General features: G+C 36.7%; 3 protein-coding genes across 17 annotated transcripts; 2 read left to right on the plus strand and 1 right to left on the minus strand.

The window, feature by feature from the left end:
- The first annotated feature begins 29,857 nt into the window (after window positions 1-29,857).
- LOC125190474 (BNR/Asp-box repeat family protein) lies at window positions 29,858-37,248 on the plus strand. Of its 15 annotated transcripts, XR_016130808.1 has the most exons (11): window positions 29,860-30,280; window positions 30,950-31,051; window positions 31,128-31,214; window positions 31,327-31,454; window positions 31,647-31,743; window positions 31,831-31,908; window positions 31,987-32,212; window positions 32,299-32,522; window positions 32,648-32,708; window positions 35,115-35,734; window positions 35,840-37,248. XR_016130808.1 is itself a non-coding variant. In XM_089059356.1 (10 exons), the coding sequence occupies exons 4-10, from the start codon at window positions 30,950-30,952 to the stop codon at window positions 32,571-32,573; spliced, it is 993 nt and encodes a 330-aa protein (XP_088915482.1). In that variant the 5' UTR covers window positions 29,858-30,043; window positions 30,124-30,162; window positions 30,231-30,280. The 15 variants fall into 15 exon arrangements, 14 of the variants coding, with proteins under 14 accessions (XP_088915482.1, XP_088915485.1, XP_088915488.1 ...); XM_089059356.1 differs by lacking the exons at window positions 32,648-32,708; window positions 35,115-35,734; window positions 35,840-37,248 and having other exon boundaries at window positions 29,858-30,043; window positions 30,124-30,162; window positions 30,231-30,280; window positions 32,299-32,573; XM_089059359.1 differs by lacking the exons at window positions 32,648-32,708; window positions 35,115-35,734; window positions 35,840-37,248 and having other exon boundaries at window positions 29,858-30,043; window positions 30,124-30,162; window positions 30,250-30,280; window positions 32,299-32,573.
- Window positions 37,249-44,509: 7,261 nt separating this feature from the next.
- LOC148926566 (uncharacterized) lies at window positions 44,510-45,656 on the minus strand. Its single transcript, XM_089058461.1, has one exon. The coding sequence runs from the start codon at window positions 45,606-45,608 to the stop codon at window positions 44,670-44,672; it is 939 nt and encodes a 312-aa protein (XP_088914587.1). The 5' UTR covers window positions 45,609-45,656; the 3' UTR covers window positions 44,510-44,669.
- Window positions 45,657-54,861: 9,205 nt separating this feature from the next.
- Window positions 54,862-56,616, plus strand: LOC125187860 (CASP-like protein 2C1). Its single transcript, XM_048084506.2, has 3 exons — window positions 54,862-55,061; window positions 55,129-55,252; window positions 56,160-56,616. The coding sequence occupies exons 1-3, from the start codon at window positions 54,910-54,912 to the stop codon at window positions 56,409-56,411; spliced, it is 528 nt and encodes a 175-aa protein (XP_047940463.1). The 5' UTR covers window positions 54,862-54,909; the 3' UTR covers window positions 56,412-56,616.
- The last annotated feature ends 15,473 nt before the right edge of the window (window positions 56,617-72,089 follow it).

Consider the following 72,089-nt stretch of genomic DNA (forward strand, 5'->3'; position numbering starts at 1 on the left):
AAACAAAAAACTATTATCAAATTTTAGGTGGAAACTAATTTTAATAGATAATCTTGTATGTTTTCCAGATAGAGAAAGTAATAAAACTATTTTTCATGAAAAAGTAAGTTAATTATTCAACATTTATAGTATATGATTATCATAGCTTTTAATAGAAATGCTAAACAGAATATCAATATTATTGACTTGGAATGCTAAATATATCAATAGTCAGGTGATATGAAATTCATGTTTTTTTTTTTATCTTATTCTATTGATTTTCCGGGAATCAAACGGCCCTACTAGCATCCCCAATTGCTAATCCAGACTTGGGCGGACTGTAATTGTCACATTAGCTTTTCATAGTCTGGATGATCCTGTTACAGACTGCCTCTGCCTTATCAATTTCCATTTAGTTTTTTCATTTATTTTTTATTTATTTTTTTGTTTTCGCATATTAAAAATAGCAATAAGAAATATTAAAGTAGATGCAGAACATACATTACTTAAATTTTTTTTAAAGTTACAAAGGAAATAACTAAAAGAGGTACAATTTAAACGACGATTGTGTGTCCCAAACTTCTTCAACCATGTCCGACATGAGTGCATGATGGGCTTGTTGGTTGCGCATATTCTTCCCTTCCTGTAATCTCTCATTGACTCCATACGGTAAACCTCGGGGGACCGGCAGGGTTGCACGATCGGTTCCCGGTCCGGCTTCATCGTCGGACCAATCGGAAACTCTTGGACCTTTCACTATTGCCCAACACACTTGAAGCACCCTGAATCCCGCTCCATGTGCTTCTGTGCAGCCTCTTGTCGTTGTGCAAATAAAGCTCTCTTCGGATCCGTTGGGCATGAGATGGTCTTCAAGAAAACTGGCCATCTCGAGTAAATTCCATAGGCTAAGCAGTACCCCATATAGTGATGTCGTCCGTTGGTAGTGAACTCGATAACTGGACTGTTTCCACTGCATTGCTCGGTGAAGAGAGACGACGTGCTCAGCACGTTGATGTCGTTGTTTGACCCGGCCACCCCGAAGTGAGCATGTCAGATCCAAAGACGGTAGTCAACGATGGCTTCAAGGACTTCGTCGGGTGGGTACCCTTATACCCACTAGTGAATTGGCCTCTTCACGCTATCGACAATTATTCTACTCCCAGTGCATACAATCTATGCTCCTTAGCATTCTAGGAAAGCCGTGCAACCTCTCTTGCATTTCCATCAGGAACTGGAAATCAGTGGTATTCGCCTTGTGAAAATATGTGGCACCGATTGCCTCCATCGTGTACTCAACAAATTTTGCCAGACACTCCTTGACAAACACAGATTTTGCATGTTTTTAAGGGCTAGATTTGACTCGTTTTAAATGTCAATCATGCAAATTATGTTCTTAAATTGCATATGTTATACATTTGGTATTTTGATGTGTTTGTTGATAAATGATAGAAAAAGATAGAAAAATGTGCAAAAAGGCCAAGGTGCAGCCACCTCTGTTTGAGCCCATTATGCCAGCGTGTTTGAAGTCCAATCAGTGCTAACTACATATCATTCTCTTCGTCTTCGAAAGAGATTCGCGTGCATATGTTGAACGACTCAATCGGAGTTCTTTAGAGAAAGTTATGACCATTCTACAAACATTGCACAGTGTAGTCAAAGCTGACGGAAATTAGGCGGAAATTCAAGGAAGGAAGAAATTATTGCTCGAATCTCTCCTATTAATTGAAGAAATTCGAAAATAATATCTTTTATATTTCTTGGAGGATAATTTTTACCATACCTAAACCTTTTTTCCACCTATAAATGCCTCTGTGAGATTGTGGCCCTTATGCAGGAGGCCCAAGAATTAGTCCTGGGCCCAATATCCACTACCCATCTACTTCTGGCCCAGCTTGTAACCCTAGCTACGTGTCAGTGTGTGAGTGGGTGTTCTCTCTCTCTTATATTCTATCCTAAACCTAATCGCCTTACTTATCACTCTCTTCGAACTCTCTCTCTCTCTCAGACTCTCCTTACCTCTAATCTAGGGTTTTTCCCTGAGATTGTTCTGTCTTCTCTCTGTGTGATCTTGAGAGCTCTTGTCTCTTCCTTCATCTCTAGTGTGAGTGCAAGGTGTGAGGCGTTGTAAGGAGATGTGTGGAAACCTCTGGTTTCTTGTCTTGTCTCTTGGACTAGTGTTGGTTTATGGCTTAAGGAGATCCTTCGAGAGTTGAGTTCTGGTGTTGTCTCTGGTGTGAATCGGTTTGGTTGAGTGTTGGATGTGCGGTAGTGGATCTAGGGTTCCGGTGTGACTTTTCTTGATTGACTGCGGTCGATCTGTGTTCTCCCTTGGTGCAAATCGGAGATGGCTGGATAATTGAGGGCCGGATATATAGATCTGTGTAGTTGTACGTGGTGCAACTTGAGCCACATCAAAACTTTGTTTTCTTCTCAAATCTTTGATTCTATTGTTGCTATTACTTCTGCATTATTATTGTCTTGAAGTTACTAATCCTCTACTTAGTGTTTCGGGTTCGATTATTGCAGATTGCAGTTATAGCTTAGTACTTGTATCAGATCTGTAATCTGAAGGTTGATCTCCTCAGAATTGTTGTAGATATACTTGGATTATATCAAGCCTTCGGCTGATCAATACCTAACAACCTCTTAATCTAATTCATCATTCTTCATCTCGGAGCCTCCAATCATTCTTCATCTCTACACCTTCTTCAAACCATCTCAGAACCTCCAATCCTCCCCCCTCTACACATTCTTCCATTCCATCTTCCACAGATAATTCATCCATCTTCCATTGAAGCGTAGCTCTGCAGATCCAGACAAGAGAAGACTGAAGATTGAAGATTCGACCTTGGGTTTTATCGATTTTTTTCATGTCTAGTACTTTTATTGTGTTTACTACTTGTATATGAGTAGTTAAACATTTTTTGTAGATTTTTTGGAGAAACTATTATGAACATGTTTTGATTTATTGAATTGAATATTTTCCTAGCTCTTGTGATTGTTTTGCTTTTTCTTGTGCTTTTATTGTTCTTTTGTCTGGCCAACTTTAGAACTATGTCCGTTTAACTAGAATAATCGAGAGATGGCTAGTTTTACGTGGTAAAAGGAACGAGTACAACACATAGGTTTATCTGCACTCGAGAGGGGACCCTTTGTGAGGACTTGAGTCTTAGGAACTTAAGGAGTTAGAATCTAATCGATTAGAAGGAGACCTTTATAGTTAGAGTCTAATCTACTGGGTAGGTGCACCCGGAGAGGGTTTATCCTAGAATCGCGACTTTCCTAATAATCCTAGAGACACATAAAGGTAAAGGTTATGTGAGATTAATCATCACTAGGTCGTAGTAGTTGCATCCTAAAACTTTACATTCTTTAGCTTGCATGTATTATTTCGTTTTTATACTTTCTTTTATTTGTTTATATTTTATGCCTAGTTTGTAAAACCAAAACCAAAATCTTCGTGTCTCTAAATAGTATATGACGCTTAGTATATGCTAGCCAGTTGCAATCCTATTCCCTGTGTTCGATATCCCGGTACTGACCCTTAGCTATACTAGATCTATCCTGTAAACTTGCAGGTATTTTTAGTGCTAATAAATAGTGCATCACTCCCGCCCAATTGATTCCCCGGCGTGAAGATATTCGTCGAACATGTCCGTTGTGATGCTCTAACACCACATACCCGACCAACGTCTGACCGGATAGAGAATGTCACAATAAAAGTTACTATATAACATAATAAGTTTTATACCATAATTCAGTCATTTAAAGAAATTTAAAAGCCCACATAACGTAATATCATTGACCAACAAAATATAGAAACATAATCACACATTATTTACAAACAACAAAAGTTATAATTTGTAAGTTTTACGCCCAACATGCCATGACTACAAAAGATATAATCCATAACAAAAGATGGTTATTGATGACCAAATAAGAATTTGGTGCTGACGAAGAACCAAAAAAAATATCCACAACAATCTTCAATCATCTCACCCGTAGGCTGTAGCACATCTAATATTTTAGCCAAAACTCTATAACAATTAAAAAAAAAACTCGAATGAATTCACAATCTTTTTACTAACATTCTCCAGAACCTCATTTTAAACCGACTCGATCACATAAGGTTCCACATCAGCACGTGAACACATATAGCATAAATCGCTTGCACGAATTAGCAAAAAAATCTATTACACAAAGTATCAATTATTAAGACATACAACAACAATAGCAAGATTCTGCATTCATAGCTCAATCAGTGCGTTTAGTACAACTATATGGGTACGTAGACAATCCACCAATCTTCATCTGTCATATCATGGCCAATAGCCTCTGATAGAGTATAATGCCCTACTTGGTACGATGGAATGAAATGGGTGTATGGAATGACATTCTTACCTTCATTTCATTCATTTGCTTGGTAAATTTTTTCTTAGGAATCACCATTCCATTCCACATGGGAATAGTCATTCCATCCATTTAGCTAAGGAATGATCATTCTATTTCATTTTGCTTTCTTCTTATTTTAAAATGTTAACAAAATTATATAAATATTATTTGATAGTATACTCTCTCCTAGGGGTGTGCATTCGGTTTTTCGGTTCCGTTTTTGCCCAAATCGAACCGAACCGAAAAATCGAATTTCCTTAAAAATCAAAACCGAACCGAACCGAACCGAAAAACCGAACTTAAAAAACCGAATTAAACCAAAAAACTGAAATTTTCAATAAAAACCGAAAAACCAAAAAAAATGTGGAGTATATATCAATATATATAATTTATTTATTTTATATATACTAATATAATATAAATATATAATATAAAATTAATAGAATATATATAATACATACTATATAAAATATATTTTAAAAATATATATTATATACTCCCTTCGTCCCCGATTAAGAGTCACACTTTTCCATTTCGGTCCGTCCCCAATTAAGAGTCACACTTCATTTTTCCCATAAATAGTAAGTATGTCTCGCATTCCACTAACTCAATTCACTCACATTTTATTATAAAATCAATATAAAAAAATGGGTTCCACATTCCACTAACTTTTTCAACCAACTTTTCTTTAACATTTCTTAAAACTCGTACTCGGTCAAAGTGTGACTCCTGATAGGGGACGGAGGGAGTATATGATATAATATATTTAAATTAATAGAATAAATATATATAATATTATATTTAAAATATAATTCGGATTTTCCATTTTTTTTTCGCCCGAACCGAACCGAACTGAAAAACCAAATTTTTTTATTTTTAAAACCGAACCGAACCGAAAAACCGAAAAAACCGAACCGAATTTCAAAATTTCAGTTTGGTTCAGTTCTCATATTCGATTTTCGGTTTTTTTGCTCACCCCTACACCCTCCATCCACAAAAAATAGAGCAATTTGTGCATGAGACGGGTTTTAATGTAGAATTGGTAAAGTAAGAGAGAAGGGAAAAAAGTAAGAGAGGAGGGGAAAAGGTAAGTGAGAAGTAGTGTTTGTGTAATGATGTGTAGGGTTATTATTTGTTGAAATCTTTCCATAAATGAATGTGCTCTATTTTTTGTGGACGACAAAAATGGTAATTGTGCTTTATTTTTTGTAGACGCGGGGAGTATTTAAATTTAATATCATCACAATTTTATAATAAAATTAAAATTTTAAAATTTTTAATGATTAAAAAATCCACACACACACACTTCACACACTATACACTACACACATTTCACACATTTCACACACTACACACTTTTCATACACTACACACATGTCATACACTACACACACTACACACATTTCACACACTGCACACAGTTCACACTACACACATTTCACATAGTTCACACTCTACACACACTATACGCACTTCACACTCTGCATAAATTTCACACACTACACACACTATACACACAAAATACACACATTGCACACAAAATAAACACTCTACATAAACTATACACAAAATATACACATTGCACACACTTACAAATTTTACACGAAACACACACATTACACTCATTTCACACAAACTAAAATTTCAAATTTAGTTTAGTTTTTCTGTTTGATTCAGTTTAAACTTTTAAAAAATTTCAATTTTTTTATTCGGTCGGTTTAGATCGAATAAAAAAATCAAAAATAGGATGCTTGAAATGTATGAAATGTGAGTAGTGTTTGTAGTGTGTGAATTGTGTGTAGTGTATGAAATGTGTGTAGTGTATGCAGTGTGTGAAATGTGTGAAGTGTGTATAGTGTGTGAACTACGTGAAATGTGTGAACCGTGTGTAGTGTGTGAAGTGTCTGAAATGTGTGTTGTGTGTGAACTGTGTGCAGTGTTTGTACTGTGTATAGTGTGTGAAGTGTGTAAAGTTTGTGTTGTGGATATATAGTGAAATTTTATGACTATTTGAATTTTGGAAACAATTTTCTACTTTTGATATGAAATTCAAAATGTGGAATTGGAAGATTTGGAATGTAAATTCAATTCCAAATTCAAATATATTTGTGATACCTAACAACAGATTTGGAATTGAAGGCTCCAATTCCAATTTCAAGCCCTCAATTCCATGGTATCGAACGCACCCTTAAATTATTTTTTAAAAATCAACATATTAATTATTCATATTTCATTTCATTTCTATATTAATTTGTAGGAATTGAATCAATCAAGGAATAACAAATTCCATTCCCACCTTCGTTCCATTCCTACATTCATTTCATTCTCTCCTCATTTCATTCCATCATACCAAGAAGCCCCTAAAGCTCTACCTAGGCAGTGTGGCATATCTTATCATCAAAGCCAATAGCCCTTGATAAAGCATATCGTTATATCTAGGCAATGTGGCACATATCACCGTAGCCAATAGCCCCTGATAGAGTCTAACTCTACCTAGGCAGTGTGGATTTGACACGAGTTTAATGTGCAATTGGTATAGTAGGAAAGATGATGAAAAGTAAGAGAGAAAAGGTAGTAGATAGTGAATTGTGGGTCCATATCAAATAGTGGTGTGTAAATGGCTTAAAGTTTTCTATATTTAGACTTTATCTAATTTAATAGGACAACCCAAAATAATAAAACTAGTTTATTTTTGTGAAAATAATATTATTTTCATAAAATGAATTCGAAAAAGAAACTACTCAACTATGGAGGAAGGAATTATTAAATATCAACGTCTTCATTAAATTTTCAAATTTTGTTTTACAATTACTGGGGTCACATGTATACGTTAATTTACTCTTTATTTTTACTTATTAACGTTTATTTAATTTACTTTCTTATGAAATTATAAATGAACGGTCCATATATAATACCCCCTCCATCCCAAGATAAGGACATGTTTCTTTTTCGCTCTTATTTTTGGAAAATAATTATAAAATAGTTAAAATGGACAAAAATTAAAGTAGGAGAGAATAATGTAGAGAAGACTCTTCTTATCTACATCATTATCTCTCATACTTTAATTTTTGTCCACTTCAACTTTTTTATAGTATTATTTTTCTAAAATAAGTGCGAAAAAGAAATGTCTCATTTATTTTGAGATGGAAGAAGTACTATTTCAGAACTGGGAACTGAGCCTGGTCATACCATAAGACTGAGTTTCCAATCAATTTCGTCATTTTAAAAATACAGTGGGAAATATTGAAAAGCAAGCAAACTTTTAACCCATACCTTAAGTCTGAGTTTCCAATCAATTTCGTCATTTTAAAAATGCAGTGGGAAATAGAAAAAGCAAGCAAACTTCTAGATTAATACTTTGACTTGTTATCGCCTGCTAGATTAGACCCTTTCTGTTTGGATTCTTCATTTCTTAGCATTTTATGATTTTGTAACGTCTATACCTATACTTTTAATTAAATGTCGATATATATTTAACCATAGATGTGGTTAGAATAAAATAATGGAAATGGGCAAATTTGAATATTAGTTAATCAACAATATCCGAATTTGATGTACCAAAAGTAAAAAGTAACAAATTAATAATATTGATCCGAAAAATAAGCATTAATTATAATTTTTGGCCAATGCATTAATGTCTGATTCAACTATATAGGTGGCTTATTATTGATATTTATTACTCCCTCCGTCCCCCATTAAGAGTCATATTTTTCCATTTCGGTCTGTCCCCAATTAAGTGTCACACTTCATTTTTACCATAGATGGTAAGTAGGTCTCACATTCCACTAACTCACTTCACACATATTTTATTATAAAACCAATATAAAAAGGTGGGTCCCACATTCCACTAACTTTTTCAACCAAGTTTTCTTTATATTTCTTAAAACTCGTGTCCGGTCAAACTGTGACTCCTAATCGGAGACGGAGGGAGTACAATGTAAATGATTTCTTGAAACAATCGTGAAGCTAGAACTTTGACACTTGTGGCACAAACTAATGTTAATTAATTGTGAGGTATTTTTTATATTAGTATCATTAGAAGCAATTGCGATTTTGACTTTTGATATTATAAGACACAAAGAGTTATGTTAGCATCTTTTGAGCAAATTTGCAGGTTGCAGGTTTAGAATTGCTTGTATACAACAAAATGTATAATCCACTTCCTAAGATGAGAAAAAATAGTTTTATCATATTATATTTGTATAAATATTTATAAGATGTTTGATCAACATTTAAGTACATAAGAATCAAACATGTTAGACTAGTTGGAATGATGTTCTAAGCAGGCAACAATGTTAGTTCTTTGCAGAAGGATGTAATTTTACGGTCAAAATAAATTTTGATTACCTATCATGAAAGGTTGTGGCGCCAGTTCAAAAATTCTTTTCCTTACATAAGGAAATGAATGACGTTGATGTAATATAGCATAAAAATGATCTAACAGATGAGATAAATTATCTCTTAATTATTATTGATATAACATTGCTAATACAATATTGGTGATAGTGATATGCTGTTACCTAAAATGGGCGTCTAATTTAGGCGGATGAGCGACTTAAGCTATTTGCTCTCTACCCATTAATTTCTAAATTTTCTTTTCATTTATTTTTTCTCTCATCTAAAGCTGGAAAATCCATTATGTCAACATTATACAGCAACTCATCCTAGTCTTTTATTTTTTAGATACTCTTTATTTTGCCTTTCTCAGTTTCTAAGTGCACAGTTCTCCGTCGATAACGAACATAGAGAAGAGAGGAGTAAAATCTATTTTTCTAATAAATTTCGTATGTTTATCATTAGTCATCATTCCTTAGATACAGATCTGAATCACTTTGAAATTTCAACATGATCAGTCTCCCTTTATTGTTTGAAAGGAACAATAAAATCAATATTATCCATTTTAGATTTTGTGATGACAAGATTAAATATTCATTTTTGGGTTTAAAAAATGAGAGCTCTCAAACTCTGATTATGAAGTCCCTTATTCCTCAAACTCAGATTAGAATTTCTTTTGAATTTCGACATAATCATTCTATATTTATTGTACGAAAGGACCAAGTAAAATCAAGATTATCTCTTTTAGATTTTTTGATGACAAGGTTATAAATATTCATTTTTGGGTTAAAGAATGATAGATTCTGATAATTAAGTCATGGAGATGAAGACCCGTTAAAGATGCGAAATCAATAGTATTATGTTCTCATTTGGGAAAAAGTGCACAGTTATTTACAAAATAATAAAAATCAAATAAATTGAAATAAAAAATTTTTGTGACGTGGGCTCCACGTCATTGTCGCTCGTGGAAGACACTTAAATATGGCGCCCAATTATACACTACTTTAATTTATTAGAAGGTCAGATTTTACTATTTTACTATATTTTTCATTCCATTTTGAGGATGAAAACATAGATTTATTTAATATTTTTAAACGGACTATTATAACAAATTATAATTATAAATTTTGAATTTTTTTCATGTTTGAGACAGTTTGGCCGAGGAAGAGTTGAGATAATAAATGAGACAGTTGAGGAGTTATGTTTTAGATAAATATAGTAGAACTTAATTAATGCATGCTAGGCTGGCTCATGCATGTGGAAACAATGTCGGATGTAAATAACCAAATTGTCCCATATTGTCCCCATAATTATGGCAATCATTCTCACCCTAATTTGTCGCATTCTAGCACCAATTATCTGCAATATTCCCCGGCTTTGCTTGAAATCCTTCATGAAGGAGACAAAAGGTTACATGCATGCCTCAAATACAAGTAGACAAGATTGAGAGTGTTAGGATTGATATACTAATGCATATTTCGAACTGTTTGGAAGATTAGAATTTGCTTTTATATAATAAACGCATTAATCCACTTTTAACCCAATGTGAGAAGAAGTAACTTTATTATTTTGCATTTACTTATGCATTTATAAGATATTTCTCAAATATTTAAACATATATGAAGCAAACAAGTTTAATTTTTCTGCATAGTAGCCTAGTCGGTTCTTTGCATGAGAGAAATAGTAAATATTTCACAACCTAGATATATTTTGGCTATATATCGCGAAAGATTCCAGTGTCAGTTTACAAGTTTTCTTACTTTTTGGAAATAAACTACACTATTGTGGTATAACACTAGACGGATCTAACAATGAAATAAGTCTTTCTTGCTATTTACTTAAAGACAAAGGTCTCGGTGATTAATTCTTAATCATTGTATTTAACATTGAGCACGTGATATTGGTTATGCACTACTTTGATGTATGAATAAGTGCGAGTTTTTCGTAATCCAAGAATCATGATATTGGGTAGTGGTGATCAGTGTCTAGCATTGCTAGGATATTTATAACTTTGAGTTGTGCACCCGTTGAGTCTGGTTTGATAATATCCTCAAGAGGTGTTCGAAATAAAGTTTTATTATATATAAATACGGTTGAAATTTATTCGACGAATAATAAATAAAGGTTTCGAACTAAACCAATCTTGGAAAAAGATATTAATTAGATAAAGTCAAATAGCAGAATCAAGTTAATTAATGAATATTTAAAGAAAAAAACCCCTAGTACCTGTAATTTTTTATTGGAAGCAAAATCAATATTTTTTTACAATAGTTGATAATAATGTTTTGTTTGGACTTGAAATAAAATCCATCAAGTCTGGTCCAAGTCCAACATAAATGAATTATAGGGTTTAACTCTTCTTAATTTTTGAAAATTCCTATCCTAGGGTTTTCGAATTCTCTCTCTTATTTGAATGAAATTCTATATTCTTTCTAGTCTAGTCCATTCATGATTAATAAGCTGCGTGATGTGATTCTTCATACTGATTCCATATTTTTGTTTTTCCAAGGACTTGCCTATTGCAATAACTCAAAATGCACAAAAAATAGGTTGATCCAACCATAAAAATTGGATCATCTCGTTGGATCAAGAGATGGTGGAAGAGAAAGAAGATGTAAGAATGTGTGAGAAGTGAATCACGTCCTTAGGACCATAGACCCTTAATGCAATCAAGCAAAACAAATCTAGGCAACTTCCACTAAGACAACAACTCTCATTAACTCCACAAATCCAATCACAAGCAACAACTCTCATTGTAACAGCTCGCCCTCCTAGGGTACAATAAATGCGGCGGCTGCTACCCAAACAGACTCCAAAGAAGTAAACATAGGCTAGGGTTTCATTCAAAGAGTGTTGACCAAAAGATTTGAAAGAAGTATCAGAGTATTTAAAGCAATAACTTAACCTAGGAATATGAAAGAAGAAGGAAGGTGTCATAAATAACGATCAAAACATCTGAAGAGTACGACGAAATATCCAAGACAAAATCACAAGAAAAGGCTAAGGTCTCAAACCGAAGGAAAGATGCCAATATTCCAAAACAAATTCGTAAGTGTATCAAAATTCAGCGGAAGACGACCAAGAGAAAGAATAGCTATGTATGAAGACACAACTATGCTTGAAGTTCATAACCACCATCTTAATTAATTAACAGCTCAACACCCGCCACGACTCGCCATCGTTCAACCTGCACATAAGGACAACACATGCATGGCTGAGTATTTTGAAATACTCAGTGAACTCATTGCCAAAACGTTTTATAAGTTATGCCACCCTTACCAAGTGAACTCAAGTTTTAAGCAGTTATAAAAGAAAAAATATCACGAGTATCACAAAATATATTTTCATAGACTGGCCAGTCAAAATAATCCCCCATTTTCTCATCAAAATAACAATCACAACATTCCATGGTGCGACGAAAGTGTGGCCACACTTTTCACCCACGAGACCGGCTGACTAGCAAGGACGGCTCCCGCTCCCATCGTGTACACAGCCTGGTAGGGCTTGCGGCCCATACTCACCCGAATTCGTATAAGCATATCCAACATCACATTAAAACAAACATAGGCATGACATAACAGTTAAACCACCCTTATAACACCAAACAACATTTTGATAAAATAAAAGAGAGTTTTTAGAGTAAAGCCCACCTCGATTGCTTAGTTTTCAAGTAGTTTCGCTTTTCCGTTATCCGGCTTCGCAACCAAAGTTTCACCTTTTAATCACATAGGCACATATCACAAATTAGGTTCAATACTACTCTTACTCATGCATGTCTCAATACTTCTTTTCCCTTTTTCATTGATTTATCTTATCATTACTAATTAATCAAGATCATGTTTATCTCACAAGATTATTTAGCCATCAAACACACACAACACAACAACACACACATACACGCACACCACACACACACTCACGCCACACACACACACACACATGAACATATTCCCACATCCCTTTTATCCCACTTTCACTCAACCAAGATGCATGAGGGTTCAAGAAGACCGATTAATCGGTTAGAAAGAAGAAAAAGAAGAAGTAGAAGAAGAATAAGAAGAACTCATAAACAAAATACCTTTTTAGAGAAAAACAATCGGTAGAAACAAAGTAGAGACTTGGTTCTTCAAGAATCTTGGCGTTCAAACTCTAAATTCTTCTCAAAGGATGACAAAATATTGGTGTGTGGAAGAAGAAAATTTGAGAGAGTGAGGGGAGGGGGTTTCGAAAATTATGGGGCTAGGGTTAGGGGTTTTGGTTCTTATTTATAGAGTCCAATGAGATCTTTAAAATATTTGGTAAGATTCTATCCTCCACAATTAAATAAATAAATATTGTGAAGCAGGAAAGAAGAATTAACAAAAATAGATCCTAGGGAAAATCCCATAGGTTTCGAAAATTAGGCTCTCCAATTAGCCATGATTTTGTTTTGGTATAATTTTCGGAGTAGAATAAAATATCACGGAGCAAAATAAAAATAAGGATTCTCCCAACTTGGGATGGAAATAGGCGTCCCATGCCTATTAAATAAGGCATGGATTTTTTTAATATTGCCTAGAATAAGGTAAGACAAGATCTCTTGAAGTATGGAAAGATTTGGTAGAATAATTTAATTCTAGGTATGGAAGGAAATCAAATAAGGGATTAACTAAAATAAAATAATTCCTTCTTTCCCATAATAGGTGATTTTCGAAAATCACCAAGAAACAAAGGGGCTCAATTTTTCTCTCTTCAAAAGGAAATATTTGGGTCTTGGATTTAATTTGGATAAATATCACAAGAATTAAATTAAATCCGGAAAAAAAAAATAGAATTCCTTCTCCAAAATTTCAAGGGGGGTCGAAAACACAAGAATTAGGATGACAAGTATTTATGGAAAATTTCTCTAATATTCTCACTCACCCTTAGACAATTAATTTACCACATAAATCTCATAATTTAATAAATCACATGCCACATCATAAAATCAATAAGTTTGACTTTTCAAACTTTCAACGCAAACCCTAGACTCAACTCGGCCATAACATCACATGCAATAAATGCATTCACGACTCCACGTCATCACTAATAAATTCTAGGGCCCTAAAATTAGGGTTCTAAATTCCGAGATGTTACATCCTACCACACTTAAAAAAAATTTCGTCCCGAAATTTGGTACCTTTATGGAAAGCGTTCCGGGTATAGTTCTATCATCTTATCCTCGAGCTCCCACGTGGCTTCCTCGGGCCTGTGGTTTCTCCATTGAATTTTCACGAAGACAGTGGTTTTATTTCTCAAGGTTTGGACCTTTCGATCTAAGATTTACTGGGGTTGCTCCTCGTAGCTCAGATCCGGGTTTACGGCAATATCCTCGTAACGAATCACATGCTTCGGATCGAACACGTATTTTCGCAGCTGCGACACATGAAAAACGTTGTGCACATTCCCAAGGCTGGGCGGCAGTGCTAAACGATAAGCTACGGGTCCTACTCCTTCTAGAATTTCGTACGGCCTGATAAAACGCGGTTTCAGTTTGCCTTTGACTCCAAAACGCGTTATCCCTTTCGACGGGGATACTTTAAGGAAAACTTTATCACCAGCGTGGAACTATAAGTCCGTCCGTCGAACGTCGGCGTACGACTTCTGTCTGTCCTGAGCTTCCTTCATTCGCGCGCGGATTTGTTGAACGATTTCGACCATCTCTTCGAATGCATCGAGTCCAAGCGCTCTTCGTTCACCAACTTCATCCCAGTAGAGCGGAGATCTACACTTTCTCCCATAAAGTGCTTCATATGGCGCCATGCCGATCGTTGCTTGAAAGCTGTTGTTGTAGGCGAACTCGATCAAAGGGAGTGCGGTCTCCCAACTTCCGCCTCGGTCGAGCACCACGGCTCTTAGCATATCCTCGAGAGTTTGTATCGTTCTTTCGGATTGTCCATCGGACTGAGGGTGAAAAGCGGTGCTAAAGTTTAAGCGTGTTCCAAGCTCGCGTTGTAAACTAATCCAAAATTTCGAGGTAAACTTCGGGTCACGATCAGACGTAATCGTCACTAGGACTCCATGTAATCGTACGATCTCTTGGATGTAGATCCGAGCTAGCCTATCCGATCCATGGGTTACGGGAATTGGTATGAAATGCGCACTCTTGGTAAGTCGATCTATGATCACCCAGATTGCGGTGTTCCCTTTGAGGGTCTTCGGCAATGCCGTCACGAAATCCATAGCGATGTGCTCCCATTTCCACTCGGGTATCGCAAGCGGTTGTAGCTTCCCGTACGGTCGTTGGTGTAAGGCTTTCACCTGTTGGCAGGCTAAGCCGCGCTCTACAAAAGCTGCGACATCTTTCTTCATGCCGTTCCACCAAAAGGACTTCTTCAGATCCTGGTACATCTTTGTGCTCCCGGTGTGAGCAGTGTATGGGGTTTCGTGGGCTTCGCTCATGATCTCGCTCCTAAGTCCCTCGTCGTTCGGCACGCACAGTCTCCCTTCAAAGGTGAGAGCGTTGTCGGAAGCCTCGCTAAAATTTCCGGATTCACCGGTTCCCACTTCGACTCGAATCTCCTCCAATCTCGCATCTAGCCGTTTTGCTGCAACGATCCTCGTTCTTAGATCAGGTTCTACTACTAACGCGGCGATTCGACCTTCCACGGTTTCGGGTGTCCTAACTACTTCTATTCTCAACTTACTCAACTCTCGCACTAGGCTTTCCTCTGCTGTCAGAAAGATAGCGAGTTGCGAATGGTCTCTACGGCTTAAAGCGTCTGCTACTACGTTTGCCTTGCCAGGGTGGTAGTTGATACCACAATCGTAGTCCTTCACCAGCTCGAGCCATCTCCGTTGTCGCATGTTCAGGTCCTTCTGCTCGAAGAAGTACTTCAAACTCTTATAGTCCATAAAGATTTCACACCTAACTCCGTAGAGATGGTGTCTCCAAATCTTTAGGGCATGCACTACAGCGGCTAACTCTAAATCGTGGGTAGGGTAGTTCAACTCGCGCGGTTTCAACTGTCGCGACGCGTAAGCGATCACCTTGTTGTTCTGCATCAACACGCATCCTAATCCGACTTTCGAAGCGTCGGTGTAAACTATGTAATTCACTCCAAGCTCTGGCACAGCTAACACTGGTGCGGTGGTCAGTTTCTCCGTCAAAAGTTGAAAGCTCGCTTCACACTCCGGCGTCCAGTTCACCTTGATTCCTTTCTTGAGCTGCTGGGTCATTGGTTTCGCTATCTTGGAGAACCCTTCTATGAACCTTCGGTAGTATCCTGCCAAGCCCAGGAAACTACGAATCTCGTTCGGCGTCGATGGCGACTTCCACTGTTGCACCGCCTCAACCTTGGCGGGGTCCACTCGAATTCCTTCTGCTGACACGATGTGTCCTAAAAAGTTGACTTCCTTCAACCAGAATTCACACTTGCTGAATTTGGCGTACAGCTTCTCCTTCCTCAACGTCTCCAGCGCGATTCGCAAGTGCTTCGCGTGCTCCTTCTCGTCCTTCGAGTAGACTAAGATATCATCTATGAACACTAAGACGAACGTATCTAGGTGCGGGTAAAAAACTCGGTTCATCAAGTCCATAAACACGGCTGGGGCGTTCGTCAGACCGAACGGAATCACAACGAACTCATAGTGACCATATCTGGTACAGAATGCGGTTTTGGGGATATCCTCCTTTCGCATTTTCAGCTGGTGGTATCCGGACTTCAAATCCATCTTAGAAAACACTCCGGCTCCTCGGAGTTGATCGAACAGGTCATCTATCCTCGGCAAAGGGTACTTGTTCTTGAGGGTCAATTTGTTCAACTCTCTATAGTCGATACACATTCTCATTGACCCGTCTTTCTTCTTAACGAAGAGCACCGGTGCGCCCCATGGCGAAACACTGGGCATAACGAAACCTAATTCCATGAGCTTTTGTAGCTGAATCTTTAATTCCTCTAACTCCTTAGGCGCCATGCGGTATGGTGCCTTCGATACGGGTGGGGCTCCAGGTTCGAGATCAATCGTAAATTCTAATTGCCTATTTGGCGACGGTCCAGGTAACTCCTCGGGAAAAACGTCCGGAAAATCTCGTACGACAGCAACGTCTGCAAGCCTCGCTTCCTCCTTCTCTTCTCCGTGGAGATAGACAAGGTAGGCCGGGCGTCCTTTCTTCAGCATGGCGGTGGCTTGTAACGCGGAGACTATAGCGATTCGTCGGTTCATCGAGATTCCGTGGTACACGGGGTTCCATTCCCGGGGCTTGTAGGGTTATTAGCCTCTCCTTACAGCGAATCGTCGCAAAGTTTGCGGTTAACCAATCCATTCCTAAGATTACGTCAACGTCTCTCATCGCTATAACTCGCAGATCGTAGGCAACTAGTTTAAGCTCTCCTAGCGTGATTTCTATGTTCGTGCAAAAATGGGAAATCTCTACTATCCCTCCTACTGGTGAGGATACCATCATCTTATGTTCAGATTCTCTAACAGGCAAGTTCAAGGTATGCACACACAACTCAGATATGAAAGAATGCGATGCACCCGTGTCAAACAAAACAACAATAGGGGTATCGAGGAATGATCACACCGTATCATTGTGAGGACGGAAGTTGCGCAAGAAAAGACATAGGGCAGTTGCACAACGAGATGAAAGGTACTTGGAAGAAAATAGAACGGACAAGTAGGTTCACGCAATAAGGTAGAAAAGAGTAGAAGTGGCTCAGTGCAAGATAAAATAATAAAAGGTGTGAATTCTCCATAGAAGCTCAAAACGTGGTCTCAAAGGGGTCTCAGTACAACGAACGAAAAGGAGTAACGCAAATGCGAAAGTGAGATGGTAAGGTGAATAAAAGCTTTAGAAATCTCAAATTCCATACCAGACTGCCCGATCAAAATTTGCAAAAATTTCAGACAGCGGTTAATGATCAGACATGTCAAGGCCTAAAACAATCAGTCGCGTCAGAATTTAGGAATATAGACAGATGTCATGAAGTTGCACTAGTAATGGTTCAACGGGTTTGTTGAGGGCAACCCAAAGTGATTGGAACTTTTCAGAACCGTTAAGGAAGAAGAGAACACGATAGCCTTAACTTGGTGCTGAAGAAAGAAAAATCATTGGGTGTGAAACAATATATGTAGTGAAACCAAGCTAAAAAGAATTTCACTTCTGCCAGAAAGAGCTCGCCACAAACATGGTTACAAAATAAAGGGGTGAACCCAAGTTCCCAGAAGAATGTTTCATCCTTTGAAGAAAAACAGGTCTGGAGATGTGATCATACTGAAGGTCATAACTACAAACAACTTTAGGAATGAAGTTCAATGACGGAAGCTCACAAAATCAAATATCGTTCTTATGAATTTGAAGAATACTACTCAAGCAAGAGATCCAAAGTTACAAGGGCAAACACGAATTTCATGCCAAGTGAGTCATGACTCGATATAGGAAAAGAAATAATGGGTATCACTTGCAAATTGTGAGTCAAACGAGGTGTTCAAATAGATAAGGGTTCATGGTTATTCAAAACGTCCCGAAAAGAACTTAGGATCCAAGGAAAGACCACACAATAGCATTTGCAAAGAAAAACAGTTGGGCAAGAGAGAACATAGTATGGTTGCACCATAAAGTGGAAAACTCTAGGGAGATAATAGAACGAGCAAGTATATTTATGCGATAAGGATAGAAAAGAGTGAAGACGGCTCTTCGCCAGATAATAGAATGAAAGGTACGAATTCCCCATTAAATTTCAAAAAGTGGTCTCAATAGGTCTTGGTACAATGAATGGAAAAGAGCGATACAATCGCAGAAGAAAATAACAACGTAAATAGAAATTCTAGAATTCAAAAACATGGGGAAAGGAAAACAAAATTTCTATTCGGACACTAGACATCTCCGCCCTCGTCCTCTTCGGGTTCTCCCGACTCTCCGACACTCTCCGCGCTCGAACTCTCTACTCTCTCGGACGATCCCATCTCCTCGTCTTTCTTCTCGTTGCTTAGGGGTGAAGGAATCGAAGTGAGCATCCTATGATCCTTCAAGGGGCCGAAACGCGCATCCTAAGGGTCCTTCTACGGGGAACGCGAGCAACGTGCGGCTCCTCATCATCGCGATACTTCATTTGACGTGCTGCTCCTGGCGAATACCTTTGCATTGGCGGATGGACTGGAGGTCCGTCAACGGCGGCAGACATGACCGGAAGTAAGACTCCTATTAGGCCGACGAAGTCTCCTCGAGGCGTGTATTTGGGCGGGCTAAACCAAGTGTAGGATACTGAGGCTTGAGCGGTCCACTCGCTCCAAGGGGAAGGTAGTATATGGATAAGTCGCATGATTCCCTCGTGATGGGTAGTTCCGTACGCGTAAGCGTCCAGCCAATGACCGTAGAAATCGTTGACGAAGTTCAAGAGGAACTGGTTTCCGTCCCATTCCAGCTCCCTATAGCGTTCTACCGGAAAGTTCATATTCTTGGCGTAGCGGTGACGTATAAGAGCGTGATAGGGTTGAACCATCTACAAAAAGGGGAAAGGAACAAGTCAGCACCGTCACAAAAGGTGGAAAAGAATGGAAAGTGTGTGATCTCAAATGGTGTTGCGAAAGTGTATAAAAGTCAAAAGGTGATGGTTCAAAGCGTCGCGTCTGAGGTTCTCGTCCTTAAGATAACTATTCGTGTGGTTTCCATTCGCGTTTCGTCGAATCCCCATATACACTAACGGCCTTATACTAGTCATTCCACGTTTCTATTGTTGGTACAAGCGCTGTGATCGTATAGCTAGAGCATGCTAGGTTCAAAAGTCCAAGTCTAGGCATCGCAACATTTCAACATAATCTCATGCAATCACATTCGCATTTCAAAGTTTTCACAAGTTCTCATACAACATTCAACAATTCACCATTCAAGAAGCATCGCTTCACATTCGTAATATTTCCACACTCCTAGGGTTCATCATTTAAGAAGCATCGCTTCACAAGCATATTATTTCCAAACTCCTAAGAATCATCATTTAAGAAGCATTGCTTCACAAGCACAACAATATTCTCAACACTTAAGGCATGCTTCTCACAAAATAACACTTTCAACCAAAATTTCCAAGAGCATAAAGTTTCAATCGTAGAAATATTTGTACCTCTTTCTTCGTGGTTGAACAAGACGAGTCGCGGTGTTGAGCCTTCCGTATTCAGTTTATTAACAAAGGATTTCAAAGACAACTTAGATTTTCGAAAAGACTTTTGGGTTCTGAGCGGAAAGAACTGAGGCTCTGATACCAACTGTAACAGCCCACCCTCCTAGGGTACAATAAATGCGGCGACTGCAACCCAAACAGACTCCAAAGAAGTAAACATAGGCTGAGGTTTCATTCAAAGAGTGTTGACCAAAAGATTTGAAAGAAGTATCAGAGTATTTAAATCAATAACTTAACCTAGGAATATGAAAGAAGAAGGAAGGTGTCATAAATAACGATCAAAACATCTGAAGAGTACGACTAAATATCTAAGACAAAATCACAAGAAAAGGCTAAGGTCTCAAACCGAAGGCAAGATGCCAATATTCCAAAACAAATTCGTAAGTGTATCAAATTTCAGCGGAAGACGACCAAGAGAAAGAATAGCTATGTATGAAGACACAACTATGCTTGAAGTTCATAACCACCATCTTAATTAATTAACAAGCTCAACACCCGCCACCACTCGCCATCATTCAACCTGCACATAAGGAAAACACATGCAGGGCTGAGTATTTTGAAATACTCAGTGAGCTCATTGCCAAAACGTTTTATAAGTTATGCCACCCTTACCAAGTGAACTCGAGTTTTAAGCAGTTATGAAAGAAAAAATATCACGAGTATCACAAAATAAATTTTCATAGACTGGCCAGTCAAAATAATCCCCCATTTTCTCATCAAAATAACAATCACAACATTCCATGGTGCGACGAAAGTGTGGCCACACTTTTCACCCACGAGACCGGCTGACTAGCAAGGACGGCTCCCGCTCCCATCGTGTACACAGCCTGGTAGGGCTTGCGGCCCATACTCACCCGAATTCGTATAAGCATATCCAACATCACATTAAAACAAACATAGGCATGACATAACAGTTAAACCACCCTTATAACACCAAACAACATTTTGATAAAATAAAAGAGAGTTTTTAGAGTAAAGCCCACCTCGATTGCTTAGTTTTCAAGTAGTTTCGCTTTTCCGTTATCCGGCTTCGCAACCAAAGTTTCACCTTTTAATCACATAGGCACATATCACAAATTAGGTTCAATACTACTCTTACTCATGCATGTCTCAATACTTCTTTTCCCTTTTTCATTGATTTATCTTATCATTACTAATTAATCAAGATCATGTTTATCTCACAAGATTATTTAGCCATCAAACACACACAACACAACAACACACACATACACGCACACCACACACACACTCACGCCACACACACACACACACATGAACATATTCCCACATCCCTTTTATCCCACTTTCACTCAACCAAGATGCATGAGGGTTCAAGAAGACCGATTAATCGGTTAGAAAGAAGAAAAAGAAGAAGTAGAAGAAGAATAAGAAGAACTCATAAACAAAATACCTTTTTAGAGAAAAACAATCGGTAGAAACAAAGTAGAGACTTGGTTCTTCAAGAATCTTGGCGTTCAAACTCTAAATTCTTCTCAAAGGATGACAAAATATTGGTGTGTGGAAGAAGAAAATTTGAGAGAGTGAGGGGAGGGGGTTTCGAAAATTATGGGGCTAGGGTTAGGGGTTTTGGTTCTTATTTATAGAGTCCAATGAGATCTTTAAAATATTTGGTAAGATTCTATCCTCCACAATTAAATAAATAAATATTGTGAAGCAGGAAAGAAGAATTAACAAAAATAGATCCTAGGGAAAATCCCATAGGTTTCGAAAATTAGGCTCTCCAATTAGCCATGATTTTGTTTTGGTATAATTTTCGGAGTAGAATAAAATATCACGGAGCAAAATAAAAATAAGGATTCTCCCAACTTGGGATGGAAATAGGCGTCCCATGCCTATTAAATAAGGCATGGATTTTTTTAATATTGCCTAGAATAAGGTAAGACAAGATCTCTTGAAGTATGGAAAGATTTGGTAGAATAATTTAATTCTAGGTATGGAAGGAAATCAAATAAGGGATTAACTAAAATAAAATAATTCCTTCTTTCCCATAATAGGTGATTTTCGAAAATCACCAAGAAACAAAGGGGCTCAATTTTTCTCTCTTCAAAAGGAAATATTTGGGTCTTGGATTTAATTTGGATAAATATCACAAGAATTAAATTAAATCCGGAAAAAAAAAATAGAATTCCTTCTCCAAAATTTCAAGGGGGGTCGAAAACACAAGAATTAGGATGACAAGTATTTATGGAAAATTTCTCTAATATTCTCACTCACCCTTAGACAATTAATTTACCACATAAATCTCATAATTTAATAAATCACATGCCACATCATAAAATCAATAAGTTTGACTTTTCAAACTTTCAACGCAAACCCTAGACTCAACTCGGCCATAGCATCACATGCAATAAATGCATTCACGACTCCACGTCATCACTAATAAATTCTAGGGTTCTAAAATTAGGGTTTTAAATTCCGAGATGTTACACTCATTGACTCCACAAATCCAACCACAAGCAACCATTCAACAATGGAGTTAGATAATCTCATCCTCAAATGGAGAGAAACTCTCAAAGGAGCAATATCTAAATATCAACAAAGTCTAAGTTGGAAGTCTCATAGACAATTATTTATAGTTAGGGCTTAGACCACAAGAAATGAACCTAAAATAGTGAAACATCGGCCAAATCAATGCCCGTGCCCGACCCGGGCAAACTTTGTACCTCAACTCATTAAAACCGTGCAAAATGTCCGATCAGGCGTTTTCCACCTCATATTTCGCCCGACCCATGCGAATTTTCTAGAGTCACTCACTCTTCATAGTGTGGATTTTGTAAATTGACCAAATTCTCTCCATCAGACTCTGATTGAGGTGTGCAAGGTACTTACAAGAAGCTCTCCACAATAATAGGTAAGCCTATTACTATTTGAGTCATGATCCAACTACAAGTTAGCCATTGTCATGGCTTAGCTCTCTTCTTGGACACAAAGAACATTAACAACGACGAATGCACGTTCGACGAGGACGTGTAGCCGGCGCTCGCACTGGATCTGGGTCGTCCATGCCAGCTGGCCAAGCTCTCGGCTATGGAAGCCGAGGTGGACAAGCCTTGCTCGAAAGACTGGGCAGGCTGAGAGTCGGGCAATGATGACTTTGCTGGGGTTTGGTGCCCCTTGCACAGCGGAAGTCATGCATTCACAAATAAATCATACATATGGATCTATTTGCCAGATTATGGGATCAATTTATCATATGTTAAACAATCAATTGCATGCTAGAACACATAAAATTCACAACCAAGAAAAATCCTAATTTATGAATTCCTAAAGTTTAGAATTACCGATTTGATTCTCCGAAGAATCGACGATTGCTTGCGCCATCTCCACATGAAGATCTTCGTACTCAACCAGGAATCTTCTAATTTGTATCGCGAACTCAGAATCTAACCTTTGGGTGGGCAAAGCTTGTCAGAATCAAAAGAACCTGACTAGATAGAAGACTGAACTTCAGTTTTGTAAAACTGAAAATTTCGTCCCCTCCCTGGAAGAGGGGGGCACGAATTTTGATGCTAAAAAAACAATTAATTTAGTCTTCTATTTAGTTTCCTTTATATAGACTCACCCAGCACACGATTCATTGCAATAACAATACTAGCACCGCTAGACATTGATCACCACTACCCAAGATATCAGGATTCTTGGATTGCGAAAAATCCACACCATTTGATAAATCAAAGTAGTGCATAATCAATGTCGTATGCTCAATATTATATCAACAATGATTAAAAAATAACAATCACCGAGACCTCGTCTTTCAGTAAATAGCAAGAAAGACTTATCTCAACCGTTAAATCCTTCAGTGTTATACCACACCAGTGTGGTTTATTTCCTAAGGTAAGGAAACATACGGACTAACATTGTTTGTGTCAAAATAATTAAAGAATAATTTTTTTTTCAAATAAACACATAACTTAAAAATTAAATTTATTATTATACTATGATATATATAGTACTCCCTCCGTCCCAAGGAAGATGACCTCTTTCTTGGGCGACACGGGATTTTATGCAGTTATATTTTGTGTGTTAAGAGGAGAGAGTAAAGTAAGAGAGAGGGAATAAAGTAGAGATAAAGGTGTTTCCATTTTAAGTAATGAATCATCTTAGTTGGGACAAATCAAAAAGGAAAGTAGGTCATCTTCAATGGGACGAAGGGAGTACTAATTTTTATGTGGCTAAATAATTTTTTTTTATTCTTAGATTATAAAGAATACATAAATGAAATAAGAACAAAAGTTATAGTATAAAACTACGAATGTGAAAGAAAATAAAAAAAACTTACTAGTATGAGAAATTAGAAAAAAAAAAGTTTGGAAGGTCTCATAATGCACTAATGTAAAAAGTAAAGTAATGAGAAAAATTATGATAAAATTGAAAAATACAATTGGAAATCAAAATATTGTGAAATGAAAAAGTGTACAATTATGCTTTAGCTACCTATCGTGATGCAGTCGGTTCTTTATAGAAGAGAAATAGAATTTCACAACCTAGATAAGCTTTGGCTATCTATCGTGAAAGGTTGCAATATCAATCCGCATATTTTTTACCTTAGGAAATAAATGATACTGATGTGGTATAGCACTGAAGGATCTAATAGTTGAGATAAGTCTTTTTTGCTATTTACTGAAAGATGAGGTCTCGGTGATTGTTACTCCCTCCGTCCCATTACATGTGATTGATTTCTTTTGGACATGTGAATTAATAAAATGATATATATTGAGTTAAAGTGGAGAGAGTAAAGTATGAGAGATGAAAAAGTAAGAGAGATAAAGAGAGAATAAAGTAAGAAATAGAGAATAAAGTAAAAGACGGTTGAAGTTTTGCTTTTAGCTAAAAAAGGAAATTGATCACCTGTGGCGGGACAACCCAAAATGAAAAATGAAAAGTTGATCATTTGAGGTGGGACGGAGGGAGTATTTCTTAATCATTGTTGACATAACATTGAGCATACGACATTGATTATGCACTACTTTGATTTATCAAATGGTGCAGATTTTTTGCAATCCAAGAATCCTGATATCTTGGGTAGTAATGATCAATGTCTAGAGTTGCTAGTATTGTTATTGCAATGAATCGTGTGCTGGCTGAGTCCAGTTTGATCTATCCTCAAGAGGTGTTTGAAAAAAGTTTTACTCCCTCCGTCCGCGAACAGGAGTCCCAGTTGAGTTGGGTGCGGGTTTTAAGAAAAGTTTGAGTGTAATAATTTAAGTGTGTGATAGTGGAATGTGGGACCCATTTATATTATTATTTGTAATCAAAGTGGATTAAATTAATTGCAGCTTCTAAATTAAGGGAAAAGTGGGTTCATTTTTTATACTCCCAAGATAAAATGTCTAACCGGGACTCCTAATGGCGGACGGATGAAAATGGCCAACCGGGACTCCTATTCGCGGACGAAGGGAGTATTATTTAGAAACATGGCCGGTTGGAATTTATTCCAGAATAATAAATAAAGATTTTGAACTAGACAACTCTTGGAAAAAGATATTAATTAGTTAAAGTCAAATAACAGACTTAAATTAATTAATGGATATTTATATCTTAAACACGAAAAAAATAATAAATTGAAGAGGTAAAGCTCGGATTAATCGTAATTTGGGAATGGACGGCCATTCAATATTATTATACTATAGTGGATGATAATAATATTCTGTTTTGATTTGAATTAAATTGAGGCTCAATTTAATTAGCAAAAGTTCAACAAGTTTGGCTTAAGTACAACCTCCATGGATCCCTAATCTGTCTCATCATAACTCTTTATAAAGAAGACTAAATAGAAGACTAATTTAATGGATTTTTAACATTAATGTCATAATTCTTTAGTCTAGTCAAGCCTTTTTTTTATTTTGACAAGCTTTGCCCACAAAAATGTCATAATCTGAGTTTGGGATATGGATTAGAAGATTTCAGGTTGATTACGAAGATCTTTATGTGTAGCGCAAGCAATCGTCGATTCTTCGAAGAATCTGTTCGGCAATCCTAAACCCTAGAATATTATGAATTAGCATTTTAATTCCTTAAGAATGACTTATGTGTGTTCTTGTTTGCAATTGATTGTTTAACATGTGAGTAATTAATCTCATAATCAGTCAAATAGATCTGCATGCATGATATATTTGTTTATGCTTGATTTATTTGTTTATGCATGTTTTCCGCTGTGCAAGGGGCAGCAAACCCCACCAATCGATATCAGAGCTAATTTTGACTCTGATTGGATTAATTTCATGTTACGTGAATTTAGTTTTGGAATGAATAAACACAACGTATGTACGAAGAACTGGAAAGCTGCGTGAACTTGTGTTCTGCGCAAATTGAACAATTTGGGAGAATTAATTCTCCAGAATCCCAATACATGTAGATAATGATTACAAGTTTTTAATCCCTCCGTCCCACAAAGATTGTCCCAGTTTACAATTTCGATCCGTCCCCCAAAGTTTGTCCCACTTCCAATTTACCAAAAATAGACATTGCTTAAGCCCCTCCATTTCACAGAAATTACACCATCTGCCATCCCACATTCATTTTGGTCAACACAATTTTCACCAACCATCCAATATTCTCTCCCTTTATCTCTTCCCACCTTCACCTACCTTCACCAACCGAAACCCTTCTTCCCGACTCCACGCCTTCAATTATCGGTCATTACTCCTCTTCACCTACCATCCAATCCACTATCTCCATAAATCTCAACCCATCGCCCACAATTTCCCCATCGAAACCCTAATTTCCTATGGCGGTGGGTGCAATGGCTTCTAATCCCGACTCATCCCCTTCCTTTCCATCGGTGGATCTGGACGACCTTATCATCTCAGACACGTCTGAACATTTGTAGCCCTCTGACTCCTCCATCGATGGCTCATTTCTCGGCGGAACCCCTTACCGTCGTCCCCGAAACTGAGTTTGAGTCCTTCGTCCTCGATAAGATTTTTGAGTACTTTGGCACTGAAAGCCCCTACTACAGTCCACCACCCCCAGCCACCCCTGTTGACCCACCCGCATTCCCCCACATAGTGTATTCTGATGTTGAGAGATAGATGCTTGTGATTTTGCTGCCTGGGGTTTTGGATCTAATCTAAGTATGTCCTCCCTCAAATTCTTATTTTTCGGTGGTTGTCGATTGGTTTGGAGGCTTTGGTTGATGGCTGCGTTGGAGGCTGTGTGGTTGTTGGTTGGGTTGGAGGTTGTGGGCTCGATGGGTTTGGAGGGTGTGGTTGTTGGTTAGGTTTGGAGACTGTGGTTGTATTAATTGTTGATGTTGAGTTCTTCTGATCTGTGTTTTCTGTGATGATTTTGAATGTGTTGCTAATATTGATATCTTCCCTATGATGATTTTGTAAGTGTTGCTTGTATTGATCTGTTGTGATTACTAAGCCACCCCTACTGTTAGGTTAGGAGGCTTATCTGTAAGTGATACAATCATGCTATCTGAGGGATTGTGATTGAAAACCACACATATTCATAACAGAAAATAATTCACATTACAAGTCACCCCGTTACATAGATTAGGAGGCTGTTTTGTGAGTTAGGCAGCCTTAGAAGCCACCTCTTACACAGGTTTGGAGGCTGCCCTATGATGAAATCTTTCTGAGGGATTAGGATTTTAGAAGCCACCCACACACAAGTTTGGAGGCTTTACAAAAGATGACAAAAAACAGTTGATATCATAAGCCACACATAATTCTAAATCTTACACACACACCAACTGACAAAAAAAATGATTTCTACTTACTAAACTAGAAGCCTAAAGCTTTAGTGATACCTGAGATGTCATATGCTTTACTGACATCATTTTCTTGGCTGTTGGAGATATGCCACAACAACCTTTACAATCTCTTATTCAATCTCCAAACTGATTGGCAATGTTCCTTTCTTGTGTGGAGTTTTGTAGTCATTTCTCCCCTTCCACCTTCATCATCTAAGTTAGACAACCTTGAAGAGTTAGGAAGACATTGTTAAGTGTTTGTGCACTAAGTTCTTCAAAAGATGTATACACATTCCTCAATAAGTCATCCACTCCCTTAGCCACTTTGTCATTCTGTAGAGATTGGATTGCTCTAAAATATCCCAAATCCAACACATTACAGTCTGGGAAATTAGGTGGTTGGCAAATGATATGGAATGTGAAACCATCTGTGTTTGCAGCTGACTGAAAATCTGCATCATTGTGGTTTATATGAGGCTTGACATTGTCTTGTTGAATGAATATATCCTTGCTTACATTCTTTGGTCATTTGGCTTTGATTGCTGGTATAATCTACACATATATGATGTGTTAATGTGTGATAGATAAAATAAAGGAAATAAAAGCAGTTTACCTTTTGAATTAGGCACTCCCTCATCACTGCCTTGTTTACTGATTGAATGGGCTTTGTCTCCAAAGTGCCTTTTTGTCTATTCTTGGACTTTCTCTTTGCTGGCTCCATAGTTGTGAATGGAAAAATGCCTATTTTTCCATCTAAAATGACATCTCCATTTTCTGCAAATAATGGCCAACACACAGCACACATAAACATCACCTTTGTGAGAGCATATCCAAGGGGTAAAGGTAAGTTGAGAAGACATATTTCTCATTTACCTTCTTTAAAAAGTAATTATACCTTCTTAAAAAGTATTAGATTCCAAGAGAAGAAGGTAAATTAAGAAGAAAAACAAAAATAACTAATTTTTACCTTTTCTTCCAAGAAGAGGTAAAGATACCTTCTCAAAATGAAACAAGGTATAATACCTCCTGAAATACCTTTTCCATTGGAGCATGAAATTTTATCAAGAAGAGGTAAATATGGTAGTTATTTCTCTTTACCTCTCCACTTACTCTTTCCCTTGGAGATGCTCTGATGAACTGCTTTGACTTACATGATCTATATGGCACATCCTCATCTGGCAGCTGGTAATATCTATCCGAACTCTTAGTCATATAAAATCATTTTTCATGTATGTGCACTACATTGTGCATTGTGGTATACTTTAGCTTACCATTGACTATGAGTGGTTGAACATGGCTAAGACCCCATCTCATTCTTGCTATCTTGTTTGAGACAGTAAGAATAGGCTTCACTGCACTTGTCTTGTGTGTGGCCTGAGATGATTTTCTTTCACCATCCTGCCTAGTATACTCTTGCTTAAATCAAGCTTGGAAGCCATCTTACGGATGGTAGTTCTTTCAAGGACCTAAAGATCTCTTACCTTGGTAACATCAAGTTGAATTTTATCTTTGTGCTTAATGTCTCTAACACGATCTCTTATATTGACAGACAATCCACTCTCAATTTAGAGTTTTGCTTCTGCCCAGATTCTGTGCTATCTTCCTGCTGACTCCATACTCCTTGGTTGCCTTTTCAATACATCCATATGGTACCTTACCTGAAGTGCTCGATTTTAGCAGACTTTGAGCTATCACATTTTTGGTGATGCCTCCTAACAAGCGTGATACTCCGGGAGCAGGCTCCATAGCCCAGTGATGAAATTTTTCTAATGGAAAATTTTCTAAAATATCTGATTTTTGTTGGTGTAGTTACTCCTTTTGTAGGCCGTGGTACTTTGAATTTCCCTCCTAAATTGTGTGTAAGTATGTTGTACTGAAAACCATGTTCCCTCCGATAGTTTGCATTAATTTTCCTCCTAAATGTTGTGGGTTTAGGGATTTCCCTCCCTAGAAAATCCCAAATGTAAAGTATATATTGGCAGGCGCCTTATTTTGAAATGAATGGGCCGAAATTTGTGTGAGTGTGAATCATTTTCATTGCCCTTTTTTTTATTATTAGTGCTGAAAAAAAATTTAATGCATTGAATTCAATTGTTAAAACATTAATTATACAAACAAAGTGGAAGAAAAAACGTTAAATATACCCATCTTCACCACATTGAATAACCAACATTAAAAGTATAAAAAAACAATGTGAGACCCATATTTCATTACACACCCCATTTAATAAGTCAAACAATTTCTTAAAATTCAGTAACAAGTTAAAGTAGGACTATATTTGTGGAAGAAAGGGAGTATTTGACAAATATTTTGGAAGGAGAGAAGAATACTCATTGCCCCTAAAAATTAAAAAAATCATCTGTCGTTTCAGTATAGTTTTTCTTTCTGACTTTGTGTACAGTAGGTATTTTCATTTCATTTATTAATCTGATTTCGTAATTTGAAGATGAATAAATGGATTAGCTTCAACTGACTATTATTGGTAATTGATTATTCTGGCATTTATGTTTAATATTAGTGTTCATAGCAGAATTCAGTAAGTTTGCCTTTTTCTAATAAAAGGGGGAGATAGTTTCAAGATTTTTGCTACTCCCGCTTAAGGTTAGTGTTGGTATTCCCTTTTGTTTTCTGTTCATTTTATTTGCCGGGAATCACTCTTTGGCTTAAAGGTATCACTGAAATTCAAAGGACACAGCCTGATTTATTTCCCGTAGAGAAGGTACTGAAAAGTTCTCCTTTTGTTTCTTGTAGTAATAAATATAAAGCACTTTGTGTTTGAGTGTGTGCCCAATCTGTTGTATTTGCCATAGTTCGGTAACTTTTAGTGTATCTTGGTGCAAGTTTTTAATATATTTCTAGTTTTTTCTTACTTAGAAGTTTTCAGTCAGTTGCCTTTGTTGTTGAAAACATAGCAATTTAAGTTTTAGTTATAAACTTTCTTGTTTTATTTTGATTTGTAGTTGAGTGTTGTTTTGAACTTTGACTAATATTTTTGTTAGTTGTTTTGTCTTGATGTTTGATAAAGTTTTAAAATGGTTGCAGTTATAATTTGTTGAAGTTGCTGCTTTCGATTTTCATAGTTCGAGTCTTGTGTTATTGAGAGTATTTACTGAAGTGCTATAGCTAGTTTTTTGGATGTGGTTGATTGGTTGTGTTGACGTAGTTGTGATTTTTTCAAGTGTATAGGAGTATAAATCTTCGTAGTTACGTAGGAGTATTAATCTTTTTTTCGAAGAAAGAACGAGTGTTGTATATTGCAGCATTTGAATAACTGTTTTCATTATAAAGTACTATGGCAAAATAATGAATGATTTATCTCTTCCTTGGTCCTTTGCGCTAAGAATCCTAAGATGTCAATTGAAACGAAAACACCACACAATTTTTGCAGATGAAGAATGATACGTTCCTTTGGCTCCCACTGTTTGTGGAGTTCACGTTTCCTGCTAACTCAGTCCCCTTCAACAGTTGCCATGCTTCCACGATTGTAGAGGTGTTTCTCAGAAACAAATTATTTCCTAGTCGCTATGTGATAGAAACAGCATAATTTATGTATGGTGTTTTTGTAGGTCGATAAAGGTCATTTTATGGTTGCTTATTTTGGTGGTTCAGCAGAAGGAGCTCCTGATGTGAAAATTTGGACACAGACTTACAAGGTGACAATATCCTTTTGATCAACTCAAATTTATAGTGATTAGTGAGAACTTCTGCAAAACAATCAAGATTTTGGTGTATCTAATTCCTAATTTAACACAAGTTTAATGTTAGGATGGTTGTTGGCACTCTCCTCTTGCTGTTGATGAGCAATTTAATGTCCCTATGTGGAATCCAGTGCTGTTTAAGGACCCTTCCAGTCAGTTGCTGTTATTCTATAAAATTGGTCAAGAGGTTCAGAAGTAAGTATTTAAGAGTAGCATTGTTTGAGACTACATTTCCTTCCCATATATTCTAATTCTCTTCAACAATAATGCAATGTGAGATGGAAGTGTTAGTCAATTAACAATTAACATGTTAGTTGTTACTAGTTCTCATTTTTACAACATGTGATCATATTCCTGTATCTGAAAATGTATCACCTGACTATTTAGATGGAGTGGATGCATGAAGAGATCTAACGATGGTGGGGTTACTTGGTCAATGAGAGAACAGCTCCCTCCTGGCATACTAGGCCCGATTAAAAATAAGGCATAGACAAATTTGCTGTATCCACATCTACTGGTGTAGTATGTTTTAATCAAGCTGTGTTGTAACGAAATTAATGTTTATTTGCAGCCAATCCTGCTCGAGAATGGGGACTTGCTCTGTGGATCTTCTGTCGAGAGCTGGAATTCGTGGGGCTCATGGATGGAGGTACTAATCCATGTCATCTCTTGTTTTCAAATAAATCTTGTGATGGTTGCTAATGCATCTTCTCAATCTGTAAAACAGATAACTCCAGACTTGGGCAGGTCATGGAGAAAGTATGGACCGATATACATTCAGAGCAAAACACTTTCTGTGATTCAGCCTGTTCCTTACAAGACTGCGAAAGGGAACCTGCGTGCTCTCATGAGATCCTTCGATGGAATAAACAAAATTTGCATATCAGAGTCCCGTGATGGTGGTCACACATGGGATTATGCACAGCCAACTCAACTGCCAAATCCAAATTCAGGTTGTTTACTAAGTAGAGTGTTTATAAACCATCATGCTTCTTTCTAAATAATCTCCTGCTGAGATTATATCAGTGACAATGGATAGGAATTGATGGAGTGAAGCTGAGTGATGGCCGCCTTGTACTGGCATATAATACGATATCTCGTGCTGTACTCAAAGTTGCTGTTTCTTCTGATGACGGTGACTCATGGCACGACGTTGCTACATTAGAGGAGACTGAAGGAATGGAATTCTCTTATCCTGCTGTTATTCAAGCCAGTGATGGATTAGTTCATATCACCTACACTTACAATCGGACACAAATTAAGGTGATACAACCTATCTCCCAAGTCACTAATTGGTTCTTAAAATTTTGGTAGTCTTCTGGTGTATATCATGATACCCATGCTTCCAAGGTTGAATTAAACTTGATTCTGTTATTTACTTTTTTCAGCATGTTGTCTTTAAGCCGGATTTGATATAAAGGAGCATAATGCAGGAAGCATAACAGCAAGGTACTTATATTTCTCTGATATAAACAAAATCCAGCAACAATAATTTACCTTATTTTACTATTATTGACAATCGGTCAATGTGAAATGCATATTTGACCTCATAGGGGATGATTGGCTAACCTTTTTTAGAGAACGTATAAGCTCTTGGTCCTTATAAGATCTGATGTCTTAAGAGATTTAGGATAGTTGAGCTTATAAGTTTTAGTGAGAAATACCTACTCAGAGAGAAAAGCGTACATATTGTAACTGAATTATTCCATCCGTCTCGGCCAAGATGACACATTTCTTAGCCGGCACAGGTAGGAGTTGTTGGTTAATGTTATTAAATGGAGAGATAAAATATTTAATAGAAAAGGAAAAAAAAAGTGGTTGTGTGTATTAATCGTAGAGAGAAAGTTATCAAAAATAGAAATGTGTCATCTTGGTTGGGACAAACTAAAAAGGAAAGGCGTCATCTTAGTTGGGACGGGGGGAGTAATTTCTGAATCCGGGTTTTATCCGATTAAAAGTTTCTCGCACATTCGCACAAGTTCTAAATTAGAATGCCTCTATTTCAAGGTAACTTCATCCATAATCTTGAACGGTCTCTGTCGGAATGGAGCTCTCTGATTTGCCTCAAGTGGAGCGCGGAGCTGAAATCCTAACTACTGCTCCTTTTGTCTTCCAAATATGCATTCTTGATCCAAGTAATGATATTCTAGGCCAGTGTGACAGTATCACAGAAGAATTTATTTATTTTTTAAGTTAAATTAGTTACTTTGTGTTTTTATTAAGATAAAAACAAACTCTTGTAGAAATGGGATTCTTGAATGACACAATTTTCATTAATGAGGATATGCTGCTCCTCTCTCCTTTTTATATCCAGCTCATAAGTCCCTCTTTCTCCCTCATGTTTGTTAGATAGTTAGATCTCCAGCTGTCCTCCCTTATTAACTGACGTGGCACTCAATCCCAGCCCACTCTTATGTGGCGTTTCTCTTCTTCAATTTGTGATCGTAACCATCCATCCCCCTTAAGATTCCTTGTCCTCAAGGAATCACGGAGCCAAGTTCTCGTTCTTATTCTTACCAGCAGCAGCACCATTTGGCCTACGAAATATTTGCCAGATGACATATAATTTGATTTTGCAGCAGAATAACCAAGGCGATCAGTGTCCTGCATTGTGAAGTTGAATGTCATAAGCTCAATTAGAGGCCTTGTACTGTAATATGCTGCACCAACTCTTATTCTAGCAAACCCAACCATAGTGATGGTTGTATCGGGCACCCTCCCTGGACCATACTTGTAAAGAAGCCCTTTTGTAATCTTATATGTACCCTGATACTTTTCAACCACTTCACCCATTACAGAGACTTTTGAATCAGCTGATATCTCTTCATCAAGTGCTGCGTTTAGAGCATAACAAACTGTCATAGTCTCCTTTGTTGAAGAAGGAAGAGCCTTAGATACAATCACTTGAAGTCCTTACTCCAAATCCCAAGCATGAGAGCCTTGACAGACAACTTTTCTCCTCAAAACTCCCAACATACCGGTTTCTCTCAACAACTCCCAAAACAAAATAATACTAACTTTATCTTCACCATTGGCTTAGGAAATCTACCTGAAAACCCCTTCGAATTCCTTATCACACTCAAAATGGCAGCCAACTCCCTCGATGGGCCATTTTGTCTAGCATTTGCTAGTTCAGTTTACTTGAATTCCTTTGCTTGTGAATAAGTCCTGTAATCTGAAAATGCAACAATGTATTGCTTCAATTCAATTCCAGTTACCTTGCCATGATCTAGCCTCTCCCCAACCTTTGAATCAACACCACAGAAAAAATTCCTGGAATTGCCAAGCTCCTCTTCATAAATTGCAAGAGCATCCTTCACATACATAATCAGCTCTCCCTCCACAACCATAGTCTCCCCATAAGATTCCCATTGCATCTTCCATTTAGTTACTGTCATTACTCCCCCCATAAAATGCAATTGATCATCACCCATATTAGTATTATATCTATAGACAATAGTAATCATACGAAGTTAAATTAGAAGTTAGAAAATATAATTACATCGGAAAAGCAAAAGACAAAAGAGAAAGAAAAAGAAAAAAGAAGAGTTGCTACTTTGATATATACATTGCTGAGATTAGAAGTTTTGTGTAATTCAGTATTGAAAAGATAGTAAAAAATAGTGTATATAAGTTTTCATATGCAAACACAAGAAGTAACAAAGAGAACACACACACACAAAAAAAACATGAGTGGAAAAGTAGAAAAATGAGATAGAAGAGGAGGAGAGAAAGATGCTTAATCATTGGAGCCACCAGCATCCACTTTCTCTGGTGGTGATTCATAGTTTACATAGTTGTGATGGTTGTTATGGGAAATTTAGAACAGCAGATAAAGGTTTTAGGTGTATCCAGAGGTGCAGGCAAGAGGTCCTACTGCATCAAGAGTGTGCAGAGGCGCCGAGGAAGATCACACGCGCAATGCACCCTCAGCACACACTTACTCAACAATATACCCATTTGCATTGGCAAAGCTGTTGTTCTATCTGCCAATGCTATTTAGAACGCATCTCCTACAGATGTACGAGCGCAGAATGCACGTTTACGGTGCATGTCAGATGCTCACAGGGAAGCGACATGATTTATGGAGCCGAAGATGACGTGTGCAGCATCATACATCATCCGAGTCACCCCAACCATGAATTGAAGTTGCTTAGGAGGTTTTGCACCTTCAAGTGCGATGCTTGCAGCACCACACACGTCAAAGGGAGTTCCTACACATGCACCGCACCGGCATGTCAGTATTTGATCCATGAGAGATGTGCTTCCTTGCCTCACATCGTTCATAGTGAAGACCACCATCACTCCCTCACTCTCTCTTTTTCCATGTCCCGCTTCAATATCTCATATATAACTACCGTTGTGAGGTGTGCAGAAAATATTCCAATATCCAAATATTGGATATATCATTGTGAGCTTTGCAGATATGCTGTCCATCTCACCTGTGCCTTCACCAAATCGCCACACACCACTAGGTATATGACTAAACCACCCATATGTCTTTCTTCATTATGTAAATCTTATATTTTTATGTTACATCACAAAAATTTGAAATGTGTGTTTTGTTGCATTGCATGTAGAGAGAAAGGGATTATGGAGTTTCCAGTAAATGATGTGGCTGTGGGTGAGGACCTATTTGGAGTTTTTCTAATTAGACAAGGAGTTGAAGCATACACACATTCAATCATCCTTGATCATCAAGATGATGTTGATTATGAGTTCTACCATCACAAACTCACATTAGTCTCATCATCATCATCATTTCAAGAACAAAAAGAAGAAAATAGTGATTATGATGATGATGAGGAAGACTACTCTTGTAGAAAATCGGAGTTAATATGTAATGGGTGCAATACTCCAATACCTCTGAAACAAACATCATCATCATCCTTGCATCATCTTCTTCTTCGAGTAGTGGTAGTAAAGATAACTACTACTACTACATGAGATGCAGCATGAGATCATGCAAGTACTATCTTCACTTGGCATGCTTCCACTTTCCAACTCAGCTTTCCTCTATTCCTCTCTTCCACAAACATGAGAATGTCACAGCAGTCTTGTCCTTCAATACGGTGACAAACTTAAACCATAGGAGCTGTCATTTTGCAAAGTCTGTAGTAAATATACTAATAGTCTATTTTATGGATGTACAAAATGTGAGGAGTTCAAAGTAGATATAAACTGCGCTTTAATGCCGGACACCATATATCACACAGCTCACCCTCCACACCCCCTCAACTTTCTTTCCAAAGAAGATACGGATATGAGACAAGGTTTAATCTATTGTGATGCATGTGAAGGCTTCATACATGATGATAATAGCGTTATCTACGAATGCGGCAGCTGTGATTTCATCGTGCACTTTGAATGCGCGGTGCTGCCAGCATCAACCACTAGCCGTAGATGGGACAAGCACCACCCACTGCTTCTGACGCACGACGCAACTCTAAACCATCCCCTGCTTCTGACGCACGACGCAACTCTAAACCATCCCGGTGAATTCTATTGCGATCAATGTGAAGATAAAATGAATCCCAAGAGTTGGATGTATCACTGCCACAGTTGCGATATATCCATCCATCCGAGATGCTTAAAAACTACATCCGGCTGGCATAGGAACATCAAATTGGGACAGGAATATCACGTGAATGCAGAAACCCATCCACACCCTCTCACCTTTCAACTTCTCACTACAAAACACTGCGACTTTTATCGTGCATATAGTCATCATGAATGGGAAGGATTTTACTATGCATTATGCAACTTTTTCATTTGTTTCTACGGCTGCGGTAGATATATGATCAAAGATGGCTACATTGAGGCCGTGGATTGAAAAAAGAGCTCAATGTTTACCTTTTTTATTCTTGTGGGTTTATGTTTTTGTGTTACCTTATTTGTTTGAGTGTGTTTTAAAGAAGGTTGTAGCCTGCTTTTTTGAATTACAGTTTCTGAAATTTTTACTTCTGTTCTGCATATGCTTAAAGATTAAGGGCATCTTTCTTAATTACTTATACTTAACTTGTGATTATGTGTTTCTTGGTAGTCATTGAACATCAAATCAAACAAATATTGAACATAAAATATGAGCAATGATTGCTTATCCAATTCTCAGACTTTTCCTAGTAGCAAGATGGCAAAAAATCTATTAAGTTGGATCCAATGCAATGTTGTACTCTTAGCTTGTTGCCAGGACCGCTCTTTCTAGTGTTAATAAATGCAGGTGGTCGCGACTAATAGGACTTTATAAAAGGGAATATTCTAGGATTTCAATAAAGAGTTTGAATAAAATATTTAATATTCAAATAACGGGGATAGTGATAAAATGCAAACTTATATATTGTACAAACTCAAAACTCATCAATACAGTTTCAATACAATATTAACACAGTGTAAAATTCCAAGATTTTAATGTCAGCACAGTATCAACACAATATCAACACAACATCAATCATTACTATCGTTGAAATTCTGTTGATATTTTCCTGTTGATGTTTTTTTTTATCTGTTGACATTTTTTAATGGTCCAGATCATAGTTTGAGTTTGTACAATATTTAAAGTTTTCATTTGATCACATCCCCAAATAACAGAGATGAAAATCAGAGTAATATCTTAACATTTAAATCAAAGGTCAATAGTTATCTTAACTAATAATCCAAGAGTGAATGAGGTTCAACACACAATTGTGGAAAATAGTACTCCCTCCGTCCCATAATAGATGTCTTACTCGGAAGATGCCAAGAGATTTTAGGAGATGTTATTTTGTGTGTTAAGTGGTGAGAGAAAATATAATTTTATAATTGATGTGAGAAGAAACTTTTTCCGAAGAGGAATTGTGACATCTTTTGTGGGACAAACTAAAAAGGAAAGTGTGACATCTACTATGGGACAGAGGGAGTATTATCTCAACGGAAGCGTTCAAGTGAAAGAGATGTATGAAGACCCGACGGCACTCGAAGTTCAAATAAAAACCAACAAGACTTCAAATTTAGCTCAACACCACCCAACTCGTCGCCGCTCAACCTGCACATAGGGAAAACATATGCAGGGCTGAGTACTATAAAATACTCAGTGAATTTATGCCGAAAACACAGTTATCAAAAATATTATATTTATCATGCTATTGTCAAGTAACCATCGGAGTTTTAGCTTTAGAAAGGCCCGAGGCACCAAAATATTCCATCGTTCAAAATCACGCCTGCCCATGCAATTTCCCATAGAAGTCTACCATATCTACTCATACATGATTTGGAATGTGGACACAAACCAAGTCACTAGACCGGCCAATCCATAAGATGGCACACGGTCTACCATAGATGTACACTAATCCAAGAAGGGTTTGCGGCCCTACAAGGATCCGAATTCGATTTTATATAATAAATGAAAATGCTATTTCAAATAGGTACGTTAAAAACAAAATACGGTATGATAAACATATTCACATTTCATTTCCATCGATAAAATAGTTAGGATACTTATAGGAATGCCTAATTAATTTCATGTCTACCTGTGGTTAAGTAAATATTGTTGAAATGTTTGTAGTTTGAGTCATCGCCGTAACTATGATGCAATGGTTGAATGAGCATAAGAAAGAAAATTTTGATCAGAAATTTACAAATTAATAGGCAATGCACATAATGATAATTAATTCACACAATACATCCATTAAAATGATTTTGAAAGAAATTCACAAATTAATAAGCAATGCAAATACAATGAAAGTAAAAATTCAGGGGTGAGAGGGTAATTGGAGTCTTTAATTTTGAATTCATTCTTTGATATCACAAAAATGTTTGAACTTAAAATTGATATTCAATAAAGATTGTAGCCAATGCAATTGCTCAAAATTTCACTCTTAACATTCACTTGAGAAAAGCAAAAGAGAAAGGGAGTGATTGAAGTTGTGATTTTTCAACATTCTTTCCATGGTTGTTCCAATGAAAAATGAAAACGTCATACATTCCAACAAATAATCAGAAATCAAACACATCTATGAAGAATATTTCTTTCTCAAGTTTCTTTAAAATTACTACATCCGTCCAAAAGTAGTAAAGTAAGAGAGATGAGAAAAGTGATAGTTAAAGTAATGTTAGTGGATTGTGAGACTTACATTATTAAATTGATATATCTTTCCAAAAATGGAATGCACATTTTTGTGGCAAGGACGGAAATGAAAAGTACACATATTTTTATGGGAAAAAGAGAGTATCGTATTGTGAATTGAGTGTAGAGATAATAAAGTACTAAAAGATTAGTATTTGTAGAGTGGAATGAATGAAGTACTAATATATTGTACATATATTTCTAAGATCTCGTTTAGAATTTTGTTCCAATTCGCATAGATCCCCGGCAAAATGATGTCGCGTTCCGAAAGACCAAAATGATGTCTCGCATAGACCCCTATCAATATGGGTCGGTTTTTCACAGCCTAATAATGACGACATCCTAGGTAGCATGATCAACGTACGAAAATTACTTTCTAGAATTGTGTCTCAACTATGTCGCAGTTGATATTGTCCCCAATAAATGTTTTGATCAAGTTTTTAGTAGCAATAAGCTCATACAATTATAGGACACGTAATAAATTAAACGCGATAAATACTAGTTGTAAATTCATGATTAAATATGCTACTTTGACTTGACAAATATTTAAAGAAATGTAAATATAAATAGGTAGAAAAAGTTAATGAAATGTGAATCATAAAATTTACTCCTTTTGTTTCCTAAAAGTAGGAACTTTTGAAAAAAATGAATTTTAATGCAAAATTAATAAAGTAAGAGAAAAATAGAAAGAAAAAGTGTGTTAGTGAAAAATAGATTCCACATTATAAAGTTAAAGAACTTTTCTAAAATGAAGTGTTTTTATTTTTGGGAAACAACCATATTAGAAAAGAGTTCTTAGACCATCCCCGACCATTTTCACCAAACTCAATTCCAAATTTTTGAGTATGGGTCGTACCAAAAAGTAATTCTACTCCAATCATTTGCATCAAACTCAAAACAAAAAATTATTACACATCCACATATTTTTTTTGTACATTTTTAATTATATCTTCGTAGTTATTGAAATTACATATTACTCCCATAATATTATATCAAAAATTTATATAAATTCAATAATAATATAGTAAAATTTTTTATTAATATATTTATACATTAAATATACTACTTTTAACATTTAAAAAAATACTAATATAAAATTTAAACACTATTCAGACACATTTCAAAATAAGCCTAGCTATTAAAATAATTAGGGGCTTCTTGATATTATGGAATGGAATAAGGAAGGAATGAAATAGAGATGAGAATGAAATGAAGGTGGGAATGGAATGACAATTTCATTCCATTCTTGTGCTTGGTAAGCACAAGGAATGCAAAAGGAATGAAATTGTTATTTCTTGATTGATTCAATTCCTATGTTGATAACTATAAATTAATATAGAAATGGAATGAAATGAAATATGAATAATTAATATGTTGATTCTACAAAAAAAAGTGCTACACACATTTCACACACTACAGACATTTCACACACTACACACACTTCACACGTTACACACACTACACACATTTCACACACTACACATTTCACACACTTCACACACTACACGCATTTCACACACTTCACACACTACATACATTTCACACACTACACACACTGCACACATTTCACACACTTCACACAGTAGTAGGTGTAGTGTTTGAAATGTGTGAAATGTGTGTAGTGTGTGAAGTGCGTGTAGTGTGTGTAGCGTGTGAAGTGCGTGTAGTGTGTGTAATGTGTGAAATGTGTGTAGTGTGTGAAATGTGTGTAGTGTGTGAAATATGTGTGTAGTGTGTGAAGTGTGTGTAGTGTATGGAATGTGTGTAGTGTGTGAAACATGTGTAGTGTGTGTAGTGTGTGAAGTGTGTGTAGTGGGGGTAGTGGGTGTAGTGGGGGTAGTGTGTGAAATGTGTGTAGTGTGTGAAGTGTGTAGTATGTATAGTGTGTGTAGTGTGTGAAGTGTGTAGTATGTATAGTGTGTGTAGTGTGTGTGTGTGGATTTTTCAATTATTAAATTTTTTTTAATTTTTAATTTTATTATAAAATTGTAATGATATTAAATTTAAATATAATATAAAATAATATTATATAATTTTCTTAAAATCTAAAATAAAAAGAAAGGAAAATGGAATGGAATGGCTATTACTATGTGGCATGGAATGGGCATTCCAAATGGAATGGTGATTCCTAGAGGTGCCCACAATTCAGGAACCGACGGTTACGATTCGGAACCGCCGATTTCGGTTTCGGTTCCAAACCGGCGGTTTTTCACGGTTCTGAATCGTCGGTTTTTTGTGGTTCCGGCTTGTTTCACGGTTTTCCGGTGGTTTTTCGCGGTTCCGGTTTAGAACTGCCTGGAACGGCGGTTCCTGCACGGTTTCAGTTCGAAAAATTTTGAACCTGAACCGAACCATGGTTCAAAAATCGACGGTTTCTGTTTGGGTAAATTCTTACGGTTTCAGTTCGAAACCGTAACCGTTGGTTACGGTTTTGATTTTAACCGCCGGTTCGGTAAACCTTGGGCAGGTCTAGTGATTCCTAAGAAAAAAATTTACAAAGTAAAGGAACGGAATGGAGGTAGGAATGTCATTCCATTCTATCATACCAAGAAGCCCCTTAGAGTATCCATATCCATGCTCTTGCCAGGAGTATGGATGTGGGTCTACATCCACTTTTATTCATTTTTTACTCTCTACTCGTTTACAAGAGCACAACACCCACATCCATGTTCTTCCGCAAAAGCATGCTCAAGAGTCCCACCATTCAATTATTCAATTTAAATACTTCAATTACTAAAAAATTTTCCATAATATTAAAATGCATTAAAAATACCTGAAATATGATTATAAATGACTAAAAAATCAAAAATTACATAATTAAAATCCTAGAAAAATAAAAAGTTACATAATTAAATTCCTAAAATTAAAAAAACCCACTATTGGTGGCCGAATTTCGCCAAAATGTGTTTGATTAGGTATTCTTGTAGCTCAATGTGGGCATATGTATCGCACATTGTCAATCTTCTTCCTTTCCTCTTGCGCACCGTCTTATGCACACCTCGGCGTGCGGGAGACCTTGCGGTTGAGCTTCCGGCTTCATCCTTGTCGAAAACATTAGCCGCCCTCGGTCCTTCGTCCACTATAATCATGTTGTGCAAGATAATACACGTATACATGATGTCGGCAATATTCTTTGTGTACCACAGCCAAGACAGGGTCTTCACAATGTTGAATCGGGCTTGAAGGACCCCAAAATCTCTTTCGACGTCTTTCCGAGCAGCCGCATAAAGAACCCGTTTCGGGTTTTGGCGGCATGTTGAACGTCTTCATGAAAGTCAGCCACCTTTGTTAGATACCATCGCTGAGATAGTACCCCATGTGGTATGGATGGCTGTTGACGGTGCCGTTGCTACACCATTCAAAAAATCATCGAAGAGGGGTGAAGAATAGAGCACGTTCAAGTCGTTGTTGGATCTGGCCGGTAGTCGTTCAAATCCATAGGCGGTAGTCGGCGACCGCTCCAAGGGTGAGCATTGGGCCGCCGCCTTTGTAGCCGCTTAAGTGTTACCCCCTCCAAGCATTCGGGCAATTCTTCCACCTCTATGCATGTAGTCAATGCTGCCAAGCATACCGGTAAATTCGTGGACTATTTCGTGAAGTTGAAGCAACCGTTGACTATTCTCGATGGTGGGTGCCCGAAAGAATTCCTCACTGAAAGCAGAACAAACGCCGGCGCAAAAATTTTTGAGGCATAGGATTCCAGTTTGACTCCCCCACATGCAAATACTGGTCGGATATAGCAAGTTGTCGGATGGCACAAGTACACTTCTGCAACGCCGAGAGACTTTGCTGACTGGTTGCATCTGTACGTGTTGGAAGTATTCAATAAGGGCGGACAATGTGTTGACAATACGCACAAACAAGCGTTTTGACATGCGGAAAGGACGCCAGAAGTAATCTGCTGGAAACTGTGGCTCGTCGGAAAAATAGTCGCTCACGAGGCTTTCTTGGGCTCCCTCCCGGTCACAAGGGATGTAGTGTCGATTTGATCTCGTTGGTCAAGGAGGTGGGGGCGTGGGGCGGAGGCAGCGGTGACATAGGCTTCATAGGCGGTACAATATTGTTGATAGTATTCTTGTTCTTCGCACTCCGCTTCCACAATGATCTTGTTTGGATCCATATTTGAATTTAGAGATTGTTTGAGTGAGAAAGGAAGATGTAGAGCAATTCAAAAATAGCAGAGAAGTATGAGTAACATATAATTTGATGTGAAAAATGACGGATGAATGTGTGTATTATAGATAACTTTGGGATTAAAAATTATAATTTTTTTTTGAAAAAAAACAGCAATAAGAATCCAATTTTTTTTTAAAATTTTTTTGGGATTATTTTTTATTTTAAAAAAAATTCCAACGGAATTTCCGTTGGTGAATAAGATGGCGCCACGTCAGTTTGCTCTTCGGCACGGCGGTGCTGTTGCTATCGAGCACGACCCTGGTGTTGGCAAGAGCACAACGGCAAGCACGATTCTCACCACGCCGACGGCACTGCGGCAATAGCACTGCGTAGTTGCTATTAATGTCTTCTTTATTAAGTCTACTGCAACTTTTAGTTGGAACACAAAAGGCTTAGAATAAGACTGTCTTGCAATATTTACATAATTAAATAATAAGGACTAAAATACAATATTTCAAACTTTATGCGGTAGCTATCCATTTTTTATGTTTACCATAAATTTGGTGCTATCTAATGAAAAAACTCAAAAATGGGTTTGGATATAATACGTAGTTAGAGAAGTTTTTTACATTAAAAATAAGATTTAGTGTATGGTTGGGATGGTCTTATTTTCACGAAACTGGGGGAGTATAAATTATTGAGTTTGGGGAGGGTTAACTTTATTTGTGAAAAATAATAAAATTAAAATAAGACATTTAAAGTAATAAATTGTAAAATTGTTAGAGCTATACATGCCTCTTTGACAAAGTCAAAATTGTCGGTAGATAAACCTATACACGCCCGTCTCTTTGACAAAGTCAAAATTGTCGCTTTCTTTTATACACTGAATTGACATATCCAATATGAGTATGACTGTCAATGCATTAATTACATGTCCTCATATTTTATTGTTTTTATTGAACAGAATGGATCATTCAACTTCATTATAAAATTGTTTAAAATAATGCTCCAGGTGCATCATCGTAGCTTTCAATGAGTTTAACTTGATGATTTATATTCATGCTAAGGTATCCATGATCAAAATACCCACTAATATCTATACAATACAACAAGAATCATCTTCACCCACATTAAACAAAAAGATAAAAACAGAGGTACATTATTTTATACAAAAATATGTAATAGCATCCAAACTAAGGAATATCAGTAACTAGTGCAGTGTAACTTAAGTTCCCAAATTGTGGTATCTTTAAGTCGTGATACTCTTTGCACCGAAAATAGTATACCGTATACGCCACATTCCCAAAGATGGTCGTAACCGAACCACAGTTGAAGAAAAACAGCGTATACACCGTCAAATTGGTGGTCAGGCTCCCTAGATCTCCCAAAATCATCCACGAACTCACCAAACCAATCAAACCCAGAATGCTAAAAAACAAATTCACCATGAAACCTTGAAGTCTCTGCCCCTCCACAAGTCTATCGGCTATCTCCACCGCTTCCTCCACCTCGCACCCGTCTTCCAAAACCCGAACAACGGAGGCAACCCCTGTAGCCACCGAGGCGTAGAGAAAGACAACGAAAACCAAGCCCCCGACACCGCTCACAATAGTAATCGTCACGGGATTCGGATTTAAAACCACAACGGGGATTCCCACTCCCACCGCGGCCAACATTAAATAATGAATCGGATTTACCGGTTTTTTGCTTTTCCTGAACCGGAACCGGAACGGACTTCTCCACTTTGTTTTGACGCTGGAAAATAGATCTGAAAATGATAACTCGCGGCCGTCGGTGTAGGACGCTGCCGTTGCTGTCACCGTTGCGAAGCCGAGAGTGTAGAATAGTGCGATTAAAGAGAGCATGAAAGTGAATGTCATTGCGAAACTAAGCACGGCGTAGATTATGATTTTTAGGATGAGGATGAAGGAGGTGGAGGAGTTGTTGATGATGATATTTGTCATGTGATTGGAGACGGTTTGTCTGGAAAAACTGTATAGCAAGAATATGATCGATGTGAGCAGAATAGAGAGTGTGGTGAGTGATGCTATCAGTATTGCATTTCTGAGAGCAATTTTGATGGACTGCGTTAAGATTTTGAACAAGCCCAAAATTTGAGAGGAGGATTCCATGGTTTAACAGATTCTGGAAAGTGTATTTTGCCACCAAAATACATGTATATATATAAATGCTTCATACAAACATGATAAGGTAATAGGGCGTGTTGACTTGGTAATAATTAGAAAAACTCTTAAATTTGAATTGTCTAAAATGATAACAGGGCGTGTTGACGGAGTTACAATTAATATGGTTGATTTTTCTGGATCATACTATTATTTGACACAAATACTAATATCATACGACTCGTCCACCCACGAAAAATAGTCCATTTTTTGTTATATTTTGGTGTGTCCATAAAAAATAGTCTCTTTCAAAAATGAAAACTTTCTCTCACTTTATCCATTTTTTTTCATTCTCTTTCTTACTTTTCTTCTCTTTTTCCCTCCTTGATATGGATCCATGTATTTTGTGATCCATTTCCCAATGATTTACCCAATTGTGATGCTTGATCTAGGTATTTTTGTGAGAATTGGTTTTCTATTTTATCAATAAAGGCAACCCAGCAAGAATTAAGGAAACTAAGATGAACAAAGAAGGAAATAACATTGGATAGGGTGGAAATTGTGATACATAGTCATTGATGAAGCAAACTAAGACACTTACAATATAACTAACATGCATCCATGGCTAGATCTTCAAGGGAACCACAAACCTCAAAGCATACCTCTACTTGATCCATGCTTGAACTAGCAATTGATGGAAATCCCATGCTTGAACTAGCAATTGATGGATTCAAGCAACCTAAATCTAGGAATTGGATAGAAACCCTCTCCAAGAGGAAACAAAGCTCTCAAGCATCTAATTTCATCAAAGCCTTCGGAAAAGAAATGACATCAAGAGGTATTTATACTATGGGTCCAAAAATAGAAAGTTGGCCCACAAAATCTAAAAATCGGCATAATCGCCCGGTCGGGCATTTTTCACATGCCAAAATGCCCGGCCCAGGCGTTTTCCCTGTCCCCGGGCGATTTTCACAAGCGAAACGCCCGGTCGGGCGTTTTTCCCGAAGCTCCCGGCCTTCTCTGCGCGACTTCCGTAAAACCGCCATAACTCCCTCATTCGGACTCCGATTGGGATGTGCAAGATATCCACGCGAAGCCGTTTCCAAGACGAAGACAATGGTGGTAGTTTCATAGCTTTCAGATGTCATCTCAATAGGACGATTTCTAGTTGAATCCAACTGCAGTTGAAATCCTTGACGCACGGCTTCCATGATCGTATCGCTCCTACTTTATCAACTTTCTCTTATCATCTCTTTTACATGTTGTACACAAATGAGATTATTTTTTTGTATACGGAGGGAGTAGTTTATAATAATAATAAAAAATCGACATGAATTTATTAGTTATATGCATCTTTGATGCAAGCTTCGGTGTCTCGCATCATTAAACGACACCTTTGAAAACCCGAGGAATAATTCAAGTAAGAGAATCAAGAATCGACAAAGGACGAGCCATAATAATTGTGCTCGAAAAAAAGGCGGAAGAACTCTGCCACCCGACTGAGTGGCAATGTGAGGCTTGTGCCACCCGTCTAGGTGGCAGAGTTCAGCAGTCCAGACTCGGCAGGGTGGGAGTCAAGTGCTCAAATTATCAACAGGTTGAGAACGCGTCAGAGTCAATTCGAAAGATACGGTCAGGTGATTTAGTGCTCTAAGATTAGTCGACCGGGTGGCCATGGTGAGATAGAACATAAGGTTTTACCCAGTCAGGTAGTTGATGAGTAAAACTACCACTCGACCGGGTGGATTATTAGTTATGGAGTTTCAACCGTTATTTAGACTATTTATCTATTTTTCTTCCCTAGATATTAAAAAGGCCAGGGAAATGTTTCATTTCAGACTTTTGACATATTCAAACAATCCTTGAGTGTATTTTCTCTCTTTTGACCTTATGTGACATGCATCGTACATTAGACTTGTTAAAAAACCTAAGACGACCACAAACTCGATCCACGATTTGTAAAGCAAATGAAGCCTTGAGCGTCGTCATCCGCGGCTTGATGCAAATTGAAGAATACAAACTTGATATTAAGGGATGGTCAAAGGGCATCACTCCTCCGAATAGATATTTGGGATAAGGCCTTTCGTCTAAGTGGCATACGAAGGGTCTCTGAATTTTTCTACTTTTTTAGACTTTCCACCTCCCCTCGTGCCCTATGTGTGAAGGCCATGTTAGACATGTTTTGTATCAGTCTTAGAACGATGATAAACACTAATACACTAATATGAGTATAGTTTCTTCCTCAACTTTATTTTTAAAGAAAGAGTCTATCAATCCTAATTTATTCTGGATACTTTAATAATGCATTGCTTAGGTAAATGTATACTTTCTAGCTTGGTTTTTCTAGTTGTTGGAGCTATTATCTGTGAGTTTCTTTAGTGAAAGTAGTCAATGGTTGTCTTCATTTCCTTGAACAAGTTCCAAGGTCCCAAACAAGATCATGGATTTCCTCGTTTGTTTTCAACTAGTTATAAGTTGAAATATTTTGTCTCAAGTTTAGTCACAAGCGTTGAGTGTATTATTATTTTGTCCTTAAACAAAGGTTCACATCATTTGATATCAATGTCCATTAGTTCTTGTTCTTTATGGAACATTTTCTTCTTCTATATGTTTTATGATTATGTCTATATTTATTGCATTATCGGATAGAGACATAGTTGTAAGTTGTTGAATTGGGCTGAAATCTTTACCATATGTTCATGGATATATTGCGTATATCTCTGCAAAATTACTTCTAAAATCAAATTGTTTAATTGGTCAAATATATACTTGAAATTTTTGCCCCGTTTTTGTAATTGTTATCCTAACAAATCTTGAAAAGAGTTAAAATAATGGAGTATATTCTTTTGATAATAATTTTTTGTGTTTATTATTTATGGTTCGTCGGAGCCTAATTTTTCACTCCCAAAGCAATGTGAGATATAAACTCTTCAAATGCATTAATCAATAGTACCATCTGTCCCCGAAAAATAGGCACATGGATGAACAACACGAGTTTTAATGAGAAATTAGTAAAGTAAGAGAAAGAATGAGATAAAGTGAATAAAGTATGAGAGAGAAGAGAAAAAATGGGTAAAGTATGAGAGAAAAAAAGCAGGTAAATGCAATGGCGGATCCAGGAATTAAAAATGGTGGGGTCAGATGAGAAACTTAATATAAAGAGTAATATTTAAATTTATAAAATAGTAATAAAAATACATTGCAAATGAAATATCTCTATTTTATATTAAGCGCGATAATTGACTTCTACGAGTATTCATGTTTTGAAGCTAACTTAAAGTTATTTCATTGGAAATAGCTATAAATATAACTTTTAGTCGTTGTTCGTGTTCAACATTAGTACTAGAAGAACAGACGAAAGCGCAAAATCTTTATAAAAGAAATGTATCCATTAATCTAAATTAAATCAATGATCAAAAGCAATTTATTAAAACCAGATAAAATTTTTATCAATTACTACTCCTACTAGTTTAAAATAAAAGTAAAATATAATAAAACATGATTAAAAAATAATCAATAAACTACTAAAAAATAAAACTAAAAAGTAATAAATCATGATTAAAAAAATGATCATTAAACTAGAAACCGAGAATTCTTATTTATAAATATAAATAAAGTTTAAACACTTATATTAAGATAAAATTGTTAAAAGATTGTATTTTTTAATTAATAAAAAGCCTAAACCTAAAGCCCAATACATAAAAAGAAGAAGATAAGAAGAAGATGGGAAAAGCTGCGCTGCTTGAGTTCATCGGAACAGCCAAGCTGCTTGAGGTCTGAGGATGAATCGTGGGGCGGAGTTCCGAATGCCGTGGGGTCGGGGGCTGTTGGGAGGAGTCTTCCGGTGGTTCTCCGGGGACGGTGGTGGGGTCGGCCGACCCCGCGTGACCCCACCTGCATCCGCCGCTGGATAAATGTGACTATTTTCCATGGACACCCCAACATGAAAAAATGAGACTATTTTTCATGGACGGATGAAATATTCTTAGTTGCTCATCCAAAATATGCCAAGAGTAAAACCTATTCTCAACATGTTATATGGATTAAGTTCTATGTTAATATTTTTTTTTTGTTAATTATGACAGTGGATGCGTAAAATAAATATGTTGAAGATCAAGAAAAAGGCTCTAATGATGCTAGGCCACTCACACCTAACTGATTCATAAACTATTAATTGACCTTCCCAAATTATTGAAGCATATATTCTGGCATGTGCAGCTTATATATGAATTATAGTAATATAGATTCATATTCCTCTTGTCTCTTGACACGTAATTTTTAAAGTTTAATTACTCATCAGCACATTTTCTCATGGATCATCGAAAATAACAACTCTTCAAACAAGCTAGTTAATAACATAACATTAGGTATATTTTCAAGAACAATTCACACAAACTAAATATAACATGACAATTTAATGGAAAACCTCCTTATTCCTTATCTAGTAAATCATCAATCTCTAGACCATGGTGCTTCATACACCGGAAATACAGCACCGTGTACGTCACCCCAAAGAAGATATTTCCGAGAAATGAAGTGTTAATAAGGAGCAGCCCATACGTAACCATATTGAGATACCAATTATCATCTACATAAATCCGGTAAACCAGAAAAACATTCCAAATAGGAAAGACGACGAACAAGTTGAGCATGAAACCATGTAGTCGATGGCCTACGACAAGCATCTCAGCTTTCTTCGTCACTCCCTCACACCTCTCCTCCAGCATCGCAACAACAGTAGCCAAGAACCCAACCACCGAGGCATAGCGCTGGTACACGAAATAAAGGATGCAACAAACTATGGTAGTGGAACGAGTAATTGCATTGTGGTCGTAGTTCATCACAAAATTAGCCGCCACTGCAAAAGCCAAAGACTTTCCTAAGGCGCCGGGATCACTGGCTTGCCTAGCGTGCTCCCTGTTGATTCTCGCTATTAGATCCGCGATTGATGCTTTCTCTCCGGTATATGACAAGGCCGATACTAATATCACTGCTGGCACAGCGTAGGAGGATATTTTGCCGATGGCGGTTACGGTGGCGACTGAGACTAGTATTAAAACTGCAAAGAGAAATATAAATATTTGACTTGGGGTCCAGCCAAAGTTAGACGTCATTGACACAGTGATAGCCTCGTCCATCTTCTTGCTTAAGAATTTCTCTATGTAAATAAAGAGCAACGTAACAAGAGATGGCAGGAGAAGTGAAAGTAGGGTGATTGAAGCCATGATTCTCCCATTTTTGGGAACAAGCTTGATGGATTCCTTCACAATTTTCAAGAAACCGAAAACGTGAGAGAGGTCCATGGTGACTATGTGGGGCGGCTTTGATTTGTAACAATACTAATATGATCGATATGTTCACATATATATAGGCCAATATTTCACTTGTTGGTGGAGAAGAGGTGTCTTTATTTCTTGGAGACCAAGCACAATGATTTTTTAATACAAAAGTCAACACTTAATTAATCCCACTATCCCTTCCTCAATTTGCATAGCATTAAACAATCTGTAAGTTGATATTTGTCTAAGGGTGCGTTTAATTAGTTGTTCTATCAAATAAAATGACAAATTGTTTGAGTTGTACTAAATGGTTTAAGACAGATGGATATACGTACAGAGGTGTGATTAATTACTAATTCAATCTTTAATTGCTAATTATAACTAATTTAAGACCATAAGATCTTTAGAGATCTAGTGGTCTATAAATTGTCATGCGTAATTTCGTTTTATTATTATTTAAAATCATAAGATTCTTAATGGTGATCACATAGTTGTTTCGATCCGGTGTTGGCTATAAATTTCAAAACATTTCACTTCATTGGCATTATGTATGCATGTATGTGTATTCTTTTTCTTTTATTGTCTTTTGGATACTGTATTATTGAGTAGAAGAATTATGCTTATGCGATAGGTGTACTGGATCTTCTTGACGATTCTAGTTTTTAAGCATTTTAGAGTTTATTTTGTTGTTATGCTTGACAAGCTAAGTACATGAGTTGAATTTAGATTTTTCTTAACAATGGAAGATGGTTAAAATTAGAGCAAGAAGGCTTAATTGGATAAAATAAGATTACATCAACACTATTAATAAACTTCAGAATATAATTGAGACAACAAGTTGTTCTTGGTGCTCTCCTTTTTCTTTTTGATTTGTTGATACTAACATGACATGAATGAAAAGTGACAAAAGAGGAGTTGTTATTTTGGTATATTGTGCAGCATGAAAGTAGTGTTGTGCTATGTTATTGGTTTCATCTAGGCGGTAGTTATATTTAAATAGAAGAATATAGAGCCCATTCCTTTTGTTATTTTGGTATCTTGCAAATGTTTCTCATTAAACATGGTGCTAGAATTAGTTTTCCAAACATTACAAAAGAAAAAGAAACTGAAAATGAAGGACCAAAGATAGTACTAGTATATGTTACTGGTATGAAAGGACAAGCACTATCATGTGTGGATTCTACCGGGATCTTATATAGTTTTACCACATGTCTTGATTTGAACATTTTGGCTGCATATGAACTGCTGTAGTATATATGAATCCTTGGTTATGCCTTTTCTGTTGTAATATAACTTGCTGATGTTGGATTTTGAGGTTTTGCCTCCGTCAGGCCACTCAAGATTGGATGTGGAAGAATAAGCATTCAAGGTTTCTACACTTCTACAATATTCATATGTTGAGCCTTTCTTTTGATTTGTGACCATGATAATGTTGGTTGTGATGATGATGATGTTGGTTGTCATTCTACCGTTAATATTGTGTTGTTTTTACATAAGATCCGCATTTTAAAAATTCTGACATGCAAATGAGCCACTCATCGCACGGATGTAAAACTAGTTAGAATAATATTCAAACAGTTTCTTTCTCGGGAATTTCCAATGAAAATTGCTATCAATGTTAATGTGTATCTATTTTGAAAAAATAGTTAGAATAATATTCAAACAGTTACTTTCTCGTGAATTTCCAACGAGAATTGCTATTAATGTTAATGTGTATCTATTATGTTACATTAATTTTGTTAGGTGCTACATACAAACACATTACAGATGCATACTTCTCTATTTAAATATTTTTATGACAATGTTGGTTTATTCATACAATGGTGTTTCTTCCTTTAATATTTTTTTTTTATATTACTCTTAATAAAAATAAGAGGTACGTGCAATGCATGTACAATATAGTATAAGATATAGATGGGGTGATCAATTGCTAACTTTTTAAAGTTGTTAACTCTGCTAACTCGTCAATGCAGTGTGTTAAAAATGTGAACACGATGACATTATAATGTCAACACATAATTTTATTGACATTTCAGTATACTATGTTGACATTATGCGTTGACTTAATGTCACCATATTGACATTTTTAATACATTGCGTTGATGAGTTAGCAGAGTTAACTATTTAAAAAGTTAGCAATTATAACGCACCCCAGGTATAGATATTGTCTGAATTTCGAATAATCTATTATTTTAAATTAAAATAAGCAACAATATTATATGTATTTTCAAACTTTGTAAGAATGCTAATAATCGATTATGAATGAATATACTATATTCAATTTATTGTGTATTTAATACTTACGCGTACTTAATTAAATTTTTGTTTAGTACTCGTAATTATTTCCAAATTAATGGCAGTGGTTAAGCTAGCTGAGGATCGAGGTCTGTTATTTTAGTGGCGGACACTGACTTATGAACCACCACCTAACTACTACTCAAATTTAATTCCACAACAACTTGAAAAGGATGCCAGTTAAGGTACACACGGGGCATGAAATATTTTACATATATACTTTTATTTAGGATTAGAAAATTTCACTTTTCCTTAATCGGAATTTTGTGAGTTCATTTTTTAAAAATTGAGTTTATGTTCTTTATCTTAATGTTAATGTTTAGCATCTTCAATTTTTATTGTTCAACTCTCATATTCGGTTGGTTTCCTTAATGTTTGGCGGTGCTCGATGTGCATTGGGGACCGATGAATTGGTTCTTTTTTTATATTTTAGCCTGTAGTGTTAAGGGTATAATAGTCTTTTTCCTTGTTATCATATACTCCCTCCGTCCCAAGGTATTAGACCAACTTTCCTTTTTGGGATGTCCCAACATATTAGACTCATTTCCTTTTTTAGCAAAAAACATCTATCTTATTTTATTCTCCACCTACTTTTTTCTCTCTTCTCTCCCCTACTTTTTCCCTCTCTCCACTTTAACTATTTAAATATCACTTCCTTAAATTATGTGCCCAAAAGAAGTGAGTCTAATACTCCGGGACGGAGGGAGTAATATATTTTGATATGAGGAATGACATGCTACCTACCTTACGTGAGCATCACTCTCGTTTGGCGCATGTTTAGCGTTATTATTTATATATTTAGTTTAATTCTAATACACTAAAAAATGTTATTGAAATTTTTAATTTCACAAAATTTATAAAAAATAAAGTCCGAGTTGCTCATTCTCTATAATCTCAAATAAATTAATAAAATAACATATCACACTTTGATTTTTATTAATTTTGTGAAATTAAAAATTTCTATAATATTTTTTAATATATTAGAATCAAACTAAATATATATATCAAAATGAACAACGGTAAACGTGTATCAAATAAGAGTGGTGCTCATATAAGGAGCTCACATAAGATATGTAGCATATCTTTTCTCGTCATATCCTAATCTACCGAACATGAATGCATGTTATCTTGTCTAGGCTAAATCAAGATGATTTATCCTGGTTTAAGTTATCATATACTCCCTTCGTCCCCCATTAAGAGTCACACTTTTCATTTCGGTCCGTCCCCAATTAAGAGTCACACATCATTTTTACCATAAACAGTAAGTAGGTCCCACATTCCACTAACTCAATTCACTCACATTTCTTAAAACTCATGCACGGTCAAAGTGTGACTCTTAATTGAGGATGGAGGGAGTATTTCCTACCAAACACGCCCTAAGGGTGCTATTCTTTTGTGTATATATACAAGCAGAATTCAGATCTCAAAAGCATTTCATAATTTCACATGTAATGAAGTATATTAAATTACCACATGAGTGCCATAATGTTCTGAACTGTTCCTTCATATCATATGCATACATACCTAGTTTTCTGTATGAACACAAATAATTACAAATCTAACATAGCTCCATTTAATGCTTGGGACACAGAAAAGGTACTCCTCCCCCATCTCCATCTTGATGTGTGCTCTTCATAATTGTCTCTCTCTCTCTCTCCCCACACACACATGCATGTATATATAAGCATGTACAGTGATATACTTAACCCTGTGGTTTAGAATTGAGATTAGTAAAAATGAATAGTTTTAAAAGAGAAGCTGCCTTGAGAATTATGAATATGCTTCTCTTGGCACTAACTTCCTGTCTCATTCGTTTCGACTCCCAAACAAAAGTTCTATTCTACACATACAAAAAGACTGCAACATTCCACGTTTTGGATGCTTTATAGTAAGATCATTTTCTGTTTTCTCATTATATGCACAATAATTTGATGTTCTTGTTTTATTCTGCGTAGTGTTTTGGTGTGGATAGATGTTGCTGCAGCTGTCTACAATTTTCTCCAGCTTATCACATGTTATAAGATGCAAAGATTTGCCACAAACAGATATGTGTCTTGGGGAATTTTCTTATTAGACCAGGTAAGTGGTTAATTACTGTCAATTGATTTTTAGCTATTTTAGAAGGGTCCTTTTCTGTGTTCATCCCATTATAAGCGACTCATATCTCAAAAATCTCTTTAGCCCATAGACGAAGAGCCCTTGCTAAATATTATTTTTTGCGTCCGCCACTGTATGATACTGATGAGTTTAGACATAGGTTTTCAGATCTTAATAAATTCGAGTTATTGGATATATGATCATCTCAGAAATAAGGATACATAAATTTATCCGTTTCGATATCATTGCTTTACAAACTATATTTTGAAGGCCGAAAGTTGTTTTTTCTTATTTTTGTTTGACGAAATGGTAAAGTTCTAGCACGAAAAAATATTGATTTTCTTTTCCTGTTTTATTTTTTTTAGAAAAATAGAATGACAGTGAAAAAATGACAAGTATCCTCTTAGTACGATATTAAAATTGTTATCCGTATGATCCAATACATTATACATATATGAATATGATGTGTCAACCAGAGCCATACGTTTCTAGGTACAGTTGGAAGTTTTATGGAATTAAATGCTACACATTACTTACAAGTAATTAATTTTCTTTTAGTTTAATAAACGCAACTTGGTGTATTAAATTGTTGTTTGAGTTAGGGGATATTAATGGCTAAAATGCACACAACAAACCTGTATCGCAACCAACTACAACTGCAAACATTTCATGGTCACAATAATGTAGAGGCATTAATTTTGACCACAAGATATAAACAAATTGTTATAATTGAATTAAGGAAATAGAGAATAAAGTAAAATAGGTGAGATTTGTTGTTTTCTGTCAAAAAAAAAAAATGACGTAGCTATAGTAGGACAACCCGAAAAAGGAATACGTACGACTTAGCTATAGAGTGACAGAGGAAGTATTTAACGAGTGTAATATACAGGCTGCAGCGTACACAGTGTTTGGCGCGACGGCAGCGGCAGTCCAAGGGTCGGCAATTGCGATCACCGGCGCGAAGAGCTTCCAATGGATGAAGCTATGCAACAGGTTCACCAGATTCTGTTATCAAATAGGCGGAGCATTGATATGTGGATATGTAGCAGCAGTTTTAATGATCATAACTGCTTCCATCTCAGCCTACTCGCTTTTCCGATTTTATTCACCCAAACGCTTCCTTATGCTCAAGCCCAAATAATCCATGTTAATTATCTTCTCACAAAGATATTCATTACTACCATTACACCTTTGGTTCAGCTTTCTAAAACTTGTTTCTGTTTAATTCCCTGGTGTTCAACAAACTTCCAAGTATTACTTTTTAGCCACTATAAAAGCTATGTGTCATTATGTTGTACGTTACGATCTACGACTTAGGAAATAATATTCCGAAGTTTTAAATGTCACTTTGTCGCCAAGACAAAAATTTCATCGTTTTCGTAATAGAGATACTATAATATTCCGTCTCTCAAGAATATGCACTCTTTCCTTTCAGTTTGTCCCATAAAGAATATGCACGTTCTATCTAATGAGGTGAGACTCATTCTCCACTAACAATACTTTATTTACTTTCTCTCTACCTCTTTATTACTTTACCAATTTTGCATTAGAACCCGTGCTTAACCCAAAGTGCATACTCTTTTGGAACGGAAGAAGTAGATATTTAAATTAGGGCACATCTATTCATCTTCGTACTTGTAACACCCCGACTTTTTGACGTCTTTTAAGCTTTTAAAAGGGACGCCGAGTGACTAGACAAATTTTTTTTACATATAATCGTTAAGACGATCCAAGGAGCATTGGACATTTAAGATCGATCAAGAGAATTTTAGAAGTTCGTTTAGTACAAAGGAATTCAAGTCCAAATAAGCAATCCAGTCCATAATGATAAAGTACAAGTGTTGGACTATGTCTAATTTCTCTTGAGCCCGAATTATTTTATGCTTGAAAATCAGCCACATAGCAGCCACCGTATTAGTAGAAATGAGACAGCCATGCATTTCCAACAGCCTGCAAACCTGCAGTATTCAAACAAGGAGGAGTTATTGAAGATGAGTACATCTACACAAAATGTCAAAAGTAGTTAACAAAGAGCCAAGGAAGAGCTGGGTTGTCCCTAATCAAAATCTTGACCAAATCCTAATAGGTTGCAGGAGCTGCAACAAGTAAACAAACTCCATTAAAGTCTAAGCAAGAAGCCAAGAGAGCATATTTCTCTCTGCACACACCCCTTTGACCAAATCCCAACCAACTCCATAATTTAGTATATATATAGGTGCACAGCTCGAGAGAGTGTTAGGTAAAATGAGCTGCCTTGCAACTCCAGCTTAAACAAAATCCGACAGCCACCCAAAGAAATGAAGTCAGGATTATCTCCACGAGTTAAGATCGGAACAAGAAATTCAAGTTAAGGAAATTAAGCGAACGAGGTGGGCTTTCGAACTAAAGTGTTTTAGCGAGCTTTCAGTTTAAAGTATGTTTACAGTTTTTATGAAAAGTATTTGGTGTGCTTTCTATTTAAGATATGATATTAAGTGCGAGTTTGCTATTTAATGTGCAATCTTATGAAGAGTGCTATTTCCATAAAGTGAAAGTGATGTTATTTATGTTATATGGCAATGTGTGTTACTTAATGAGTGCTTATGAACTGTTAGCCTTGGTTAATATTTGTGTTCGGCTTTGACCGATAGAAATGAGTTTGGTTCCAAATATGTTTACGAGGAAAAGGAAGTTTGAAAGTTATGAGTTCGGCTTGACCGATAGAAATGAGTTTTGTTCCAAATATGCTTATGAGGAAAAAGAAGTTTTGAAAGTATGTGTTCGGCATTTGATAAAAGAAGTATGCGGTATGTATCAAAAAGGTTTTATGAGAAAAGTTAAAGTTGCAATGGTTATGTCAAGCCATGTTTTGTTTTGAACTTTGCCTATCTGATTGACTAGCAAGGGCGATGTCGCTACTAGGTAGGAGTTTCAAGTTAGTGAATTCGGGTTTGTAAGTGGGTTGAGCCCATACATTCCGGTTCACCAGGAGTTAGTGAATTCGGTAAGCCCATACATTCGGTTCACCAGGAGTTTCGTGAATTCTGTTCACTAGGAGTTTTAGTGTGCTTGCGTTACCCAAGAGTTAGTCAGATACGGCAAATGTTTCAGGAAAATAGATCGACAGATCGATTTTGATAAAGGAAAATATTTTAGTGTTCTCGGACCTTTCTTGAAACCCCAAGTTCACTCAGTAGTGGCTTGACAAAACTAGTTTCTTTTCAGTAAAATATATTTCGGCACGTGTCCACTGAGTACACCAAGTACTCAGCCCTGCATATGTTTTAAAAATGTGCAGGTTGAGCAGTGATGACGGCGGGCGGTGTTGAGCACAGACAAATGAAGATCCTTCGATAGAATAGTACTTGGATGCGTCATGTCTCTATATACGATGCCATCTACTCTTGACTCTTCCGCTGCAAATGTAAAAGTCGAGTTTACATTCTTTATGCACTCTGATTTATATATGTATTCCAAGTTATTTCGGTTCATGTTCAGTCGTGCCACAGTTTCCCCCTTTCTTCTCCGCTTTTTTCATCCTCCCCTAGTCGTGATCAACCGGACTTTCTATCCTTAGAAAGTGCGGTCGTGACAGTACTTGTGCCACTAAATTCCCTCTACTTAGAAAATATTGAAGAAAAGTTAAACTCTTCGTCGTCGTATTAGGATTAGAACTGCTATATTGAAAAACATGTTTCGAGCACTAATTACTTAAATATTTATTGTGTAAGAAGCAAACAAGTTTAAGTTTTATGCATATTAGATTGGTTGTGAACGACGTTCAAGTGTGGTTACTACTTCTTTATGATAATCATTAATCAAAGTCATTTACCCGTTATAACAGTTTTCATTAGATCAAAGTCTACAGTATGCTGAACTGTAGTGTATGCAAAACAGAACTAGTAAGTAATAATGCATAATTTCTTTTGTTGCTTGGTCAACTAAACTAAAATGAACCTAATGGGATTATGTATCGTCCATCCTTGTATACTGTAACACCCTAACTTTTCCTATTCTTATTAATTGATTTAAAGGAAATTCGGTTATGTAGCTAAGTTTTTTTTTCAAGCCCATGTTATTTCACGTTTTATTCGATCAAGTATTTGAAATCTGAGGGAGGAAAAATTCCATTTTATTTTCTTAAGCATATTGATCTCCGTATTTATTACAAGTAAACTAACCTCTTTTATTCTACAAGGAAATGAATTTTTAAATATACACTTTTGGCCTAAACTATGATCTAGTGCAACACTTGGTGATGAAGCCCACTTTTGAAAATCCCAAATCAGAAATTTCTGTTGCCGTAATTTCTTACATGATCTGCAGTCGTCCACCATATCCTGAGAAAGAGGAAAATCAGTTTTGCCGAATCTCAACAAACAAGCAAATTTTGACGAAGCAGTTACAGGCTTATACTACCTCCGTGAATAGGAGTCTCGTTTTTTCGTTTTAGTCTGTCTATAAATACTAATATATACAAGTGAGACCTTATTGCACTAACTTTTTTCCACCAACTAAACTTTTATTAAAACTCGTGCTAATCATAAATGGGACTCCTAATATGTTTCTTAAAACTCGTGCTAACCATAAATGAGACTCCTAATGACGGATAGAGGGAGTATATGTACCCTCTCACCCTATAGCACGTTCATTCATCACTTTCTTCGTCAAGAAAACAAGAAATTGAGAGATAGGAGCAAAAATGGAAATCAAATCTTCATCACTATCTCTTGGCAAGTGAGCATTTCGAAATTTAAGAAGATAGAGAAAGGGAAGAGAGATTATGGACTTAGCTTAGTTGTCCAAGAGTGGAACGACTCAGGGAGAAGAAGTCAAGCTGCACTTATTCTATGGACTCATTTATGGGCCGGATTCAACTAAGTCTTGGGACATTAGAGTTAATAGGTATTGGGCTGGAATATATTAGTTATGAGTTCGGCTGAAATTTTAATTAAGTTTAGGTCTGCTGTTTGAATAATAAACTTGTTTGGGCTGGAAGGAATTAAATGGAAAGAGAGAAGAAATGTTTTGTGATGCAGTAGAGTAGAAGACCAAAGAAATGTTTTGTGATGCAGTAGAGTAGAAGACCACTTGAAGGCTAATAAAAATATATTTTGAGTTTTATTTATTTCCTAGTTAGTAAGATTAGTAGATGGAAAGATATTAATTGTTTTTCCTTCTACAAATTAGGTTTTTCTTTTTGCTTATTTTCCTTATAGTTATTTTTACTTATAATTTTTTTAGTTATTTTCTTTCTATAAGTTTTGGATTTTCCTTTATCTATATAAAGGCCATATTGTTGAACTTGAAAGACAGACTTTGAATAATAATTTGATATTAAGTTTTTATACTCTGAAGTTCTCAATAAGATGGAATTCTTTATCTATCAATTCAGTCATTCTTGTACCTTTCTTCGTTCATTTTGCATCAATTGGTATCAGAGCATGACTGAACTGATAGATACATAACTCAAACTTATTGAGAACTTTGGAATATAAAAACTCAATATCAAATTATTATAAAGTCTGTCTTTTAAGTTCAACAATGAGGTTTTTATATAGATAATGGAAAATCCTAAACTTATGGAAAGAAAATAACTAAAAAGATTATAAGCAAAAATAACTATAAGGAAAATAAGCATAAAGAAAAACCTAATTTGTAGAAGTAAAAACAATTAATATTTTTCCATCTACTAATTTTACTAACTAGGAAATAAATAAAACTCAAAATATATTTTTCTTAGCCTCCAAGTCTTGTCTTCTTCTGCATCATACTTCCCTTCTTGAAAAAGATTCATCCTCGAGTCTACTTTGTCTTCATCGTCACGTTTCACGTACGCAAACAATTTTGACAATTTCACAAATAGACACACCAAATGAAGGCCACTTGTGTTAATCTTTCCTTTTACCTTCCGTCCCTGAAATGAATTTCACTAAATCATTTGGACTTCCCCAACTTTTCTCACTATTCGGGGACCTTGGTAACAGAAGAGGGTCACTATTAACCCCTACTTTAGAAATTAATGCAATAGAAGCTTTATGTTGATTTAAACCATCTTCTCCGTACTTGATATCTTTCGCATAAGAGTGTATCTCCTTCGAGTCAGTACATGAGAAGCCTTCATCAAACATGTTCTTTTGCGTCTCCATTATGGTTTTCTTTTTCTTGGCAACGACAGAACTTGAAGTAAAAGATCCGCCTTTTGATGTTTCAAACAGTCCCACTTTATCAAACAAACTTTCATTAGCACCTTCGTCTTCGTCAGCATCGTCAAATTTCTTAGAAGGAGGCATTAGAAGGAGGCAGGGATTTGCTCATCAATCCAGGGAGCTCATAAAATATAGCCTCGTCGTATACTGGCTTATCATAAACCGGCATGGACAATATATCCACGTCATATACGGACTTATCATACAACGGTATCGAATATATATCTTCGTCGTATACGGGCTCATCATACACCGGTATCGAAAATATATCTTCGTCGTATACGGGCTCATCATACACCGGCGTCGACAATATATCCTTGTCGTATACGGGCTTAGACTGACCACCGTAGACGTCGTTGAATAACGGACCGTCGACGCTCCGACGCATTAGATCTCATCGGGTTGGATTTCCCCGATGCTTCTCCAATCGTGCCAATCGTTGCTTTAGTTCTCGAACCTGTTGTCGCAGATCACCGTTCTCGATGTCGCGCTAGAGGTCTCGAACCTGTTGTCTCAGATCATCGTTCTCGATGTCGCGCAGATCACGCTGTCGTGCAACCTCTTCGTTTGGGAGATCTCCACGTCCCTCACCACGACCGCTGCCATGAGCATCGCTACGTCTGCCGCCATGTCTACGTTCAGCCATTGATAATCAACCTGGATCGTGATACCAATTGATGCAAAATGAACGAAGAAAAGTACGAGAATGAGTGAACTGATAGATAAAGAACTCAAACTTATTGAGAACTTTGGAGTATAAAAACTCAATATCAAATTATAATTCAAAGTCTGTCTTTTAAGTTCAACAATGAGGCCTTTATATAGATAAAGGGAAATCCTAAACTTATGGAAAGATAATAACTAAAAAAATTATAAGCAAAAATAACTATAAGAAACAAAAAGAAAAACCTAATTTTCCATCTAATTTTACTAACTAATTTGTAGAAGCAAAAATATATTTTTCTTAGCCTCCAAGTCTTGTCTTCTACTGCATCATTTTGGGCCGAAGATGCTTCATGAAGAGGTTGGGTTGCTTGTATTAAAATGATGGGAAAAGATAAATAATGTGAGTACTGAGGCCGATGGACGTAGGGAGCTCAGGCGGCCGCGGAAAAGAATCAATAGAGGGATGAAGATGACACATTCAAGTCAGGAAAATTTTGAGAATTTTGTAACGAAGATCGAAGGGTAAGATTTAACATCATTTAAGATTCATGCATTGTTTTAATTAAATCATTTTCCTAATGTCTAATTTTTGCATGTTATGTTCTTCAATAATGATGATTTCTTTTGCATGCTATTTGAGAATGGAACGGAAAAACAAAGTTGAGGATTTAAGGGAACGAGGTAGGCTTTCTTTTTAAATACCCCCTCCGTCCATGATTAAGAGTCTCATTTCTAAATGGCGCGGGTTTTAAGAAATGTTAAAAAAACTGGGTGGAAGAAAGTTAGTGAATAGGGGTCCCACTTGTATATATTAGTTTTAAATGATAAGTGAGTGGAATGAGTTAGTGGAATGTGGGGTCTCTGTACCATTTATGGTAATTATGAACCGAAACTCTTATTTGTGGACAGACCAAAATGAAAAACGAGACTCTTATTCGTAGACGGAGGGAGTAATAACTATGTCCTAAGTAATTTTGACGTGAAAATGATGTAGAATATATTTATCATGCATATTTTTGTGTTTCTCTGCTACATATCTGAAGTGGCTTTGTCATGTATGTTTAATCGAATCTGAGTGTGACTAGGGAGTGAGTCCTTACTAAGGATAGTGTATACCCCGTAGATCGAGCATCGTCTCTTCGAGTTGGCAGGTCTAGTGACTTGGAACGTGGCCAAATTCCCTGTCATGTATGTTCATGTTTTAGTGTCTTGGGCCCTTTCAAAATTAAAACTCCGAGTTCACTTGATAATGGCATAATAAACAATCCATCCGTCGACCAATAAATGTCCCATTTTGCAATTTTCATTCGTCCACCAATAAAAGTCTTACTTAGCTTTTTTACTACTTTGGTAATGGACCTCACATTCCACTAACTTTAGTTCACTCACATTTCAATATAAAACTAATACTCCATCCGTTCCTTGTTAATAGAAGCATTTCTTTTCGGCACGGAGTTTAAGAATAGTGTGTTAAATGGATGGTGAAAAAAGTAAGAGAGAGTAACATAAGAGAGATGAAGAGAGAGTATAGTAAAAAGGAGGATTACTTTTTTGCCAAAAATAGAAATGACTCAATTAATTTGGAACTTCCCAAAATAAAAAAAATGACTCAATGAACATGGAACGAAAGGAGTATATAAAAGTAGGACCCACCTTCCACTAACATTTTCCACTTACTTTCTACTACATTTCCTAAAATTTGTGCCCGGTCAAATTTGGCCTTGTATTGGTGGACAGAGGGAGTTATTTTTTTAAAATATTTTTTCAGTATTAGTCCACTAAGTGCATCAAGTACTTAACCCTGTTTATGTTTATAAAACTTGCAGGTTTAGCGGCGATGACGAAGGATGGTGTTGAGCAAGTTCAATGAAGAAGTATATCTCATTGAATATTCTGAATGTGTCGTGTCATCATACATGGCATCATTCGCTCTTGAACACTTTCGCTAAATAGTAGTATTTCTTGAGTTCACAAAATTTTGTGATACTATTTCTTTTGAGTTATTTATTATTGAGATGATGCTCTGATTTTTCAAGTTACCTCTATTATTTTATGCCATGATCAAGTTGTGCCTTTTTCCCATTTCAATATAAAACTAATACTCCCCCTTATTTTAAGCCATGATCAAGTTGTGACTCCGTTCCAATGTTGGAATCGTAGTTCGGTCAACGCAATTGGATCGAGTCATACAAGTGAAGGATTATTTAATTTTGAAATAATTAAATAATTTATAATCGATCTACGCTTCGAGTAGATGATTATAGTATATTCACTTTCTCTAAATCGATTCTCGGTGAGTGACAAATAATATATTAAAGTATGTCACGATAAATGGAGATATGTAATTAATTATTTAAATAATTTATTAATATTATTTTGGACACGTGGATAAAATAATGTGGCTTCGTAGAATGCGTGCACATTGATCGGGTCGTCCAGATACATTTCTGGAATGAACAACTACGTGAGAGGTGTCTAGATACATCCGTCCGGGTTCATGCTCCATGGTCGACGTTTGTAACGTTCGTAACGGCTAGTAACCCCTGGCGGTTACAATCTAGCCATCATGACACACTTTATGAGTGTTGACTCTAGGGGTGTCGAAACGGGTAGCGGGTATTGGGTACCCGCACACCCGACCCGATACCCGACGGGTATCGGGTACCCGCTACGCGACGAAAACGGGTAACGGGTCGGGATCAGGTAATCATATTTTTGGTATACCTGCTACCCGCTCGAGATACCCGATAATCCCAAAAATTACCCGATTTATGTTTGGTATTTGTAATTTTTTATTTTTAAATTATCCCGTTCATTGACTCGGATTTTAATATATAATTTTTTTGTCTTTTTTCTTCTATTAAAAATAAAATATGTTTTTAAGCATACAGATACCAATAGTATTATACTATACATAAACATATGTATTTAATTACTAATGTATACAGTAGCATATGCTACACAAACATGCATTATATATACAGTAGCACATATATATTTATTAATAGCATATGTATTCTATTACTAATATATACTAGTATACAACATATGCATTATGTATAAAGTAGCATATGCTACACTGCATTATGTATACAGAGCATATCCTATGGAATGCTACTAATTAAAATGTCTAATTATTTCTGAAGTCTTTTATGTTTTTTAGGATGCATCAAAATACTAACACTATTATGGATAACGATCAACAAGTTGAGGATAATTCAAATAATAAAAAAAAATTTACAAAAAATATAATAATAATAATAATAATAATAATAATAATAATAATAATAATAATAATAATAATAATAAATTCGGGTCGGGTCGGGTACCCGCCGTGTCGGGTGCGGGATATTCGACTCGGGTATCGGGTAATACCCGACATAATGCGGGACGGGTATCGGGACAACAATTTTGGCCAAAATCGGGTGCGGGTACCCGCGGGTACTCGTTTCGACACCCCTAGTTGACTCCATCAATTCAAATGAGTGGGCTTGGCCTATAAATAGGCATGCATACTCTTGCATTCTATACACCAATTCACAAGCATTCTACAAAGCATAAGCTCTCCCCCTCTCTTGTATTGTTCTTATGTCGAAGCTCTGCCCTCACCTCCATCCAGTTCGCTGGAGCTCTGCTGATAGCGGTGCTGCTTCATCAGAGACGTAGCCATTTTATCTTTGGGGACGAAACGCCAATCCGAAGAGCACTATCGGGGCGTATCTCGTCTTGCGGAAAGAGGACTCCTCGACTCGGCTAACAACTTTCACGGTTTACTTGTTTCGAATTTTCCTTGTAATCTTGTTTCAGTTTTTTCCATCTGTATTTCTTCTTGGGTTGTATTACGCCCGACTACTTTTATCTCTTGTAACCCGAAACCAACATTCAACACAAAGAACATGCTCGATGCAGCAATACTAGGTACAACCCTACTCATATTGATAAAGATGCTCTCCTTTGGAAACCATATTTCATGGTATATTAACGCTTCACCAAAATTTGCTCATGCAAAATCAAAACACCAACTAGTCGGCGACGCCCTCCTTCATCCTGCCACCGCTCGCAACGTCGATAGAACTCCACTCCTGCGCCCTTACCTTCTTCTGCTCCTCTTTCACCTCCTAAAACTTCATCTCCCTCTCTGCCATCACCGGTGTCTAAGAGGTTAGCGATCCTGTCGACGCGGCGTTATGGCGAAACAACAAGAGAACCTTCCTCTTCCTCAATAAAGACAATCGTTTCAACAAAATGCAACAACACTCATGCTGATTTGTTGCAATCTCCATCGCTCAAGCTCATGCTCAACAATCTCCATCGTCAATTAAAAATCTTCATCGCAAGAGTTGATTTCTTTATCTTAATTGGCGATTTCACGATCTGCTACATCAGATTTCATCGCAAAAGCTGATTTCTCCATCGTCGATTGTCGATTTCATGATCTACTATATTGGTTTTCATCTCAACAGCTGATTTCTTGATGAGGCTCATTTCATGCATGTGTTCCATAGTAAAACTGCACCTAAATCCGTGAACTAACGACCCTTTTTGAGCCAGGTGTGTGTGAATTTCGCCATAAACCAGATGTTGCACAAATCAAGAGGGCGAAGACAGAAGTCAAGAAAAGAAGGAGAAAAAGGGCGGTAGCAAGCTGATCAAGTTAATAATCTACCGGAGCCAGCCAGAATCTAAATTGGAGAAGACTAGAGACCCCACTTAAAGACGTGAAGGGCAGCAACATTGAAGAGTGGTCAAAGAGTAAGCGAGATTTGTTTGAAATAAAATCCCCCGATCCAGAGAATCCACTAGACACGGGGTGTAGGAACTCAGAGAATCCTTGGGTAACCTGTCGTTGGGCACACAATCACTTCCTTCGCCCTTCAAAACCCTCAACCCGCTATAGCTAAAAAGATTAGTACATGGAAGTAGGGATCGAATCTACAGAGACGGATGTGTAAGAAAACATGTTCAAAACCTGGAGCTATTTTTGGCTGCTGCCACGCAATTTTTGTGGTTGAGCTTTAATTCCTAGACTAGGTAAATGAAATAGTTTACTCTAACAGCTAGACTTAGGCAGGGACATGCATAATGACTATAAAGTATCTGAAATGACTTTAGGGTTTAGGGTTTAGGGTTTAGACTGGGTAAACAACTTCCTAAGCTATCATAAACAGACGAAAAGCGAAACTTTGGGGACCATTTCCCAAAAACTGCATAGTACGACTGGAAAAGCTGCAACTTAACTATCTAAGGACTATCTAACAACGACATCATCATCTCCAACTTCATCATGAAACAATCAGTGAAAACAGGGTAAAACAAAGATCAAAACATGGCAAACTAAAATTAAACCGATAGACACAATAAACGAACAAGAATGCAGAATTTAAATATCTCAATCATGCAAAAATAAATAGATCCAGCCACGGGACGCTTAATTCACTCCGGATCCAAGCCATCCTAAACAATCAAACATCATTTCCATCTTCGATCTTTACAGATTTAACCAGATTCAACCGATCAACTTCAAAACTCCATACAATTCCAACTCCAAACTCAAATCAACCAACAATATCCAACAAATCAAACCAACAACACTGCAATAGGGTAAACGAAACAAAAGTAGCAACATCCATAGCAAAATATGAAATATTCAGGGAGAATAACAAAATAGAACCGAGCTTCGAACAACGAAGACTCGGGAAGTACGAAATGTAAACTGGAAATCAAATAACAATTGTTTTTTCGCCCCCGTAGAGACGGTGGTACGCCACAACCAAACTAGAAACGTGAACCCCCACGACATTTCCCCGTGATAGTGTGTGTAGAGAAGTGGAAATACTAAGCTAAGATCCGAAAGAGTGATGGAACGAGATATCTTCATGTTGATCGCATGCTCTTATTTATAGTGGATAGAGCTTCTAGACTGTTCTTGTGTTCCCTATTTTGCCCTCCAATTTGATGCTCCTCACTCTAGTAACTTCTTCCTTCTTCCGCTCATTTTTCCCCGCCAGCTTCTTCCTACAGGCAATCTTCATCTTCTTCCTAGGGCTGGCGATTTCTCTACACACCTGGCTTGTAAAACCTTGTCAGACCCAGGAAATCACAGAATTTTACCACATAACCAATGCATGAAATTAGCCTTATCAAACATCATTTCAGGGAGCTGGTACCCTAGGGTTATATAAGCCCAACACACTAAGAGAAGAGAGTTCTCCCAATTTCATTTCTGCATCGAGTTTGGAGGGGGTTCTCATCAATCTCCTTAGAGTAGGTAGGGTCTCAGCTCTCTTCCAGGGGCTGAAACCAGAGTTCTTTCCAATTCCTTGTTCTTGATTTCTGTACATCCGTTCTGATTTAGTTCTCGATTCGGTGTTGTTTCTCGCAAAATTTCCATTTCCTGTTCTGTATTCCACCCCAAGAAGGGGTGATGAGCCAATTTACTGTTTTCTTATCTACTTTCCTAACTTAATTTATGGAAAGTTTGTTTGAGTTGATTAGGTAGTTTAGCTTAGTTGTTCAGTTTAGTTTTCCTTTCCAAACCCAGTAGTTAAACTTAACTCACCCCCTAGAAAGCGTGGCAGCAGCCAAGCCCAAGCCGTGTCACACAAACAAATGTCCAATGCCCCATCTCTGTGGGATCGATCCTTACTTCCCTATACTAGTTAATAGTATTAGTGGGTTAAGGTTTTTGATCGCACTCCTTTTAGTTCCTTGTTTCTTCTCACTCGGGGCTGATACAAGCCGAGTTGATCAGTCTGAGCTTTTACCGGATCCACTCACCTGCATTTTGGCGGAAATAGGCTGGCCTAATCAGGTCGACTGTCCAACTTGAGCAGCTCGCAACGATAAACTACACACGCTTTAAAGAGAAGGAAAGAAGAGAGCGACACGAAGAGGAGCGCACATCATTTCTCCATCGGTCATTCGTCGATTTCATGATATGCGAATTCGTTATCTTATGGCAAGAGTTGATTTTTATCTACCGCTCATATAATCGTTCTTTCATTTATTGAGCGCCGATATTATTACATATATCCGATCCCCTTTTGGTTTAGCATGTCTTCGACTATATTCTACCCTGTTTGGAATTCTAAGTGATCGATTTATGTTTATCTTTGTAAGATCTATAAATCTCTAAGTGATTTACATGGATTAGCGGATTTTATCTAGCAAGAATGTTTAGATCTAGAACCCTTTTTGCTTTGTCGTCGTATTTCATATGCAAGTTTTTCAGTTCAGGGTATTTTCTTTTTATTTCATTTGAATGTTGATCGTGTTATTAGTTTAGGACCGAGTTCTATTTCAAGTTTAAGGTTTTAGTCATGGAATTTTTATTCTCCTGTTTCATTTATTGCTTGGAGAAGAAGAAGTTAGTAGTTTGTTTCTTAGTTTTAGACCTAGAGTATACTCAATGCTTTTGTACTACTATCTTGCAACCCACTTTTACAGCTTTTTAGTTATTTAAGGACTCGGATATGTTTTACTTTTGTTGATGCAGTTTCCTTTTATGGCTTTAACTTATGCCTAGTCATAGCATAAGGTACTCTGTTTGGAGTTATTTTTGCATATAAGAGTGTTTAATATGTTGAAATTCCTATCGTTGCATGTATGATCACTATGGTGCAGTCTTGGCCACATGTCGGTTAGATAAGTTTAGCCCATGTTTATTATAAGTTTTTATTTTATCTTTCATTTAGGAGTTTAACTTAACCCACCTTCTAGGCATGATAGCATTTCCACACCCTTCCAAATTATCTAAGTGTTGTGAACGACCCATTTTCTTCGTGGGATCGATCTTTACTTTCCTAGACTAGTGTGTGAGTTAAGGTTTTGAACGAGTAAATTGTACACAACGACTCGTTAGGGTCAACTCATCAAAACGAACACCTTCTGATTACATGAACAATATGAGCACGAACTTCATGGATCCTCTCTCGATTACCCCACATGCCATCAAATCATCTTGTGTTGTTTATCAAGCAACCAGACACATTATCCCATGGAATTAACCAAAGTAAATAACATTCTTGGATATCAAAAATTAGAATTAAATAAATATGAAGAGTTACTCTCAATCCCTAGAATTCAACAAACTAGTTACCCATAGACGAGGTAACAAAATCCATAAAAAAAAGAAATAAACATTAAAACAATCAAGAAACAAAATACAAAGGGATCAATCTTGAATCTTTTAGCCTTCTCTTCTTGTCTTGCTCCAATCTCTAAGAGTGAATGATGAACGAAAAAGCATGGAAGTGAAAGATGTGGATGAACGAGTATGGAAGTGAAAGATGTGGATCTTGGAGAGAGAATTTTGAACTCAAAATCTGGACACTTGTAATGAATCACCATGTGAAGAATTTATAGACTTGGAGGATCATTCTCTGATTTGATACAATTCTGGCTCAAAAAGGCAAGTCTTGGAGCGAATTAGGGCTGAATGCACTGCACTCGCCACACGATCTCAGTAAGGCGCTGACTGTTCTAGGGAATTTCCATGGCGATCTCAGTGGCCCACTAACCTTGTCTCGATGGACCGCTGGGAGAGAGGTTTTGGCTCAGGAGGTTTCCACAACGGGCCAAGGGACCTTCGTCGACTGCTGAAATGGTCTAATTCTTTCGATCTTCAGTTTTGAACTTTTTCTACCTTTTTTCTCTGTCTATTTTTTCAATATGAAAATTCGTGTTTATCAACGTTGCATCATTTGGGAAGAACGAAGAAAAATAAGGCCAAGAAGAAGAAGAAAGAAAAGTGTAAATATTTGCTATAAGTTAGATGCAAGAGATATTCAAATGATGGACGCAAAAGATAGGCAAGTTGGTTTTATTAGCAATCCTGAAGACAATGGGGGTGACTCCTAGTCTCCCGCCATTACTTAATCGCCTTGAGCATGAAGGAACGACGAGCTTATAGCGTTAAAATTAGTCATTGTTAGGAAGGAACCAAAAGTCTGGCATTCTTAAAACATGCATCTCGTGTAAATTAGCAGCACCTAAGTGGAACAATATATACGAATTATGTGATTTTCTTTGCAAAACACACGACACGTATGAGATGGAAGTTTCAGTCCATAACAGAATATGTTGACTGTGTGGTTTGTCCTACAAAACACACGTCCGTCCTGTTGGAAGCGTGATAAGACATTACCTGAATACGCAGACCTTTCACCATAAAATAATAATTTTACCAACTGAAATTTCTGACGGTAATTCCTATTTTTCCGTCGGTAAACGGTGTTACTGTCGGTAATTTTTTTTAGCTGTGGCTTATGGGCATTCGTCGATAATTACCGAGGGATTGCCATCCTAATCTAACTTTTTTTTTTGTGTGTGGTTGGTTTCTTTGAAAATCACGATAATAACATGCATTGACACAAGTGATCAGTGTAATTATAATATATTTATGGCAAGCAAGAATATCGTTTTCATGAAGATTAATGATCTAATCTTGATTATTGCAATTTGAATCTTTGAAAGTATATAAATTACTACCAAATAATGATGGATGATTATTACTTTCTCCGGACTCGTATAGAAGTTTCATTTTGCCCTTTTCGCCCATCTCCATTAGTAGTCTCACTTCATTTTTACTATTTTAGGCAAATGAACCTCATATTCCGCTATCTCAGTTCACTCACAGTTTACTACGAAATCAATATATAAAATAGGGTTCATTGCACTAACTTTTTTACCCACTTTTTATTAATTTTTTTATGCACTTTCTTATTACCCAAAAGATATAAACTCACGCTTTTATAAACGAGGCAAAAAATTGTACAAAACAAAAATGGTATAGAAACCTCTTAGACCAATTAATATATTTATCGATAAGTGTGTAAAATATTTTTAAAATTAAAATGTTCATTTTTACACTTACTAAGCTAAAATTAAATAATTGACTGTTGAAAAATTCATTATTATTATTATTATTTTTATTATTATTATTATTATTATTATTATTATTATTA

This window comes from Salvia hispanica, chromosome 5 (assembly GCF_029641045.1).
Source record: "Salvia hispanica isolate PSC_SH4W2 chromosome 5, Shi_PSC_v1, whole genome shotgun sequence".
Lineage (NCBI taxonomy): Eukaryota > Viridiplantae > Streptophyta > Magnoliopsida > Lamiales > Lamiaceae > Salvia > Salvia hispanica.

What these genes read in the sequence shown, in the direction of transcription:
- LOC125190474 (XM_089059355.1), top strand. Translation starts at nt 30,950, where the DNA reads ATGAAGAATGATACGTTCCTTTGGCTCCCACTGTTTGTGGAGTTCACG. An exon ending in ATTGGTCAAGAGGTTCAGAA is followed by an intron (nt 31,455 to 31,646) that starts GTAAGTATTTAA and finishes CTGACTATTTAG; the next exon opens with ATGGAGTGGATGCATGAAGA. An exon ending in CGTGGGGCTCATGGATGGAG is followed by an intron (nt 31,909 to 31,986) that starts GTACTAATCCAT and finishes TCTGTAAAACAG; the next exon opens with ATAACTCCAGACTTGGGCAG.
- LOC148926566 (XM_089058461.1), bottom strand. Translation starts at nt 45,608, where the DNA reads ATGGAATCCTCCTCTCAAATTTTGGGCTTGTTCAAAATCTTAACGCAG.
- LOC125187860 (XM_048084506.2), top strand. Translation starts at nt 54,910, where the DNA reads ATGAATAGTTTTAAAAGAGAAGCTGCCTTGAGAATTATGAATATGCTT. An exon ending in CACGTTTTGGATGCTTTATA is followed by an intron (nt 55,062 to 55,128) that starts GTAAGATCATTT and finishes TATTCTGCGTAG; the next exon opens with TGTTTTGGTGTGGATAGATG. An exon ending in GAATTTTCTTATTAGACCAG is followed by an intron (nt 55,253 to 56,159) that starts GTAAGTGGTTAA and finishes TGTAATATACAG; the next exon opens with GCTGCAGCGTACACAGTGTT.